Source organism: Balaenoptera musculus, chromosome X (genome assembly GCF_009873245.2).
Source record: "Balaenoptera musculus isolate JJ_BM4_2016_0621 chromosome X, mBalMus1.pri.v3, whole genome shotgun sequence".
Lineage (NCBI taxonomy): Eukaryota > Metazoa > Chordata > Mammalia > Artiodactyla > Balaenopteridae > Balaenoptera > Balaenoptera musculus.
In genome coordinates, this window is record NC_045806.1 from 88,300,721 (window position 1) to 88,372,809 (window position 72,089).

Here is a 72,089-nt window from a genome sequence, read left to right on the forward strand (position 1 = left end):
AAATACCGTATGGTAACACATATATATGGAATCTAAAAAAAGAAAAGGTCATGAAGAACCTAGGGGCAAGATGGGAATAAAGATGCAGACCTACTAGAGAATGGACTTGAGGATATGGGGAGGGGGTGGGGTGAGATGTGACAGGGTAAGAGAGTGTCATGGACATATATACACTACCAAATGTAAAATAGATAGCTAGTGGGAAGCAGCCGCATAGCACAGGGAGATCAGCTCGGTGATTTGTGGCCACCTAAAGGGGTGGGATAGGGAGAGTGGGAGGGAGGGAGACGCAAGAGGGAATAGATATGGGGACATATGTATAGGTATAACTGATTCACTTTGTTATAAAGTAGAAACTAACACACCATTGTAAAGCAATTATACTCCAATAAAGATGTAAAAAAAAAAACAAAAAAAACAAAGTTCTTTCCCAATCTTTTACTTTGTCCATGTGCAGATCTCTAAACTATGTTTAATTTTTTTAAACTCTCTCTTAAACTTAGGATGTACACAGGGTTATGAGCAGGGTAAATGGTGTGGAACATGTTTTTCTTTACACACCAGGGTAATCTGATTTTCACTAACCTTGCAATGAATGCCAGAGCAGGATAGTTCCAATGGTAACAGTCATCCTCTAGCCACAAATCAGGTCCACTTCTCAGACTGGTTATTGATGCTGCCAGGATAGAGGAAAGTGAATAAAAGGAAAAGGCATGTTAATTTCAAGCTCCATTTAGAAACACACTAGAAAACTCAATGGCTGGTAAATAGAAATCGACAAAATTGGCAGGAAGAATTTTTATATTTAAGCATAGAAGGGGCCAGAATATAAATGTGCTCCCTGACCAGATAATAACTAAATAAAAAGATAAATGTACTAGATAAATGTACTAGAAAGGCACTTGATATGGTTCTTTCCTAATGTTTTAGTGCCCTGAGGAATGTCTGCCTCTCAGAGTCACTGAACCAGGAGTCTGTCAGTTTAAATTTTGGAATTAATGTTTTGATTAAAGTTTGTCATTAGGTTTTTCTAGCCTCACTGATTTCACAGAACCGATATAAGGAGATACAGGTTCCTGGAAGGAGTGACTAACCAAAAACTTTTGTGCTAAAGGGATTTAGGAAATCTGGATTCTATTGGGCTTACTTATGGAGGACTCTATTTTTCAGGCTTAAAGTTCATCTTCTATGGTGAATTTAATCTCACAGTCACTAATTCTTCAGTGTTACATTTGAGAAATGGAATACTGTTCGGAGACCTCTCTAGCCTATTATAAAATAAGAGGTTTTCCAACTTTGTGAGGCTGAAGGAGAGAATTATTTCTCCCATCTCAATTCACTCCCACTCCCATTACTAATCTGAGGGGCATTTTCCTCCTTGAAGCCTATCTTGATGATTCCAGCTGTCACTTTTTTTTTTTTAATTTTCTGAGCTTCTGAGGAATTTTATAACTTGAAAGGTACTACTGCCCTATGCACTTCAGTATTGTTTCTTAAACTGATACATGCTCATTAGTTTATTGAGCACCTGCTCTGTCAGATACTGTGCTTAACAATGAAGACACAAAAAATGGATAAACCACGACTCCTGCCTCAAGATGCTCACAGTCTATTGCGGGAAGACAGACAAGTAACTGGACAGTTAATACTATGTGAAAAGCACCAGGCATTAAGCATATGATACGATGGGAATATTTAGTTGTATATGTTTTTTTTTTTTCCTACTCAACCAGATACTGCGTTCCTCTAGGACAAGATCCATATCTTCCACTTTTCTCCCTTTCCCCATAGAGCCTGGCTTATTCTACCCTTGATCTGGAATCTTTCCTCCTAGATATCTTCACTCTGCTATCTTTATTCCTTCAAGCCTTTGTTCGAAGATCAGGTTCTCAGAGACACTTGAGCTGACTATGTTATTCAAAATTGCATCACCCCCCTCACATATAGTCACGTTCTGTAAGTACACATTGTCTTTCCTTGCTTTATTTTTCTACTTAACATATATCACCATCTGACATACTGCATTATTTCCTTATTTAATTTTATTTATTTTTTATCTTGCCTTCTGGAATATAAGCTCTATGAAGATAGGGATCATATCTGTCTTGTTCACTGTCTTTTTTTTTTTGGTTGTACCCAGTCTTAGTTGCGGCCAGTGGGCTCCTTAGTTGTGGCTCATGGGCACCTTAGTTGCAGCTCATGGGCTCCTTAGTTGTGGCATGCATGTGGGTCAGGGGTCCTGACCAGAGATCGAACCTGGGCCCCCTGCATTGCAAGGCAGATTCTTAACCACTGCACCACCAGAGAAGTCCCTTGTTCATCGTCTTACCTCTGGAGAGGCCTAGAACAGTACAGGGCACATCATAGTAACTTAAAAGATATTTGTTGAATTAACGGTGAAGTGGTAACAGCTCAAGTTGGTACTCAAGAAATACTAGTTTTTTGTTTTTTGTTTTTTTTTTAACTGGCTGAATGATTTCCCTTTTGAATCATACTACACTACTACTACCTCAACTTTTGATTTGGCTTGATATTGAAGGGCCTGTTCAGCCACTCTTATACTTTGAGGAGTTGGCACTCTTCTGGCTACACATCACAGCTCCCATAACTTTGAAGTAACAGTCACAACCAGCTGCCTTAACTAAGTTAGCTTCGATCCTCATCCAGTACATAAACTATGCTTTGAGAATCACTGATATAACTCATGAAAACTTTCTTTTAAAAATTTGTTTATGATCATGATAGTTTCATCATATACATTTGTTTTTATTTGGGATCCTCCACAAGCTAGGGAAATTTCATATTTAGGAAGTCAGAGATTTTTCTTTCTTCTTGCTCCACTTAAAATCAAGATGTGTTTCTTATTCTTTTTTTTTTTTTTTTTTTTTTTTAATTTTATTCATTTGTTTATTTATTTATGGCTGTGTTGGGTCTTCGTTTCTGTGCGAGGGCTTTCTCTAGTTGCGGCAAGTGGGGGCCACTCTTCATCGTGGTGCGCGGGCCTCTCACTGTCGCGGCCTCTCTTGTTGCGGAGCACAAGCTCCAGACACGCAGGCTCAGTAGTTGTGGCTCACGGGCCTAGTTGCTCCGCGGCATGTGGGATATTCCCAGACCAGGGCTCGAACCCGTGTCCCCTGCATTGGCAGGCTGACTCTCAACCACTGCGCTACCAGGGAAGCCCAATGTTTCTTATTCTTGATGTCAATTATTAAAACCTATTTAAAATATTTTATACTCTATAATATCTCTTATATGTAGAATCTAAACAGGACAAACAGAGAAACAGAGAGTAGAGTGGTGCTTACTAGGGGCTGAGGGAAATGGGTAGATATTGATCAAAGGGCACAAACTCCCGGTTATAAGATTAACAAGTTTGGTGGTTTAATGTATAGCATGGTGATTAGAGCTAATAATACTGTATCATATACTTGATTGTTGCTAATAGAGTAGATCTTAAATATTCTCACCACAGAAAAGAATTGTTTACTATAAATGTGATGGAGATGTGGTAACTAATACTGTGATGGTAATCATTTTGCAACTTATAAATGAATCAAATCAACACATTGTACACCCTAAACTTACACAATGTTATCTGTCAACTATATCTCAAAATTGGGAAAATATTTGGCTAGTTCCAAGGCAGAGACTGGGAAAAGGTTGAAAAATGGCAAGTTTCTGTTTAAAGATTCTTGATTATTTTCCCCAAATAGAAAAAAAAAAGAAAAGAAAAACCCTGGTTTAGAGGCGCGCATGCACACACACACATCACTGTCATATATTTTCCTTTCCAGCATCTAACTTCAGATAAAATTTCTTGTTAAGATATCTGGGTGTCTTTTTGGCAAAGATTTAAAATCAGCATTATTAAAGAATTTACACAGGTAGCTATTCAAGAGAACCCAGAACCAACTTGGAAATAATGTCTTGAGCCAAATTTTCAATCAAATATGTGCAACAGAGTCATCAACAACTTTAATCAATTGATCCGTTTATGCATACAGAGCATATTTTTCCTGAGATATACCCAAGGGCAAAGGAGATGAAGTAAGTACAGCCTGTGAACAAACAACATTGTTTACTGGAAGAGATTGGGAAACAAACTCATAGAGAAGTAATGGGCATGTACAAGACCTGGAAAAAAATGAAGTAAGGCTCCAAAGAAATGTGGGAAATAGTTCGTAAAAATCTATGCCTCCATATTGTAGCGTATCATTAGCAGCTTCTGTTGGAGGTGGCTTATAGGAAACTTGGTGGACTAAGACTCTTTTGGCTTTTATCACACAGGAATCTCCCTGCCAAGTTGCTTTACGCTGCGCTTACTGCTTTTTCAGCGCATCTTTGTGTGCATGATCAGGCTGCGCAGACTGAGGTGTGGTACCTTGCCTCCGGACCATGATACCATTTAGCACAGGCCCTGGGGCATTGGGTCAGTTAGAAGGATTTTTTTTTTTTCAAATTTTAACTGATAAACATGGCCCCTTTATCTTTTTTTTTTAATTTATTTATTTATGGCTGTGTTGGGTCTTCGTTTCTGTGCGAGGGCTTTCTCTAGTTGCGGCGAGTGGGGGCCACTCTTCATCGCGGTGCGTGGGCCTCTCACTATCGCGGCCTCTCTTGTTGCGGAGCACAGGCTCCAGACGCGCAGGCTCAGCAGCTGTGGCTCATGGGCCCAGTTGCTCCGCAGCATGTGGGATCTTCCCAGACCAGGGCTCGAACCTGTGTCCCCTGCATTGGCAGGCAGATTCTCAACCACTGCACCACCAGGGAAGCCCTAGAAGGATGGTTTGACTGTACTCTGTGCCAGGTTGTAATGACCTTCCTTTCAACCTGGCTTTCCATTAATACTTCATTATCTCTTGATATGACAGTTCAGTGGTTTTCTGAATTTCTTATATGTGAGTATAATTATAATAATAACCATGATTAGTCCAGTGCTTCTTATCCTGCAGGCACTGTGCTCTGTGCTTTATATATTACTATCTGTTTTAGTCTTCACAGCAACCCAATGAAGTAGATGTTCTGATTACACACATTTCAAGGATAAAGTGACTAAGGCACAGTGAAGTTAAATAACTTGCTCAACCTCATTTATGTTCTTGTCCACTATGCTATCAGCTTTGCTATGATTTTCCCAAAGGTAGGTGTCATAGGATATGGAATTCTCTTCTGGAGCTTGGTTCTAAACTAAAACATAAACACTGTTATGTACATCTAGACAGTCATGGTTAATCTCAGGAGTATGCCAAGTAATTTTAGGGGCTCCAGGAGGTCTCTTTGCTCCCCAAATATCTTTCCTACTGGATTGCTAATGGCTAAAATCTTAAAATTTAGAAACACTTTATTTTGGCTTGAAGCTTCTTGGTCTCTATTTAAAGGGCAGATATATCTGGAAGTCTAATCATAACAAATATTACTGGGCATTAACATACATGTATTTTGTCGGTTCTCTTTTTAAATGAACGAATTTTGATGGGAGTACGTTCAAAGAATGTATGGGGTCTGCGTACCTGAAATTGGTAAGACAAAGCCAGTATCAAGGGAAATGTGGCAGAGGAAGATGTTAAGTGAATCAAACGATCAACTGCATTCTGATTTCCAATTGAGCCAGCCCCACAGTTAATAAGTTCTTTTTACTGATGTGATATATATTAGGAGTTACTCACGAAGCTGTATAAAACATACCATTCAGAAAGAATGGGATCCTTTGTGATTAATGCTTTTGTTTGATTTTAAATTCACTATTTTTATTGTCATAGTCAGTGTAAATAATTGTGTAACAATTCATTGCTAGTTGGAATTGCCCTAAGGGCATGTGACTCCAAACTATTGAAAATTCTCCTTAGTGCCACCTTTTCTCTTTCTGTTTTTGAATGCAAAGTTGAGAAAACAAACACACACATTAATCTATAAAAGAAACCAAGCAGAACTAGTGGAAAAAATACAGGAATGAACAAAATACAGTCTTGCTCCATACAGTTGATTGCTCTTTTGCATGTGCATTTTCTGGCAATATTAATTAGAAAGTCAAGTATCACATTTGTGTCAATTGACAACTTGTTCAACACATAGCAGTTTCAATTTCAAGTGTAGTATGTTGATTTCTTTATTGAATTACTTGGGGCTTTCTTTGTTGAGTGAACTTTATTTTCCTTTGCAATAGGCTATACAACATTAACTTCTTGCCTGAAGCCTACTTCTTCCAGATACTTCAAGCTCCCCAGATCTGGTGCAAATTATGGCATTAGTTCTTGTTGGCATGATATGTTGTACTTTGTAAATGTAGCCATTTGACTTCATCCTCTAAGCAGGTATGAGTTTAGATATCATGAGTTGTTTTATGACAGCATCTTTTGTCTTCTAGGTTACAGTCGTACGCTTTGTGTGGGTTCTTTTTGGTGAAATGGGAGGAAAGTAGAGACTTACAGTGAGAAATATTCAAAATTACAAACATGCTTGTTCAAGACAGACTAAGTCTAGACTGAATTACCTAAGGAATGGTTTCCAGGTAGCAGAGAATGATGGTGAAGTTGGCAATCAATTAGGATAATGTGAAAAGTATAGTAGTAAGTGTGTAGAGTGAGTTGACTGCTTGGTAATCAAACTGTAGTACCTTTCATTTTTCCCTGCTGAGTCCACGAAATCTCTTTTGAAATATTTTCCTTTCCCTCTGCTACTCTTTACTTCTTTAAGTAATTGTGGTCAGCCACAAATATGCCAGTTATCTTCTCTGTTAATTAGGATTGGGTTTCTCTTCAAAGAATGCCTGGAACAAATTATGAAGGAAAACCTTAGGATTGGGGACATATAGCCTTAGCCCAATAAGTTGGTCAGATTCTCCCATGGCTACTGAGTGGCTTCTATAGGAAAGTCCTGCCAGAGATTGGCACCCTCCTAACCCCCCCAAGATGTTAGTAGGAGTTAGGACTTCTTCAGAGAAAAAGCATAGTCCCATTGAATATATAACCTTTGGAGTGCTTTGCCATCCCATACATAGACCTTCCAGGAATTAGATAACATTCATTTTTCCACTCACTTTTTATACCGACTTGGGATGCATTTTCTTGTAGAAACTCTGGACCAATAAGACTGTTTCCTACATCCATTATTTTCCAAGGGGATGGTCTTTCCTCCAAATTTCTACTTATTTTCATCATCCAAGTTTACCACTTAGAGCCATTTCCTAAGCAAGAAGACAGAACTTCATGACACATTTTACAAAAAAGAAACTAACTAATTAGTAAATCACAAAAATCAAAATTTCCTTTAGTTTGGATAGGTCTTTGTGACTCTTATAATGTAAACTATTAGAAATAATATGTTTTTATGGAAGTATAGTGTCTATCAATTAAACAATTATGTCATAAAACTATAGCTTTTTGTTTTCCCAAATCAAAGCCCCAATAAAATAAGCAATCCTTCAAAGTGCCTTCAACTTCTGGGTCCCATGATTGATTTTTATAGGTTATTTATGATTTATATCTCACAGTATTCAGTGACATAGACTGATTTTGAGTCTTAAATGTTTCAGTAATGACCTCATTTTACCTAATGGTTATTAATGTGCAGTGAAGTTTAACAGTACAATATCTTTTTTTTTAATAACTGTATATATGTATGTATGTATGTATGTATTTATGGCTATGTTGTGTCTTCGTTGCTGCTTGTGGGCTTTCTCTAGTTGCGGTGAGTGCGGGCTACTCATTGCGGTGCGTGGGTTTCTCAGTGCAGTGGCTTCTCTTGTTGTGGAGCACGGGCTCTAGGCTCACGGGCTCTAGGCGCACTGGCTTCAGTAGTTGTGGCTCACGGGCTCCAGAGCACAGGCTCCATAGTTGTGGCGCATGGGCTTAGTTGCTCCGCGGCATGTGGGATATACCCCTACCAGGGCTTAAACCCGTGTCCCCTGCATCGCAGGCAGATTCTTAACCAATGCACGGCCAGGGAAGTCCCAACAGTACTATATCCTTTTAAAAGCAGTTTAAAACTCAGACTTTACACAAAGTCATTTTGATCATTTCAACTTTATTCCACATAAAGTGAGATTTTAGTAAAGTGAAGGGTTATCTTCTCATCGTAAGATGACATTTTATTAATTAAGAGTAAACATGTTAATTTTCCAGCTATTTCCCCCTCACTCAGGGAGTACTTTAAATGGGTGAAAAATGAGATTTATCTTTCTTTACGATTATGTTCTTTGCCAGTGAACATGGGAGTATTCATGATTCATATGCTTTCTAATTATTTATCTGCTTATAAAAGCACAGTTCCATTTTAGAAATGTTACTGAATTAATGCTGTAATACACGGAACAAAGAGAAATAGTTTCCATAGATTAAGGTCTGCTTTTCAGCAATCTGATCTTGTTTTGTATGCCCTGCTCTGTAGTATAGGTGTATGCAGGTACCAAGCCAGTGATTTATTTTAAGATTTAAATAGCCTCTAGGGAGAGTGTATGGAAAATGCTTATCTACTGAAAAGTGGCTGTTTTCCTGAATAAACATGTAGTTAAATTATCCATCTTATTTCACAACTAGAGGTGCAATACAGGGGACTTCCCTGGTGGCGCAGTGGTTAAGAATCCTCCTGCCAATGCAGGGGACACGGGTTCGAGCCCTGATCCGGGAAGATCCCACATGCCGCGGAGCAACTAAGCCCGTGCGCCACAACTACTGAGCCTGCGTTCTGGAGACCGCGAGCCACAACTAGTGAGCCCGCATGCCACAACTACTGAAGCCCACATGCCTAGAGCCTGTGCTCCACAACAAAGAGTAGCCACCGCAATGAGAAGCCCGCACACGGCAACAAAGAGTAGCCCCCGCTCGCTGCAACTAGAAAAAGCCCGCACCTAGCAACAAAGACCCAGCGTAGCCAAAAATAAATAAATAAATTTATTAAAAAAAAACAAAAGAGATGCAGTACAACCTCAGGGAGTATCTGCTGCTCTCTATTTCCCCATGCAGGGCTATTGAAATGAGAAGGTGGACTTCACATGTATGCTCAGGAAAGCCTGAGACAAGGGAAGGAGGTGAATCTCCTGTTACTCTTAGAGAAACTGAGAAATAAGTGGCCTTAAAAAAAAAAAGAGGGACACAGTAAAACTTTATTTTTTTAAAAAATGCCAGTTTTGTGAAAAACCCAAGTTTAATACTAAAGGAAAAGTATTCTACCGTGTGTGAAGTCTTATTTTTCATATTCAGGTTTACATACTTCCTTTATGGAAAACTTGTTTTCCTTAAAAAAAAAATGAACATCTCATTTTGTAAAAGAATGCTACTATTTGCAAGATGTAAATGCTACTATTTGCAAGATGCTTACAGAAATATGCAAATATAATACACAAATGCTGAGGAAATGCAGGAGAATAATGCAAAGGTAAGGCCTGGTATCAGATATATATTTTTAAAACATTTTAAGAGGAATTTGAAGATTGGAAGTGACATAGGTTGGTGTAAGGAGTATGAGAAAAACAAATTGACGAGGTGACTTTTTCCTTCTAAATAAGTACCCATTTTCAATGATCAATCAAGAAAAATATTTCCCTTTTGTTGGAAGCTATTTGGTTATTTATTGCTGAATAACAAAGCATCCCCAAACCTATGGCTTTAACAATAATTTATCTCTTATGGTTCTATACATTAACTAGTCATTGTTGATCACTTGTCACTTGGGATCTCATACAATTACAGATGACTAGGGCTGGAATCATCTGAAGACTAAATGTCAAGATAGCTTCTTCACACATGTATCTAGGGCCTAGGTTGGGACAGCAGGAAAGCCGAGGGTAGGCTGGACATTTCTCTTTCCATGTGGCCTCTCCACATGGTAGCACGGGCTTCATCACTGAATGGTGGTGGTCTCAGCCTTGTTGGAATTGTTTCTTTAAGATTTTTTTTGATGTGGGTCATTTTTAAAGTCTTTATTGAATTTGTTACAATATTGCTTCTGTTTTATGTTTGGTTTTTGGGCCTCGAGGCATGTGGGATCTTAGCTCCCCAACCAGGGATCAAACCCGCGCCCCCTGCATTGGAAGGCGAAGTCTTAACCACCGGACCATCAGGGAAGTCCCTAGTTGGAATTTTTATATGACAGTTGTTTCCCTTAGAGCAAGTGTTCCAAGACATAAGAAATGAAAGCGGCCAATCTTTAAATTCCTGGGCTCAGAATCTGACACAGTCACTTCCTCATATTATATTGGTCAAAATACAGAGTCTACCAAAACTCATGGAAAAAGGACATGAACCCCACCTCTCAATGGGAGATGTGTCAAAGAATTTGTAGCCATCATTAATCTACTATAAAAGTTATGCATGATAGGTTAGCTGGATGCTTCTTATGTTTTCTTTGTTGAAGTAGCAGGGACAAGAAATTAAAGCCAGCAGATCTACTTCTGCAGAGACAAAGTCAACAGTAAGTGCATCAAAAGCAGCTCCAAGCATCATAGTGCCTGTCACTTTGACATTAGAACCACCTTGCCCACAAAAAGTACCGTAGACATCACTTTTATAAGTCATATTCTGTTTGCATTCACTAGGGTTGCTGGCTATTTAAAGAAGAACCTTTTTTAAAGTGAAGAAAAATTTAAAGACATTGAACACACAGGAGGTGCAATGATAAATGTTAACTTTATTCTGCCTGTGTCATTCCATTTGAGTTTTCTTAAAGCGAAATTGAGTTCATCTTAAGAATTAACTGGGCTAGTCTTAAGCCTTGAATATAAGCTCCAGTTTTTGGTTTTGGGATCTGAAAGTGATAGGCGGTGGTGGGGTTGGGTAGGGGAAGAGGTTAGCAAAGAAAATTCTGCAGGAGACCTGAGGCCTTAATTTTCGGTAAGTGAGCTATTTGGTTTCCATGGAAACTGGTTTGGGTGGTGAATCTCACTGGGTGTGTGCTTGTGTGCCTCCATGCACAGATTTTTAGTAGAGGATATAAATGAGAGTGGGATGGTGTTAATAAAAGTTGGAAAGATCAGTACAGGGCTGGTGGAACAAAAGAGATTCCTTGGGGTCACTGGTGTTGATTTTATGCTACAAGGACTACTGTGAGGCACATACACCTCATGTAGCATGCCTAATGAGAGACAAGTGAGTATGGGTATGCTAGCATTCACAGTTGCAACTGACACCAAGCTAAACTGAATTTAAAAATGGAATAAAGGGTATATATTTTCTAATTCTTATTTCAAGTAAGAATTAGGAAAACAAAGTTCTGAGGTTGACCTTTTGCTGTATTGCCTTTCGTGTACCTTGGCTGAAGCTTTGGGCTTTTGTCCTGAATTAATTTGAATATTAGATTTAAAATATTGTTTCTCCACCTCTCCCTCACCCCTTTGTAAGTTGTCAAAAAAAGAAAAAAAAGGATAATTTTAGATGTTTATGCTTGCATGATTGGAAGGAGTATAAATCAGGGGAGGACTTAATGTATCCATATCCAGTTACTAAAATGACGTTAACAAAATGGCATAATATAATAGAAAAATTACTTCAGACATCATCTTTTGTCTATACAGCCAGTGCCAGGACCAAATGATTTTAATCACACTCTGGATTTTCTCTCCATTATTTCTGTTAGTCTTATGATCTGTTGTTGCTTTGGTACTATGGCAACAGCAGGGAAGAGAACAAACAGAAAATAAACAAAAGGGGATTCGAGTCTGAGATACATCTTTAAGTGTTCATTCTCAGCTTACTGTCATATAAACAAATATATCTTTTGTTAACTCAATTTCAGCAAAAGGTTTTATTTGGGAGATTTTCCTAGAGAGTTGAAGCATGTAACTGCTAGAGTACTTGATGGATAATCAGATAAAATAAATATGGCAAGGAATAAGAAAGAGAGAAGAATAGATATCAGATCTGTGGGTTTTTTTTAAACTTGTTAACCCTCTCTTGAAAAAGCTAATTCACGGCTTCTCCTTTGATAAATGCATTAAGATTTGGCTGCTTGGCTTCAAATGGCAGATTTATGAAAAAAAAAACCAATTATATTCCTGGAAATGCAAATATGCTTGATGAACTAATGACTCTATGTGGCAACCTTTAAAAAAAAAAGCTGAATAGATGCCTATTGCAAGAACTTTCCATTGTTTTTTCCTAACTATTTACTCATTGCTTATATGTACCTACTTCTATCATATTTTGGATGAGGTGTCATACTAATAGACATAAATAAAAAATTTAGTGTAAGAGAGGCATCTGACCAGCTTACAATATCTACAAAGAGAATTCAGTATATGTGAGTGGAAACACCAAATTTTATTCTTTTGGAGTCATTCTGGAAGGATATACTTTTTCTCCATTTGAAAGAAATATCCAACTCAAAATACTGTCTTACTCATGATCATGAGGAATTAATTTGGCTATTGGCAAAGGGGAATCCTTCTTTTGGATCAGAAGAGTGACAATATCATCAAGGTTTGCCCAGAACAGTCCTGGTTTATACCTCTTGTCCTAGCATAATTAATAGTGTCCCCATTCACTCTCACAGGTGTTCCAGTTTGAATGATCAATTACATGGTCACCTTAGTTATACACTAATCCCAAAGCATTGAGGCATTGATTAAGTACCTTGCTGTTCATGCTGCTTTGTGATACATTAATTATACTAAGAAATAGCAGAGAAAGAACCTCTGCTCTCTGGGAACCTCATGTCTAAGAGACATAGTACTACTGTGAACACACATATAAGAGATCAAGTGCATTAAAAACAGCAACTCAAAGACCAAAGTGTGTATGCCATACTCTGCAGAAACATTTATTTTGGGGCCAGGGAGAGGAGGAGGGCCCTGGATGAGAGAATGTAGGAGTTCCATATAGGAATAATGTGGTAAAGTTAGGCTCTCAACCTTTTCTTAGTTTATCTGGAATGGCCATTGAAAAAAGGCTATTTGGAATCTTTTTGGCTAAATCATACTATGGGTTGCCTTCCATGAGTAAAAAGAGAAGCTAGTTTGATCTCCACTAGATTGTCTTTGTCCACCCACTGTACCACTGGAAACTCCACATATCAGGACTGAGCTTGGCTATGTGAAGGATATAATCAACAACCATTTTTCCAAATTGTTTTTTAGTACTTTCTCACAGTTCATCTGAGGTAAAAAGACACAGAGTCAGGAATGATAAACTTTACCCAAAGGACTACATTAGCAACATGACACTGCTGTGAACACATTTTTTTAAAAGATCTTTAGCTAGCCTAATACTTTCTGACATTGACTGAAAAGTGAATGTTGAACTAGCTATATATTCTTTAGGACAAGACAACTCCAACAGTGAGTGAATTGTACAGTGATTTGGAAGACAGCTAGGCTAAGAGGGTACTGTTGTGAAGTTCTACACACTATTTACCTGCCCCTGGCTCTAGAGCTACTGGAAGAAAGAAGTGATGACTCTACTTCCCTAACCAGAGAGGGAGAGAGAATTTCCAGGAACAGTGGCCCATGAGGCTTTGCATGTATGCACACAAGAAATAGGTATCATTAAAATTAGATTTTGGAAGCATTCCTCAAACTCTATGAGAAGGTCTTATTTGTAAGCCAGTAGAAGCCCTATAAGGAAGCTCTCCCTCCTGAGCAGCCACTCCTATAGAGGGGAGCTGGAACCTCAGCCTTAACATGGAAGGTTATCAATAGCCTCTGGTCTTCAAGTCATAGGATCAGGACATATTTGATGTTGGTAGAAGATATTTATCCTTCTGTTTCTTTTGTTCTTTAGTAAATCAAGTTATTTACCTGTGATACAATGTTGCATAGATAGGACTTGGATATTGTAAAACCTTGTTTATTGAGAATTGCCAGATATTAGGGTGTTTGGGTTGTATTGAATTTCTCAAGGTAAATGAGGGTTTTGGATTAAACCCAAGACCTATTAATTAGGCATAACTGCAGTTCTCCCAAAACACCATGACTGGTCATACTTCTAGGATTTTGTTATCTCCTCTACTTGGAATTTCTTCTTTTTTTGCTGCCTGGAGAACCCTTATTCATCTTTCAAGACTTAACTCAAGGGTCCCTTTATCTCTGAAGACAATACTGACTTCTTCCCAACTCCCCTCACCCCCATCTTCTAGGTAGGTGTGATCGCTCTTTCCTTTACTTGTAGAGCTGTCTACCTTACTAGAAGTTAAGCTTCTTGAAGGAAGAGACTTAGCAGAGGCTGGCATATAGTAGGGAGTCAATAAGTGTTTGGGTTTATGAATGAAATAACAAAAGAGAAGGGTCTCAAAAGACTAAATCATATGTTGATGAAGAGGCCATTGGGCCCCCTGGGGCTATGGGCATCCCTGTAAAACTCAAGTTTGCTCCAAAAAACCGATTGACTTGTCCAAAATCGGCCTGCACTGCTACCTCCATGTCTAGGCAGAAAAGTCTGCACTTTGCTTAACTCTTAGCAAACTGGACATGAAGCCAGATCTCCTTATTCCCTGCTGATTTTGCATAATGACACTATATAATGAAATTTTGAAATCGACTTTTTTCCCTCCATGAAAGCTCTTAATGATCAGACATCTACAAACCTTTTCTTGGATTCTTTGTTTTAACCTCTGAGCTGAACATTTTCTTTTGTTCTTTTTTTTTTAAATTTTTCCCTGTGGGCATTCCATTGATAATGTGGGGAATACATTTAAGAAAATGATACTCTCCTATTAACACTGTAGTCAAAGAATTATTTTGTTTCTTTTTCTGCTGTTGATTTCTTTTTCGGTGGATGTTTTGTGTGATAAAAGATTAATAATCAGAATATACTTGTTTATTATCATATTTTGTGTTTTTTTCCCTTCAACGGGAGTATCAGCATAAATGCCAAGCAATCTGAATTAAATAGCTTAAGTAGTAGTATTGCTGTTCAAATTGCTTGTCATTACACAGGAGGTTATGGTTACAGCTGACTATATAGCACTACCTGAGCCATACATTTTACATTTACAATCAGCCTATTATAGATGAACTGTGAAAATTGGAAAGGGCTTTTTATGATAATTGGAAGATGTTTTCCTTGAAGTATGTAAGGCCCTTGAGAGAGCTTGAATTACTTGTCTGTAATTTTGTTATAAGCTTTAATGCTATTTATTTAACTTGAAGTTTATTGCTCCTGAATATATTTTCCTGTGTCTTTCTGTTGAGTGACATACATGCTATAATCTCAGTGACATTTTTATTTTGAATATCATTATACATTTTATTTTGCTTGTTGTTCTCAGCTTCAAAGAATTATCTTCCCATAGGGAATGATTCATAGAAAAGGAATAGATTCATAGATTCATAGTTTCATAGAAAAGGAAACTACCTCTGGAGTTTAAATTAAGAGTATGAATGGAAATACAAAAGACAGTCTCTCTTTGATTCCACCTGGTTCTTTCTGTGTTCTGAGGAAAACTGACCCAACATTTCAGGTATTGACTGTGAATCTGTAGGTGATGTGTCCAACATTTTATGCCATACATAATTATGTGTTCTTGTAGCCTTCCTTCTTACCCTTACAATCTTTCTCTGGTTTGGCTGGTCTCCTCCTTGCTCACTGAATACCTCATGCTCATTCCTTCTTTTACGTCCTTGTGCAGACCATTTCTCTGCCTATAATGTCCTTCCTCTTCCTCACAACCTATCCAAATTCCCATAGTCAGACAGTTAGTAGGTGACAGAGCTGGGACCAGAACCTATTTTAGTTTTCTGCCAATTAAATTCCATAAATATAAATTGGGCATCTAAATGCAACGGGCTCTGCCAAACCATACCTTGTCTGTTTGGTTTCCTTTCTTCCTAGAAAGAAATGTAAACCAGAAATGGAGGCTTCTCAGTCATATACCTTGACTTCTGTTGCAGGGATATTTATACAAACACTGCTCACATGGAATGAGATCCAAGTATCACACTAAATTTTCAGCAACCAAAATGTAACAAATAGTATTATTTATTTTATATCAAGATAAATACTGCACTTTGCCTAGAAGCAGGCTTGGTAATTTAGGTACCCTGCTTTCAGAGACCCAAGTGTCAAAAATTCAAGCTTACCAAAGAGATAAACAAGAAGAAGATTGTTCCCATTACAGAAGGATTCTTCAACTTACAAATGGATTCATTGCAGGGTTCCTTTAAATAGGTTCTCCCTTCATACTTAAAATATATGTTTGTTGGTCATTGAATACTCATCAGAAAAAAGTGAGGAGCAGAAAGACAAAAAGCTGAAGTGTTAGGAATTGCTGCCAGGTGATGATCATTGAAATAAGGATAAAACCCTGAGACATTATAATGTATGTTGGTGGGAAACATAGCGTTTGATTTATATAAAATTGAACTCAGACACTAATTTTCAAAAATGTGTGTACAGCATAGAGAAGCACACTGGACTTGCATAATAAAACATTCTAGAGCAGAGGTTCTTAGCTTATGTAGACCCTTGATAGGGAGAAGTCCTATGAATGAGTATAATAGTAAACCATTGCTGCAATAATACTGCAGTAAAAACCACTGCAAAACTCACTGGCTTAAAAACAACAATCGTTTATTCTCATTTATACATTTTCAAGTCAGCTGGATGTTGGCTGATCTAGGCTGGGCTCAGCTGGGCTGAGCTCTAAGCTGCAGGTTGAGCCCAGGTCTCCCAGACATGTTTATCATCTTTCTTGGACCAAAAGCCTACTTGGGGTAATTTCTTCTCATGGTAATGGCAGGAATGCCAGAGGGATAAGCAGAAGCATGCAGTGGCTCTTAAAGATTGTAGTTGGAAGTGACATTATGCCACTTACATTGGCCAAAGCAAATCAGATGGTCAAGGCCAACATCAGTGGCGCAAGGAAATATTCTCTGCCTCTAGTTGGGGGAGCTACAAAGTCCTATGGCAAAGGACATGAATGTAAGGAAAGGAAAAGAATTGAGAGCAATGATTCAGTCTACCACATGGGGCTTCAGGGAGACCAAAAAGTACCTAAAATTGTTTTTTAAAATGTTGTATCATATAGGGCTATTTTTCTAGGGAGCAAATTCTTACTATGCATCAGATTCTCAAGGAGGGAATGCAATTCCACCCATTTGCATTTGAGAACCACTTAACTGTAGGGCCTTTTGTTATTCATTTGTTTATTCATTTCATTATGTTAATGTGCCCCACTTAATGACCCAGGACTTATCTGAGTATATTCTAATTTTCAGGCGATAGGGAAGTTGGTTACTTTCCATCAGGCTATGTATTTTGAGAGCCCACTTGCTTTGGCAGAGCTCTGTTCAGCACCTGGTAATCCTTCATTGCCCAAAATTTAGTTTACACTTTGTTCCATAGTGATATGTTAGTGAATTCCTTATGGAAACAACATAGCTGGCGTGGGGACATTGAAACAAGAAAGACCTAGTTTCAAATTCTAGACCTGCCATTCATTACCTGTGTGATCTCAGGCAAGTAAATTAAATCCTATGCATCTTAGTTTCTTTACCTGTAACATGGGGCTAACCATTCCCATGCTACAAGGTCATTGTGAGGACTAAATACCACAAAGTGTGTATAGTATGTGTCACATGTTAGGCACTCAACAAATGCTAGTGTTTCTTATTCCCAAGATTGCCTATATTACATTGACATTTTTATCTTTGCATTATAATATAAATAGTATCTCCCTGTCCTGTGAGATATTAATGAAGAAATTTCTGCATCCTATTCCTTCTTATTCTTTGACTCTTGAGAACCCCAATTAGCTGTTCCCTTCTATCATCAGATTCCAAACCCAGGACCAAGCTTCTTTATACTTGCCATTTCCATGAATTTCTTTTCAACCTTTCTCTCCTGGTATGAATGTTATGGAAGTGAAGTAGCATCTTGTTTTTCCGGAGGGAACTGCCGAGGCCAAAAGGAAATTGAACTTTGTCTTCCTAGCCACCTTTGACATAACAGAGATGGAGGAGGTGAAAAGTAATTCTTAGCAAGTGAAGTACTTTTTGACACAGTAGATTAAGCAATAATGGAAAAAGTTCTGAGATGTTGTTTTTCACAAATTACCAATGTTAACCTCCAAATTACATCAAGCAAGACAATTTTTTGTTATTTGAACTCTGACACAGATTGGGTGAGTCCTCATAGGGAGTAAGAAAAATAATTCTCTAAGTTAGTAGGAATTGGTCTATTTTGAATCCATTTCAGCTAGTAAAAATGATGTTAACTTTGAAAATTCTATCTGGATCTAAAATGAAGTACTCCAGTATCTAAGTATTTAATTATCTTTTAAAAATTCTCTCAGCTTCAAGTTAACTGGTTTTATATTTATCACAAAATGACATTGCAGTTCCAGAATGGCAGCTCTGTAATTAATGAATAATAACTTTTATGATATGTGCTATCTATCTGTCTATTCTAGAAATATTACTGGTGTTATAGATAACAGTCAATTCCTAGCCTGGCCAATGAAAATAAAAATGTCAGGTTAAAAATCTTAAATGCTTTTGTATTTTATTCATTAAATTCTAGTGAGAAAGGCAATTAACAGATACAAAATAAGGGAAGAAAACAGATTATAAATTGTAGTAAATGTTCTGGAGGAGATAAACTGATGATAAAGTATATACACTATCCAAAGGGACTGAAAAGGGTATTCTTTAAAAGAGCATCAATACATTTTAAAATTGATGTGAGGTAATTTAGTTAAATACTATACAATGGGAAATTAAATACTGTTCATCAAGTTCATTGTTCTATTAGAGTTGTAGCTTTTTTGGCTGGGGAGGGGCCTTAAAGGTTGATGGTATTCAGTATAATACCCCAAATCTTTTTATTCCATTATGGATTTGCTACTAATTTGTGAATCTTTAAAGGGGAGACGTGAGCTATTTTAAGGGCTCTTATTTAGAAAAGGCTAAGTAACCAATTGTGGTGATAATTTCTTTTTCATTAAATGTAGTCAGCTCAGTAGCTAGCACACTAAATTGTCACCTTTAAATATGTTGGTTAGATGTTATTACCTCTCCTCTCCCCAATAATTCTAGTTCTACCCAAGATGAGTTCTTAAAAAAAATAAAACCTTCTAAGATAAATCTCCCTTAGGATTTCAATGGAAATGAACTCTGGAAACACTTAGAAATATAAACACCACAGTAAAAGCTAAATAACTAACTCTCTCAGGAGGTGATTGAGCTGGCTTGTAACAGAGGGCAAATAATGGGTATCCTCTAGGATTCCTGGACTCTTTAAAGTCAGTTATATTATCCCTATTTTACAGATGTTGATAATGAAACACAGAAGGGCTAAGTGGTGTTCTGTTCTAAGTCATACAACTAGTGAGTGTCAAAGTCAGGATTAAAACTCAGAACATTCGATTCTAAGCTTTCATCTATTGTGTGGATTGAGTCCAAGGAGACAAAGATGGTTGGGTCAGAAAGTAACTCAAAACTTGACTGTGTATTCTTGCCTTCAATTTGCAAATGCTCTTCTCTTTATATTTGTATGCTATCCTATCACCAACTAATGGCCATTGTTGACGGTCACTGGGTAAATTGTTCCTCTATTGATAGTTCTGCTCTAAATTGAAAAATACTTCTCTGAATGTATTTTAAATATTTGAATTTCCCCTTTTTATGTGGTCAGCATAGCAAACTTGCATTTTTAGAACCTTATAAAGTGATATCTTGGGGTTTCTTGTTTCTCTTTTGTTCCTAAAGGTTTTTTTTAAATTGTATAACCCTCCCCACTCTCATAGCATCCCATGCTATATATCCACCCACACATCTAATTTGTGAGACCACTACACAAAAAGAAAGAATGGGAATGACTGGGGTGTTCTATTAAACTGATATATTTGCAGATCTTCTTTGAATAATTTCCTTGCAGCCTTCTACTTCTAAGACTGAATCAGGAGGTTTATTGACCTAGGGAAGGGAAAAAAAGAGAGAAAGACACATGCAAGTAATATTAGGAATGAAAATAGCAAGTAATGATAGATAAAACAAAGATTTGAAAAAATCAGAAGAGAATATTACGGAGCAAATTTAAAATTGAAAACAAATGAAATGGACATATTAATAGAATATAAAATTTATCAAAATTATCTCAGGAAAAATTAGAAAACCTTCATCAACCAATATGCTTAAATATATTGAACTAGTAATAAAAATTAAGCACCCCCCTCCAAAAAAAGACTCCAGATCCAGGTGATTGAATGATTTTACTGGCAAATTTCCCCTAACTTTCAAGGATAATACAATCCAAATTGCATTAACAATTTCAGAAAATGGAAAAAAGAAAGAAAGCCACTCAACTCACTTTATGAGACTAGTGTAGCCTTGATCATAAAACCAGGAAAGGATAGAAGCAGAAAAGAAAAGCATAGTCCAATCTCACTTATGAACATGGGTGAAATGTCTGAAACAAAAATCATTAGACAATTATTGTTTGGATCCAAACCCTAAGGGTCATCTTTAATTCCTCCTTTCTCCCCTCATATCCCACAACTATGAATCAGTTGGCAAGTCCTATTGACTCAGCCTCAGTTAAACAAATCCCAAATCTGTTTTATTTTCTCTCTCTACTATAATGACCACAGGCCAAGCCATGTCTCACTGCAGTGGCCTCCTTACTCATCTTTCCACTCTTATCCTAACTATAATACATTGTCCTTTATAAACATAAATCAGATCGTGTCATTCCTGGATCAAAACCCTGTAAAGATTTTCTATGATGAACAGAATAAAATTCAAACCTCTCACCATGATCTAAAAGCCCCTGTATGATCTGGCCTCCACCTACCTCTCATCTTCTACCAGCCTCCTCCTGGCTCGCTCCGCTCTAGCTATGCTGACCTTCTTCCCGTTATTTGAAAAGACGAAGCTCGTTTCCCACTCACAGGTTTTACATTTTCTCTTCCCCCTGCCTGGAATACTCTTCCTCTAGCTATTTGCAGTCATCTCATTCTTATCATTCAAGCCTCTGTTCAGAAATCACCTCCACAGAGAGGTCTTCCCCAACCTATCTTGCCATTTCTTCATTCTCCCTCCCTCCTCCCCTCCCTCTGTATCCCCTTAACTGTGTTCATTTTTCTTCATATCACCTGTCAGTATCTAAAATGATCATTTTCAAATCTTTTAGAAGTTAATTGTCTTTCTCTCTCACTAGAATGTAAGCTCAGGAGGGCAAGGATTTTTTTTCTTGTTTTCTGCTGTATTCCTAACACCTAGAAGAGGTCCTGGTAGGCATTAAAAATATACTGAATGAGTAAATCTAGTGCATAATTCACTTCACAGATGAGAAAACTGAAGCCCAAGAAGGTAATATGACTTGTTCAAGGTCACTTGTCCATCCTGGAATGGAACACTATCCCTTGAGTCACAGGCCAGTGCGCTTTCTACTCTACCACATATCTCTGTCTACCTCTAGCCGCATAATTCTAGTTTTAAAAGACAATCCTGTCCTTTCCCTGGTGGACTAGTGTAAGTATTATTTTGTGAAAAACGTTTATAAAGCATGCTGCAGGCAAATTAGTATGACCATGAGACTTAGATATGGATACTGTATTACTTTGTGGCTTTCCAGTAGTGGCTAGGTTTCATTTCAGGAGTGCCTTCCTTTCAGAAGCAGTGAAAATACTTATTTTCTATGTGTGTGTCTATTAGTAAATATGATAAAGCATGTTAGGGCCAAGCAGGCTGGTCTAATGAAATTAATTTACCCCAAATAAGTCATGAGCCCACTGGCCCAGATTAAAGCCCCATTATTCTCCACTATTCCAAAAGCTTTACAGCTTAAAAAAAAAAACAGAAAAGGTCACAGAATGAGGGTGTGTACGCATACATGCATGTGTGGTACAATTTCATTTGTTTATTATGCAAGTACCATGTACCTGTGACTGTGCCAACAGAGATACGAAAGAAGTGTCAGGCATAATCCTTATAATCAGAAATCTTCCAATATAGGATCTTGAAAGAACTAGAAAATTATTCTGATACATTATTTAAGCAATGGGGGATAGTAAGAGTAAGACTGTATCTATCAGGGCCAGTGCGATTCAGAATAAGAAAAAAATCACTATGAGGTAGAGTTTATCTGTATAAGTAACACAGAGGCTACGTCTTGTAAGACTATGTGTGGCCTTTCTTTCTGCTTTTCTTGGCAAGGCTCACGGTGTATCGATATATCATTAAAAATAGTTTATTTTGTTTGCATTCAGGCTGAAAGCCATCGACCAGAGGAGACAGAGTTTTCTAGGATTTTAAAATAATTCTTAGAAGATAATAAGGTCTGGTAGTTGCCTTTGATTTTTCTAGGCAGAAGCAGTGTTCAAGTACCCTTTGTCTCCCTTCAGAAGTGGGAGTATGGATGTTGTCCTGCCACTGTGGAATATTTCACAAGGTTTCATCAAAGTTTCAGAATATCAGTTTCTTCTTGGTTTATCACTTCAGGCCTCTGAACAAAGTGGAAGGAATATGTTCTGTTTTGTTTGCTCTGGGCAGCCGATGTCTCTGGATTGTCTGTTTCCTGTAAACTGCCACTAGAGAGAGGCTGATTAACTGCGTTTGATTTCTGGATAGAATTTTAAACAGCGTTAAGGGATTCTCATGGAAACTACTCAGCCCTTTCAAGAAATAATCCTACAAACCACAACACCAAGTAATGCCCATTAAAGCTAATGGGCACCATGTCTGGTGAGAGCAGTTCAACCAACAGAGCAGTCTGAGATGGTGGCTACAGAGGTTATTCAAAACATTGCAAATGCCATCCATGTCTGCAGGAAATTAGGCCTTTAGACCAGCTGCAAAATAGAGCCTTCCATTTGCAACAGGCAAAACACTAACCACATTTCTTCTTTAAAAATGTATTAGGGAAGAAATTATGTACTAGAATATTAGTTTTGTTATAATAAGAACTATAGGGACTTTAAAAATAGATTTTGGCTGCTGGGAGTGGAAATTTGGTTCACAGTGATAAATTTTCTGCATTTATTTATTTCAGAGCATTTCCTTGAGCAGTGTGTGCAGGTAAATGAAAAATACTATTGAATTTATTATAAATGTGACAGAAGGACCAGAGCAGTGTTTCTCAAAATATGGACTGCCTGCCATAGAATCACCTGGAGAGCCTATGATAAATGCAGATCCCTAGGCCCTATACCAGACTTGCTGAATTGGACTCTGAAGCTAAGGCCTAGAGATCTTCATTAAAAACAAAAACATATACAAAATAGACCAGATGTTTTTGATATACTCTAAAGTTTGGTAGCACTGGAAGTTGAAATTGGAGAGTAATTACTTAGGGGCGAGGTTTGTCACAAAGGGATCAGCAGAAGGATAGTGTGCATAGGGAGTGTTAGCCAAATTTGACAGCTTTTTATCTCATTTGCATCTCATTGTTGTTTATAAGAATGAAAATGCTAAGTGTCCAATAAAAGTGGGCTAGATATATTGTGGCGTGCCCCTACAATACTATACAACCATTTAATATGATTTTATAGAATGATACATAAATGCATGGAAAGATATTCATTCCATATTGTTAATCGAAAAAAGCAAGTCACAAAATATTATGTACATTGCAATTGATTTCAAAAATAGTATATAATTATAGGCAAGGAAAAGTATCTGGGCAGACACATAAAAGGAATTAATGGTATAAGATTACAGGTAATCTTTATAGTCTTCTTTTCGCTCATCTGCATTTTCTCTATTTTCAATAATAAACATTTACTACAAAATTAATACCAAAGTTGTTCTAACAAGAGGAAAGTATCCACTTCTTATGACATAATATAATTTTAACATCTTATTGAAGCCTCCTCAGATCCATATTCTCTAGTACTTTAGCACCTCAGATATTACTGTTATGCAAATAAAAAGTGGTTATTTGTTATACAGTAATATAAATTTACAAAATATAAATCTATGGAAGAAGATGTATATAAATTGCATTTTGGTCATTGAATGCTATTTTATTTTATTTTATTTTTTATTTATTTATATTTTTTTAATTTATGGCTGTGTTGGGTCTTCGTTTCTGTGCAAGGGCTTTCTCTAGTTGCGGAAAGCGGGGGCCACTCTTCATCGCGATGCGCGGGCCTCTCACTATCGCGGCCTCTCTTGTTGCGGAGCACAGGCTCCAGACACGCAGGCTCAGTAATTGTGGTTCATGGGCCTAGTTGCTCCGCGGCATGTGGGATCTTCCCAGACCAGGGTTCGAACCTGTGTTCCCTGCATTGGCAGGCAGATTCTCAACCAGTGTGCCACCAGGGAAGCCCTGAATGCTATTTCTTGATGGAATGGAGGACAATACTGTTTTTGCTTTGGCCTACCTTACCTTCATTTAAAAGTATTACTTTCCACCGTTGGGTATGTGTATTTTAAATATTTTTATTGCAGCCCGAAATAAATTAAAATGTCTGATTTTGAACAATTTTTTAGACTTACTTTTTATTGAGAACATTGGTTTATAACATTATACAAGTTTCACATGTACAGCATTATATGTCTACTTCTATATACCCTACAGTGTGCTCACCACCAAAAATTTTAGATTCCGTCTGTCACCATACAGTTGATGCCCTTTACCCATTTCACCCTCCCCACTGTCCCTTCCCCTTTGGTAACCACTACTTTGTTCTCAGTATCTACATGTTTGTTTCTGTTTGTTTTTTTTTTTTTTTTCATTTATTTGTAAACAAATTTTTAAAAGAGAGAGGTAGAGCATCTAGAACTACAGTGTCCAATATGGTAGTGACTAACCACACATGGCTATTGAGCACTTGGTACATGGCTGGTCTGATTTCACATGTGTTAGAAGTATAAAATATACAACTTCTTTTAAAGACTTAGTTGGAAAAATGTAAAATAACTCAAAAATATTGATATTGCTTACATGTTGAAATGATAATATTTTGCATATATCAGGTTAAATAAAATATATTATTAAAATTGACTTTACCGGTTTCTTGTTACTTTTTTAATATGGTTACTAAAAAATTTAAATGACAGACGTGGCTTACATTATCTGTCTATGAGACAGTGCTGCTCAAGTCTAGACATCACATTTTTGAAGGAAACCTTATGGATGACCCAGCTTGCCTGGAAGCCAGGTAGGGCTACTAAGCCTGAGACCAGATTTGGTTTACAGTAGGGCTTCTCAAAGTCTGGTCCCTAGGCCAGCAGCATCAATGTGACCTAACAACTTGTTAGAGATAAAATGATTGGGCCCACTGAGTCGAAAACTTGGAAGCAAGGCCCGGGAATATGTGGTTAACAATCTGTTAAGACAGACACTTGACTACAAACAGCTAAACTAGAAGTATAAATAAAGGGTTAGTTCTATTTTTAGTTCTATTTTAAAGAACCTCCATACTGTTCTCCATAGTGGTTGTGTACCCTGAGAAAGCCATAATTCAAAAAGAGTCATGTACCACAATGTTCACTGCAGCTCTGTTTACAATAGCCAGGACATGGAAGCAACCTAAGTGTCCATCAACAGATGAATCGATAAAGAAGATGTGGCACATATATACTATGGAATATTACTCAGCCATAAAAAGAAATGAAATTGAGTTATTTGTAGTGAGGTGGATGGACCTAGAGTCTGTCATACAGAGTGCAGTAAGTCAGAAAGAGAAAAACAAATACCGTATGCTAACGCATATATATGGAATTAAAAAAAATGGTACTGATGAACCTAGTGGCAGGGCAGGAATAAAGACGTAGACATAGAGAATGGACTTGAGGACACAGCAAGGAGGGGGAAGCTGGGGTGAAGTGAGAGTAGCATCAACATATATATACTACCAAATGTAAAATAGATAGCTAGTTGGAAGCAGCAGCATAGCACAGGGAGATCAGCTCGGTGCTTTGTGACCACCTCGAGGGGTGGGTTAGGGAGGGTGGGAGGGAGGCTCAAGAGGGAGGGGATATGGGGACATATGTGTGCATGTGGCTGATTCACTTTGTTGTACAACAGAAACTAGCATAGCATTGTGAAGCAATTATACTCCAATAAAGATGTATTAATAAATAAATAAAGAGTTATAAGAATGCAACTAAATTTTTCAGGGAGAAGTTGTAAATCTTTAGAGAATTTTTCACCAAAATAAGTAAATCAGATAGGAGTAAATAGGGTATCACTATTAGTTGCTCTGCTTTTTCTCAGCTCTCTATTTTCTCTCCTGTTTTCTAAAACGCTAGGTAGTACTTTTTCTGAGTTTCTGTGTGGATTTCTTCTTCTCTTGAGTCCTTTCCTTCCCACCACATACATTTGATACTTTGGAAGCATTCTTTTCTAAGGAGCCTTTGGCGAACCATACACAAAGACCCATTTTATTTGTATTGCAGTGAGAATTACTTGCATTCCTAGTTGTTAGTTTATTCTGTTTTGCTGAACTCCTGTATAGCCCATTGATTTCTCTTCAGATTGCTTTGGGATTGACACATAACCTTTTTGCAATTAAATTCATTTTTCATACATGGACTTTAAAATAATTCTCAAATTTATTATTTCTTCCAGTTTTGTCCAAATATCTCCATGTGGTAGGTGGACTACCTGATCTCACCAACACTGATCCCTCTGTAGCGTACTTAATGCAAACCTTACCCTTGGTTTTCAGGTATGAAGTCTCATTACATTTCACACAAGCCTGCCTACCTGGAATACCTGGGTAAAGATTAAGGATGTGGATGGGGGTATCTAAAAGAGTTTCTTAGTAGGCTTTTCACCAATTTTCTCTTGAGCCCCACACCAAGCCCTGTTTTCAGATATACCTGATATCTTCAATATCTGTGTGTTTCAGGAATTGCATAGGGAGAATAGGCTTATTTCTTGTTGGTTTCCTGACATGGTTTAAGTTTTCCCTTTCTTCAGTATGTTAAGTTAGTTACTACTCATTTATTTGTCTTCCAGCTTCCAAAATTTTGTTGACATTTCTTTTGCTATTCTATCCTGTTCTATTTGTGCATGTTTATTTATTTAATGTCAATTTAATGGGATTTTGGAGAGGAGTTAAGGAAAAAAGTGTGTATTCAATCTATCATGTTTACTGAGAAGTAGCTGTTTGTATTTATTTATTTATTGCTTTTTTTTCTTAACATCTTTATTGGAGTATAATTGCTTTACAATGGTGTGTTAGTTTCTGCTTTATAACAAAGTGAATCAGCTATACATATACACATATCCCCATATCTCCTCCCTCTTGTGTCTCCCTCCCACCCCCCCTATTCCACCCCTCTAGGTGGTCACAAAGCACCCAGCTGATCTCCCTGTGCTATAGGTTTCAATTTCATATGAGGCAAACAGGTTTATCAATACTTTCATATATTAATGACTAAAGCATAAATCATGCCTTAAATTACTATATAAGCTACACATGTATAAAGATACTCTGTGAATGTGTTCATTGTTTCTCTGTTCGTCATAATGCACACTCTTGTCTAAGACTGTCACCTTGAACTCAAAACTGGCAAGCTGGTTCAAATGTTGAGTTTAGAGCAAGCTGTATAGAGGTTTGGGAGTGGTTAATGAATCCAAAGAATGATTTATTTGCTATTCCAGGATTTTTACTGCTCTTCAGTTCCCTTTCCCACGTCCTATGATAAGTTCCCCAGAAGGTAAATTGAAATGTTTATGCCATCTTCAAGAAACAGACTAATGAGTGAGAGGTTCAATAGTAGGCAGAATAGTATAGATCATACCAGCCAGACTGAGAACTTATAATTTTTGATCTATGGTTCTCAGTTCAATACTAAAGAAAGAAAGTGGCACTTGGGAGGTTGTCTTTTCTGATCTTTTGGCTTTTTCATAACTCAATTAGGGGAACAGGGTTGGGAGAGGGAAATACTTAATTGTAGGAAATTTCCCTAACATCATTTTGCGAATGTTTGATATTTAAACAAGTTACTTTTAAGTGAACTGCTTTGAAGCCACTTAACTTGAATGCCCTAACAGCTAAAGAGTACTGAAAGAGAAGCTATCATCTTGTCAGTGAAGAATTGTCAAGAACTTGAAGATCATGAAAAGAAGAGCTAGGAGAAGAACAATAAAAGGTCTGTAACCTTTTATTATAAGGGATTACATAATTGGGGATGCTCCAGAATTGGAGCGGCTAGGAAACATGTGAACAAGAAGACAAGAACTTCTTAGAAAGGAAAACCCAAAGGCTGAGAGAGAGGATATGATTAATACATAAAAATCATGAAGGAGGTAGAGTAGAAGAATATAGGTCCTTTCTCTAAGTCTACTGATTTCATTCTCAGTCCCTGATACATACTCTCAAATCTCGAAAGAATACATTTACCAAAAAATGGCAAATCAAATATGGTCCTGTACTTAGGAAGAAGCTGGCTACACATCAAGAAGAATCAATGCAATAACCAAATATAAATCCATTCATTTAACAAATGTTTATTGAGTCTCTACTCTAGCTAGGCATTAAGTTAGGCCAGTTGTCAATACAAAAATGAATTATATTCCTTGACCTCATGGAATGGATAAATGAGTAACGCATGTAAACAACTGAGTGCAATACAGTGTGATAGGTGCTAGTGTGGTGTCTAAAAAATACCTATAGTGGTGGCCCAAAGGATGTCAAATGGGTCACAAAGTCTTCAGAGTAGAAGTTTGAGCTGGATAATAAAATATGAGTGGAACTTTTGTAGGCAGAAAAACTAAGAAAGGGCGTTTAATGGGAAAGGAACAATATTTATAAACACATGAATGTATAAAATGGCATATCAAAATCAGAGCAGTACTAGTGGTTCTCACTGACTGCCACATGGGATTTGAGGCCACCAGTGGTGTATTAGTTTTTTATGGCTGCATAACAAAACAACACAAAGTTAGCAGCTTAAAACAACACAACTTCATATGATATCACTACTTCTGTAGGGCAGAAGTCTGGACACAGCCTACCTGGGGATTCTACTCAAGGTCTCACAAAGTTATAATCAATTCGTTGACCAGTTGCATTCTCATCTGGATCTCAGGGGTCTTTACCAAGCTCATATTGTTGGCAGAATTAATTCCTTGTGGTTGTGGAATTCATCAGAGCCAGCAACAAGGAGTCTTAGCTGCTTCACGTCTCTCGCTTTAGAGAAAGCCTAAGTCCTCTTTTAAAGAACTCACCTGATTAGGTCAGGCCCCTCAAGAACACTCTTTTGATGAACTCAAGGTCAACTGATTTGGGACCTTAATTATATTTGCAAAATTCCTTCATCTCTGCCATATTATGTAACATGGTCATGGCAGTGATATCTCTCACCTTTGCTATGTTTTATTTGTGAGAAGCAGGTCACAGGTTCTACCTGTGGTCAAGTGGAAGGGATTACAGGGAAAAGATTTCACAAGTGAATGACTCATGGCAGGGGAGGGTCATTGTAGGGTGTGTCTGTCACAAATAGGAAGACCAGACAGTAGAGGTTATATATATTATGCTAAGGAGTTTGATCTTTAATATTTAACCAGTGGGGTAAACTGATGTAGTGTTTGAACCAAGAAAATAACATTGTCCCTGCATATGGGCAGCTTATGAGTTGACAAACACCTAAAGGGGAAACTGCCTGCAGAGTTTCTGGCTTACCTCTTTCTTGGATCATGACTCCTCAAGTCCCTGCCATCTTGGCAGCCCCAAACTCCAGCTTCTGTCTCCCTTTTACAGTGAGACTGCTGCAAGCCCCACACTGATGCTTCCTGACTCTCTTCTCTACATTGTTAATAGGTGAATGCCCCAGGGATAAAAGCAGAGATAAATGTGGAGCTCACCTCAGTGTAATTTCCTTCTATCCAGAATCTTGGCCCCTCTAAGTTATGGTTTCCTTGCTTAATAACTGATGCCTTTGAATCACATATTTAAAATTTTTATACAGCTTTTATAGTTGTCCCCGGTCTGAAGTAAGCTACTCCATCATGGCCAGAAGCAAGAAACAGTCTTGGAATTTTTAAAGTTTGCTAAGTTGGTGCGCTAATTTTTTTAAACCAGTGTCTTAGCTTAGTTTGTTATCTTGACTTATGTTCCCAAGATGGTTACCTTATGCTTTAGTAGACCCATCCTTATTCTTGGGGAGGAATATTGATTAGCCCTCAGCTTTGAAAAACCTAATAGGCCACTCCCACCACTAGGGTGGCTATAGCCTTCTGACAGTGACCCAGTGGCATTCTCTTTTTATATGAAAGCTAGCAGATTGCTAAGAAGAAACAGAACAAAGTCCAAATATTAAGAATTTTGACAGAACCTTGGGAGGGCACAGAAGCAGCAATATAAATAGCTTCCCATGTGATTATTGACCCACTCTTGGGTTTCACTGAAAGCTTTCAAAAACAATTTGCAACTGTACTTTTAGCATGTCTTTCATTTCAAACCTTTTAATATTTTTTTGTTTGCCACATTGCGTAATTATATTTCAAGGCTTAGTTAGTCCTGAAAGGTTATTCTTGGCTTTTAACCTTAAATACTCTGCCATGCAACAATGTAATAATTATACTTTCTTTATGTTAATATGCTTGTATTCATGAGGGTTTATAAATAAAATGGATTTTTCAAAGACTAAATACCACCAGTTCACTTCATGAAGCTTTATTCAGAATGTAAGTTTGAATGAAGCAAAATGAATCATTCCTGCTGTTAAGACTTGCAGAAGGTAACTGAAAAGCTGCACAAAATCATATTTTGCTGGTTCACCTTGTTGGATATATTCCCTTCCTTTGTATCTGCTGTAGTTACAAATGCTCACTTAATAAAATTTAAAATTTTCTCTCTCAAATAGCTTCCCGACTAAATTTTTTTTTTTTTATTTTCTTAGATTAGGTGAACAAAACTATGCAACACTCTGGGATGTAAGGAATACTTTTGCCCATAAACAGAAAATAAATTGAACACAATTTAAATTTATGTGCTAATCTCGCTCCCTCACTCCCTCCCTTCCTTTTCTTCCTTCTTTTTTCTTTGTATCAATTTCAAAGGCTAGTACAGAAAACATGACTAGGTTGACCCAGAATCTATTTCTAAATTCAGAGTTAGTTGAATTGTACTTGGGAATTGGTCTTATATAGAAGAACATTGTTGCAAATTGCCTGACATCAGGCAAGTTGTCACCTGCTTGCTGAAGGCAAACAAATGGAGCACATTCAGAGCAAAGTCCTGAAATAATAAGGGAACTTGGCTCAATATATGGAGAACACATGAATAGACTGGATTTGTCTAGTCGGGAGAAAAGACTGAAGGGGGAGGCAGGAACATGATAGCTATCTTTAAATATTTTAAGAGCTGTCATGTTGTAGAGGGGTTAAACTCATTATAGAAGGTCACAAAGAGTAGAAATAGGATGAACCATAAGAAGCTACCAAAAGAAAGATTTCAGCTAAAATATAAGGATGAACTTTCTAATAGTCACTGAAAAAGTAGCAGTATGTTTTTAACTTATGAGAAAAAGATTCCTTAAAACTTAGAGTGATGCTTAATTGTTCTCAGTTAAGTTAGCTAAAGAAATAAAATTTGTATGCAAGAAACAATTTTTTGAGAACTAATTGTTGAAAGTTCTTTAAGTGATACCTTTAAAGTACTGAAAAAAGGCAGTTAATCTAGAATTCTTTACTCAGTGAAAACATTCTCCAGAAATGAAGGCAAATTACATTTGTGTAAAAATTCATTTTTAAAGGAAGTGAAATAAACACACTTTCAGGCAAAACTAAGTAAGAATTTGGAACTTGTGGACCTACACTAAAAGATATATGAAGGGGAGTTCCTCAGGCAGTAGGAAAATAATCCCACATGGAAGAATGGGAAGGTAGAAGGAATGAAGAGCACAAGAAAGGATAAATAAGTGAGGAAATAAAAAGGAATATTTTAAAGGAATATTGATTGCTTATTTTAATTTAACTTAATTTTATTGATTGATTGGCTGCGTTGGGTCTTCGTTGCTACGTGAGGGCTTTCTCTAGTTGCAAGCAAGGCGGGGCTACTCTTTGTTGCGGTGCGCGGGCTTCTCATTGTGGTGGCTTCTCTTGTTGTGGAGCACGGGCTCTAGGGGCATGGGCCTCAGTAATTGTGGCACGTGGGCTCAGTAGTTGTGGCTCACGGGCTCTAGAGTGCAGGCTCAGCAGTTGTGGTGCATGGGCTTAGTTGCTCCGCGGCATGTGGGAATCTTCCTGGAGCAGGGCTTGAACCCATGTCCCCTGCATTGGCAGGCAGATTCTTAACCAGTGTGCCACCAGGGAAGCCTGATTGTTTAAAATAATGATAATATCTCATGAGCCTTTAAATATATGTAGAATAAAATGCATAACAAAAATAACATATATGGCATGAGGAAAATAAGAAGGGTTAAAGTATTTTAAGGTCTTTGCAGTATCTGGGAAGTGGTAAAAGTGTTCATTTATAATGGACTGTAATAGGTCGGGAGTGCATGCTGTAATTTCTAAGGTAATAACTGAAAAATACTAACTACCAGTTAAAAGAAGGAATAACTACAAGTTAAAAGTTGGGTGAAACAGAATAATAAATAACAGCAACAACAACAACAAAAAGCTTGTTTACTCCAAAAGAAAGAAGGGAGGAAGATAGAAATTTAAAAAAACAGATAAGGACAAGTAGATAGTTAACTTAAACCAAAATATATCATAATTGCATGAAATGTAACTAGACTACTCCAAATAAATGGTAAAGATTATCAAGCTGGATTTTTTTAAAAAGCTATAAACTGTTTACAAGATACAACTTGAATAGAAGACAGAAAGATTTAAAGTAAATGTCCAGAAAATATACCATGCAAATACTAGCCAAAAGAAAGCTGGTGTAGTTATATTAATATCAGACCGAGTCAACTTTAAGAAAAGATATATTACTATTAAAAATAAAGGAATATTTCATAATGATAAAAAAGAGGTCAACACAGCAGGAAGAACAAAGGTAATATCTTATATTCTAATTAACCTAATACCCTCAACAGGTATAAAGGAAAAATAGGTAGAAGTAAAACCACAATCATAGTTTAAACTTTGAGATACTTCTCTCAGTGACTGATAAAAGAAACAGAAAAAAAGTATATAGAACATCTAAACATCTCAGTAATTGATAAAAGAAACAGAAAAATATATATAGAACATCTGAGTGAAAAAATGGCAGGTGGAACTAATTGATGTATAGTAAACTACACCCAACAACTACAGAATGCACCTTCTTTTTATCAAATGCACATTAATATTTACCAAAATAGATCTTATGCTGGGGCATAAGAGAAATCTTAATGAATTTCTAAGGACTAAATTGCAAGCATGTTCTTTAACACAACGGAATTAAACTAGAAAATTCCCAAATGTTTGGAAATTAAGTAAAACATTTCAAAATTAAACATAGATAAAAATGACATTTTAATACTTCAAAATAGGGCTAAAACAGTACTTAGGAGGAAATTTATAGCCTTAAAAATGCATCTATTAGCAAAGAAGAAAGAATAAAATCAATAGCCTAATTATTCATCTTAAAAAACTCAAAGAAGAGTAGAAATCAGGAAATTTATAAAGGATAAGAGCTACAGTAAAAAAGAAAATAATCATAAAATAAAGGAAACCAATAAAGCTAAAAGTTGATTATCTGAAAAGATTAAAAAAAAATAGATAAACCTCTATAGGGCTAATCAAGGGGAAAAAGTGAAATACAAATTACAAATCAAGAATGAGATGCCTTGGAAAAATATCTATTCAGGTCTTCCACCCACTTTTTAATTGTGTTGCTTATCTTTTGGATGTTGAGTTGTATGAGCTGTTTTATATATTTTGGATATTAACCCCTTATCAGTCATATCATTAGCAAATATCTTCTCCCATTCAGTAGGTTGTCTTTCATTTGGTTGATGGTTTCCTTTGCTGTACAAAAGTTTTTAAGTCTAATTAGGTCCCATTTGTTTCTTTTTGCTTTTATTTCTTTTGCTTTAGGAGAAAGATGTAAAAAAAAATTGCTATGATTTATGCCAAACTGTGTTTTGCCTCATTTTCTCCTAGGTGTTTTATGGTTTCCAGTCTTACATTTAAATCTTTAAGCTAGTTTGAGTTTATTTTTGTATATGGTGTGAGAAAATGTTCTAATTTCATTCTTTTACCTGTAGCTCTCCAGTTTTCCCAGCACCACTTATTGAAGAGACGGCCTCCTTTTCTCCTTTGTATATTCTTGCCTCCTTTGTCATAGATTAATTGACTGTATTATGTGGTTTTATTTCTGGGCTCTCTATTCTGTCCCATTGATCTGTGTACCATACTGTTTTGACTACTATAACTTTGTGGCATAGTCTGAAGTCAGGGAGCATTATTCCTCCAGCTCCATTCTTCTTTCTCAAGATTGTTTTGACTCTTTGGGATCTTTTGTGTTTCCATACAAATTTTAAAATTATTCTAGTTCTGTGATAAATGCCCTTGGTATTTTGATAGGGATTGCATTGAATCTGTAGATTGCATTGGGTAGTATGGTCATTTTAACAATATTAATTCTTCCAGTCCAAGAACACAGTATATCTTTCCAGCTGTTTGTGTAATATTCAATTTCTTTCAACAGTGTCTTATAGTTTTCTGAGTACAGGTGTTTTACTTCCTTAGGTACGTTTATTCCTAGGTATTTTACTATTTTTTGATGCAATGGTGAATAGGGTTGTTTCCTTAATTTCTCTTTATGATAGTTCATTGTTAATATACAGAAATCTGTTGCATTTCTATACACTAATTTTGTAACTTTATCGAATTCATTGATGAGCTCTAGTAGTTTTCTGGTGGTGTCTAGGATATTCTATATATAGTATCATGTCATCTGCAAACAGTGAGTGTCGCTTCTTCCTTTCCAATTTGGATTTTTTAAAATTTCTTTTTCTTGCCTGATTGCTGTGGATAGGACTTACAGATGGCCAACAGTCATGTGGAAAGATGCTCAACATTGTTAATCAACAGAGAAATGCAATTTAAAGCCACAATGAGATATCACCTCCCACCTGCCAGAATGTCTATCATCAAAAGGACCATAAATAACAAATGTTGGTGAGGATATAGAGAAAAGGGAACCCTCGTATGCTGTTGGTGGGAATGTAAATTGGTGCAACCACTGTGGAAAACAGTATGGAGGTTTCTCAAAAAACTAAAGATAGAACTACCATATATATGACCCAACATTTCCACTCCTGGGTGTATATTTAAAAAAACCTAAAACACTAATTTGAAAAGATATATGCACCCTAGCTTTCATAGCAGCATTATTTACAATTGCCAAGATATGGAAGCAACCTAAGTGCCCATCAACAGATGACTGGGTAAAGTGGATGTGGTATGTATGTATGTATGTATGTATATAAATACATGAAATTTTGCCATTTGTGACAACATGGATGGATTTGGAAGGTATTATGCTAAGTGAAATAAGTCAGACAGAGAAAGACAAATTCTGTATGATATTACTTATATGTAGAATCTAAAAAACAAAACAAAGTAGTGAATATAAAAAAAGAAACAGACTCACTGATACAGAAAACAAGCTAGTGTTTACCTGTGGGGAGAGGGAAGTGGGGAGGCACAAGATAGGCATTTAGGGGATTAAGAGGTACAAACTATTATGTATAAAATAAATAACACTACAGTGGCATATTTTACAGCACAGGGAATATAGCCAATATTTTATAATAACTATAAATAGAGTATAACCTTTAAAAATTGTGGATCACTGTACACCTGTAACTTATATAATGTTGTACACCATATCTCAGTATAAAAAAAGAATGAAATGCCTTATAGATAATTAAAAACATCATTAAAATATTATGAAGAACTTTATGCCCAAGATTTTCAAAATTTAGATGAAATGTACAAATTCCTTGAAAAATACAACCTAACAAAACTGTCATAAGAAAAAATTTAAAAGTTGAATTTGATATACTTATTTTAAAATAATAAGCCATAATTTAAAACCTTACTTTAAAAAAAATAACAAAAACAGGCCCAGGTGGCAAGCAGTAAATTCTTCTAAACATTTAAGAAGAAATAATATCACTCTTACACAAACTCAGAACACTGAGAAAGAAGAAATATTTCTCAATTTCTTTTATGCTATTAGCCTAATATTGACATGAAATCTGACAAGAACATTGCAAGAGAATAATAAAAGCCATTTCTGTCATAAACAGAAACAAACATTCCTAAATAAAATAATGGCAAATTAATTATAGCAATACATGTATATCAGATAATCACATTACAACTAATTTGGGTTTATTTCTGGGATGGGAAGTTTAGCTTAACATTTAAAAACTAATCAATGTAATTCACTATATTAATGGAATAAAGAGGGTAAGAAACCTAAATGCTTTCAATAAATGCAGAAATAAATTCAATACAGATTCATGATAATTCTTAGCAGACTAAGACTTGAAGACATTTTCTTTAGTCTAATGAAGGACAACTATAATATGCTATAATAAATATTGTTAAAACTGAAATATATGGAATATGTCCCCTGTGATTGGGAAAGAGAGAAGGATGTCCACTTTTCTTTCCCTATTGTACTGCTAAATTTCCTGTTAAATTAACATTAAAAATTTATTTAACCTTACCTGCAGGTCTTGGTCAGTGAAATAAGGGAAAGAGAAGAAAAAAACAGCATTTATAGTCCCATCAAAAACCATCACATACTCATAAAATAAAAAACTTTAAAAAAGATCTCTACATAGAAAACTACACAGCATTATTGAAAATAATTACGGATCTAAATAAATAGAGGGACATACCATCTTCATGATTTGGCAGTCTCAATCTTGAAAAAATATATATATTCTTTGAAAATTGATCTATAGACAAAAAAATCATAATAAAAATCCCAAAAGGATTTTTTAGCAATAGCTAACTTACTAAATGGATACATAACTGAAAAGGGCCAAGAATAGACAAGAGAATCTTGAAGAAGAAGCAAAAGTTGGGAGAATTTACACTACAAAACAGAAATATTTATTATAAAGGTAAGGTGATTAAAACAGTGAGTTATTGGTGCAAAGATAGACAAAGAGATCAAACAAACAGACTAGAGTCCAGAAACAAACCCAAACATGTAAGGTCACTCAGTTTATGAGAAAGGTGACACTGAAATGCAGAGGAGTAAGGGATGGTCTTTTCAATAAATGGATCTAGGTCAATTTGATATCCCTGTGGCAAGCAAATGTACCCTGATCTCTACCTCATATCATATGAAAAAATGAATTCCAAATGAATTTTAAATTTAAATGGCAAACAATAAAGCTTAGAAGATAATAAATTATAAGTGAATAGCTTCACGATCTTGTGTTAGGCAACTGCTTAAACTGGACACAAAAAGCACCAATCATAAGAGAAAATATTGCAAATTGCAGTTCATTATATTTTAAAACTTGTGTTTATCAAAAGACATTATTATGTGAGTAAAAAGGCAAGGCACTGAGTAAGAGAAGATATTTGCAATACATATGCCTGACAAAGGGCTTTCAGCATTATACATAAAGAATATACAGGGAACCCTCTCATACAAATAAGAAAAAGAGAGAAAGCTCAACTTTTTAAAACTTAGATCAAAAATTTGAGCACTTTACAAAGCATGACTTCAAATAAATAACCAAGAATCATATGAAAAAGTGTTCAGTATTATTAGTTATTAGGGAAATGCAAATTAAACTACACACATGCCAGAACAGATAAAATTTGAAAGACTGATAGCATTATTACTGAGCCAAAAGTGGGTCCGCTTGCCCATGAACAGTAAAGCAAATCTACTGACACCGGGTTGTGTTGAAGGAAAGTACAGTGTGTATTGCAGGGTGCCAAGCAAGGAGAACAGGCAGCTCATGCTCAAAAGACCCAAACTCCCTGATGGCTTTCAGGGAAGGGGTTTTAAAGGCAGTGTGAGGGAGGGGACTGCAGGGTACATGATCAGCTTATGCAAAATTCTCAGATTGGTTGGCATCAAGGTGAAGTTTCAAGCATCATCAACCTGGTTTCAACTGATCTAAGATCTCTGAGCTTGCGGTCAGCAGTTTTCATCTGGTGGGGGTCTGCTTCCTGTAAAAACAACTTGGGGATGTGTATCAGGCCTGTATCTATATCTTTTGGGAACTGGGAGTTTGGTGATTCTGCTATGTTGCAGGTTTATAGTCTTAAGTTGTTACCACTTTCCCTGCGCAACAGCTATTCTTCGTTTCTACATCTTCACATTTCCTAATCATTAAATTTTGAGCCAGCTTTTTGAGACTCAGGAGAGGCCTGGGAGACTAAAGCAAAAGCCTTCTACTTCAAAGGACAGGGACACAGGGGCTTGTATATGGTTTCAACACCAAGCATTGGCAAAATATTAAACAGATTGAACTCTCATATACTGCAAGTGGAAGTGTAAATTGTCATAACCACTGGCAAAATTTTTGAATGCCAGTCATATGCATATCCCATGACCCAGCAGTATTATTCCTAGAAAAGTAAAATAAGCCCCTACCTGCATCAAAAGTCAAGAACATAAATGCCAGTGGCATCTTTGTTCAAGACAGCACTATTTACAATAGCCAACACATGGAAGCAACCTAAATGTCCATCAACAGATGAATGGATAAAGATGTGGTACATATATATCAATACAATGGAATATTACTCAGCCGTAAAAAAAAGAATGAAATGATGTCATTTGCAGCAACATGGATGGATCTGGAGATTATCATACTGAGTGAAGTAAGTCAGACAGAGAAAGACAAATATCATATGATATCACTTATGGGTGGAATCTAAAAAAATGATACAAATGAACTTATTTATAAAACAGAAACAGACTTGCAGACTTAGAAAACAAACTTATGGTCACCAAAGGGTAAAGGTCAAGGGGAGGGATAAATTAGGAGATTGGGATCAACATATATACACTACTATATATAAAATAAATAATCAACAAGGACCTACTGTATAGCATAGGGAAATCTACTCAGTACTCTGTAATAACCTCTATGGAAAAGAATCTGAAAAAAAATAGATATATGTATATGAATACTAAATCACTTTGCCATACACCTGAAACTAACACAAGATTTTAAGTCAACTATACACCAATATAAAATAAAAATTAAAAAAAAACTTGGTTCAACAAATAACGAATAAATTGCAGTATATCAATCCAAATGGGATAATATACAACAATGAAAAATAATAAACTACTTATAACAATACAGATGAATCTCACAGGCTTAACATATAGAGCGAATAAGACACAAAAGAGTATATATTTATACACAAAAGAGTACATATTTATATTTATAAAAGAGATAATATTTATATGAAGTTCAAAATAGATACAATTAATCTTGGTAATAGAAATCAAGATTTTGGTTACCTTGTAGGTGTACTGACATGAAGGGTGCACAGGGAGCCCTTTGGAATGCTGGTAATATTCTGTATCTTCTTTTGGGTAGTAGTTACATTCATCAATATCTGTATCTATTTCCCTGTCTATCTGTATACTTAAGATTTGTGCACTTTTCTGAATATATGTTCTACTTCAACAAAAATATTTACAAAAAAAAAATCCCACTGAGACTCAAACAACTGAAGGAAGAGAGGGAAGTTTTGACAAAGTAATGGAGAGATAGAAAAATAAATGTGAATGTTTGTCTGGATATATATATTCACATTGCTAGAATAAATTTTTTTTTAATGAAAAATTCAGTTCTGCAGACTGTTACTGACAGAGAATGAAAAACTGTCTTTGTGTTAACTGGAAATTTTGTGACTTTATCTGTGAACAGAATCTGGCTTCACATTTTAGAGTGGTATAATTGAAAATACTTCAGCTCCATAATGTGGGAAACCAATGCCCTTCTGTGTTATTTGTAACCTTCAATGTATGCTTATCATCTTTGCTTCTTTTTTAAGGTCTTTCTGGGTTTTAAAATGGTGATATGAATAACTATTTTCCCCATCTGGGCCTACGTCACCCTATTTCTCCATTCTAAACTTTCTCTTTCCCCAGTAAACTTTCAGCTTTGTATTGGTAAGCCAGATTCTGTCATTTGACATCCTGAACACTGAGAGTGATGCGAATCCTCTCTAATTCACATGTAAAGGTTTCTTTATGTCACATGTTCTGGAATTGTCAGCAAGAGCTTAAAAGTCTGTGGAGTGTTTGAAGTTAGTCATAGAAAATAAAAATGTGTCAACTATGTTATTTAATCTAGAATATTGAAATGGCAGTAAAAGAGAACGAGATTGACACCTTTTATTTTTATTTTTAAACCTTTGGTCTAAAATGTTCTTTGTTAATATTATTGTATAGGAGAGAACCAAGATATCTGATGAAGCAAAATAACTGTCCCTGATGAAAATAAGTAGCCATTTCCTAGTTTATGGAAAGAAGGAGAAGGAGAAGAAGAATATGAAATGCTCAAGGTCTTCCACATTCTTCAGATGTCAGGAAAATATTAATTTCTCACCAGATTTCTGATGTAATATTCAAAAGGAGCAAACTAACTCATTGCAAAAGAAGATCCCTTAGGTCAGAAGCGGTCCTGAGTGAAAATGAAACTAGGAACCCCTTCATTTGATTATTGCCTATGGATTTTTTTTAAGATAGGGAAGTTCCCAAATTGGCTATGGGTTATTTTTTTGTTTGTTTGTTTTATTTTATTTTATTTTTAATTTTTCATTTTTTTATACAGCAGGTTCTTATTAGTCATCAATTTTATACACATCAGTGTATACATGTCAATCCCAATCGCCCAATTGATGAATTAGCTATGGGTTTTAAAGTGAGGACCTTGATGAAGCAAGTCCTAACAGGCAGGAGTGGAGTAACTTCACTAGGCGGACCAGGCAAATGCAACCCCACACCCCACCCCAGTTCCCAGAACTAGAATAGGTTATCTCATTGCCACTAAAGGAAATGCCCAATTACCCTCTGGAACTTTCTAACCCTATTTGCAAGATAAAAATTTAAATACCAGGATTTACAAGTGAGTGTGCCCAGAGTAAGAAGACCTGTGGCTGTTCAGAAAGTCTCTTATTTTCTCTCTGCATGATCTATGTTGATTTCTAGTACCAGTGACTTCTGATTTCACTTGAACAGATCTATTAATTACTACCCTAGGTAATAAGATCATTTTAGACTCCAAAAGAAAGTTTGTGTAACAGTTTTTCTATTTATGGCTGGCCATCTTGGCATAATAGAGCATGTTCTTAATGAGGCCAGGAGTCTAGGTTTGGTTTCCTATAATAGTAACCTTATGACCACAGATCACATCCTAGCCACATATAAAGTTCATAAGGGGGACTGAAAAGCTATGCGTCTGCTCTACATTACCTCATTCATACAACAAATAATGATTAAGCACATACCATAATCATGGCATGTTGCCTGAAAAATACAAAAGAAAAATTGCGGGGTGTTGAAAAACTATACTCTGTCTATGATGGACCGATAGGATTATATTAACGTGATATTTAGTACATTCACTTAACATTTGGAGAGTTGCATAGCAAAGAAAGTTTGCATAGATTGCATGCCTTAGCATTTGAATTCCACAACCTCTGGTCTTCACTTCTGTTGGTAACAGCTAGCTCAGATATTACTGTTCAAAATACAAGTGAAATAATTTGATTTTACCTTATGGACCATAAGACTGAGTATTCTGACCAGTTAATCTCAGTATTTAGGAAGACAAGTGGACTAAAATTAAGCGGCAAAATCTCAGTTGAGTATCCTGCTGTGTTAGAAAGCTCACTGGACCACAGTTTGGAAACCTGGATATTATACCTGATAATTTTTTATTGACTTTCAAACTTATTTTTAAAGGCATAATGCCCTTTGAACAAAATAGCCTATGGAGCTCCTCCGTGGTCCCGAAGCTATCTCCACAGAACTTGAGGGATTCAATGATCATGGTTTGAAAAGAACCAGATAACTGAAAAGAAGCTAAATGGTCATTGATAGGAAAATGGGTAGACTGTAATACTTCCCTAAGAGGAAATAACTTTAAGCAGTAAAAATGAATTATTTAGATCCACATATGTGAAACATGAATAAGCTTCAAGTATAATATTGAATTAAAAAATAAGTTACAAAAGAACAAATAACGTAGCACACTACATTAGACAACTCTTATGTCACACTTCAGATCCTTTTTGCCTTACAATTCTCTAGGGACTCTTTAGCACTTCTTCTGCCCCAGCCAATTTTTTAGGGATTAATTCTGTTTGGACTCATACTGACTTTACAAGGGGTACAACCTTGCTTCATGTCTGTGCAAAGTGACTCATATCTACCACCCTGAGGCCTTCCTATTGCCTCTGAAGCATGAGATGCCATGGGACTCACTCAGCACCCTAGTCTACATAACCCAGAAGTGTGAGGGAAGTCATGGTCCATGGGGAGACTCTGAGCAGTGGAGACTGTTGCTGGCATATAATTTCATGTCCTCCCTCTCACCCAGATTTACTCTTCTGAATCACAGTAGTTGGTATAGTCTCTGAGTAAATGGCCCCTAGAAATCAAGTAATCATTTGTGCTTGATATCAAGCCATGACCAAATCAACATCATACTCTCCTAGCTCTTGTTTTCTTCCCCTGCTTCTCTCCCCCTTTCCCTTACTTCTGCTGCTATGAGATTACACTACCAAATAGTAGTAGTGGCACATAAGATTTTGCCTCAGGCTGTGCTTTCTAAGGATACCAGACTAAAAGACCATCTACATACATTTTTAAAACAAAATATTTATACTTATCAGTAACAAAATTATAAAAACATTCATGGTGCAGCTATGCAACAATGTCAGAATAGTGGAGTGGGTACCTCTAGGTAAAAGAAGGGATGAGGAAATGTTTTAACAGTATTAATAATATCCTATTTATACAAAGAGAAGGAGAAAAATATGAAGTAAACATGGCAAAACTTTGTTTATATTTGTAAAGTCTGGGTGGTGGATACATTATCTCTTACATTCTTGTATATTTTGCTTTTTGTTAAAGATATCATTCAACTTTATACTCTAAGATCCATTCCAAATCTAACTTTATTTTACCTGAAAGGGGAAGTTTTTTTCAATTTATATATAATGCACATACCGTAAAATTCACCTTTTAACGTGTATAATTTGGTGTGGTTTTTAGTATAGTCACAATGTTGTGTAACCATCACCACTTTCTAACTCCAGAATATTTTCATTACATCAAAAGTAAACCTCTTAGCAGCCATTACCCATACCCAGCCCCCACCTCCAGCACCCCTGCCTCTTAACTCTGGAAACCACTAATGTACTGTCCTTTGTGAATTTGCCTATTCTTGATATTTCAAAAAAAATGGAATCATATGATATGTGGGCTTTTCTGTCTGGTTTTCACTTAGCATAATGTTTTCACATTTCATCCATTTTGTAGCATATATCAGCATATCATTTATTTAAGGCTGAATAATATTCTTTTGTATGGATATACCCCATTTGTATATCCATTTAGGAGTTGATAGACATTTGGATTGTTTCCACATTTTGGACCTCATGAATAATGCTACTATGAAGATTCTTATATAGGTTTTTGTGTAGACTTATGTTTTCATTTCTTTTGGGTATATACCTAGGAGTAGAATTGCTGACTCATATGGTAACTCTGTGTTTAACCATATCAGGAAATCCCAAGCTGTTTCCAAAATGGCTGCACTATTTTACATTCCCATCAGTGATGTCTGAGGGTCTTAATTTCTCTACATTCTCACTAACACAAGAACAGTCTTCCTTGATTATGGCCAAATTAGTAGGTTTGAAGTGGTATCTCACTGTGTTTTTTATTTGCGTTTCCTGGATGACTAATGATGTTGGGCATCTTTTCATGTGCTTCCTGGAGAAAGGTCTATTCAGATCCTTAGTCTATTTAAAAATCAGTTTATTGGCCCTTTTATTTCTGAGTTAGAAGAGTTCTTTATATATTCTCGATACATGTCTCTTATGAGATAAATGATTTCTAAACATTTTTTCCCATTTTATTGGTTGTCTTTTCATTTTCTTGAAAATATCTTTAGAAGCACAAAAGATTTTAATTTTGACAATGTCCAATTTATTTTTCGTTGGTTGCTTATGCTTTTTGGTGTCATACCTAAGAAACCATTGCCTAATCCAAGATCATGAAGATTTACCCCTAGGTTTTCATTTTAAAATTTTATAGTTTTAGGTCTTACATTGAACTCTTTGATCCAATTTAGGTTAACATTTTTGCATATGGTGTGAAGTAGTAGTCCAAATTCATTCTTTGCATGTGGATATCAAGTTGCTCCAGCCCCATTTGTTGAAAAGGCTAGTCTTTCCCCATTAAATGATCTTGACATCCTTGTCTAAAAGCAATTGGCCAGAGGTGGATGGATTTATTTCTGGAATATCAGTTCCATTCCACTGGCCTATATGTCTGTCTATCCTTTTGCCAGTACCACACTGTTTTTATTACTGTAGATTTGTCGTAAGTTTTGATACAAGAAGTGTGAGTCCTCCTACTTTATTCTTCTTTTCCAAGATTATTCTGGGTCCCTTGAAATTTCATATGAATTTTACAGTCAGCTTACTTAATTCTGCTAAAAAAGTGAGCTAGCATTTTGATAGCTACTAAATTGAATCCATATACCAATTTTAGAAGTACTGACACCTTAACAATATTAAAACTTGCAATCCATTTACAAAGGACTACTGCCCATTTATTTAGGTCTTAATTTCTTTCAACAATGTTTTGTACTTTTTAGTGTACAAATATTACATTTATTGTGTTAAATTTATTCTTAACTATTTTATTATTTTTATGGGTTATTATAAGTGAAATTATTTTCTTAATTGTATTTTTGGACTTTTCATTGCCATTGTATAGAAATACAGTTGAATTTTCTGTGTTGTTCTTGTATCCTGCAACCTTGCCTAACTAGTTTATTAATTCTAATCATTTTTTAGTGGATTTCAAGAATTTTCTATATAAAGATGATGTCATCTGCAAATAGAGATACTTTTACTTCTTCCTTTCCAATCTGAATGCCTTTCATTAATTTTTTTGTCTGCTTGCCATGGCTAGTTCCTCTAGCACAATGCTGAGTAGAAATGGTGAGGCAAACATCCTTGTCTTATTCTTGATCTTAGAGGGAAAGCTTTAAGTCTTTCACCATTAAGTATGATGTAAGTGTGGGTTTTTCATATATGCTTTTTGTCAGGTTAAGGAAGTTTGCTTCTATTCTTCTTTGTTGAATATTTTTATCATGAAAGGGTGATGAGTTTTTTCAAATACTTCTTCATCTATTGAGATGGTCATGTATTTTCCCTTTTTTCCCTTAATATGATGTGTTATATTGGTTGATTTTAAAATGTTGAAACAACCTTGCATTCCCAGGGTGAATCTCAGCTTATCATAGATTATAATCATTTTTATATATTATTGGGTTCAGGTTGCTAGTATTTTGTTGAGTATTTTTGTGTCTATTTCTATAACTGATATTTGTCTACAGTTTTTTTGTGCTGCCTGTGTCTGGTTTCAGTATGAGGGTAATACTGGCCTCATAAAATGACACAGGAAGTGGTCTACCCACTTCTATTTTTGGAAGAGTTTGAGAAGTAGTGGTATTAGTACTACTTTAAACATTTTAGGAATTCACCAGTGATATCATTTCGTCTTGAGCTTTTCTTTGTGAGAAGTTTCTTGTTTAATTTTTCAACATCTTTGCTTGTTTTCTATCTATTCAGATTATTTATATCTTCTTGAATCAGTTTCAGTCGTTTGTGTCTTTCTAGGGATTTGTCTTTTTCATTTAGTTATCTAATTTGTTAGAATACAATAATATTCCCTTATCATGTTTGTGATTTCTGTAAATTTGATAGTGGTGTTCTCTTCTTTAATTCATGATTTTAGTAATTTGAGTCTTCTCTCTTTTTCTTGGTGAGAATAGATAAAGGTTTGTCAATTTTTTGATCATTCTGTCTTATTTTTCTATTTTCAATTTTATTTATTTCCACTCTATTATTTCTCTTCCTTTGCTGGCTTTGGGGGTATACTTTTACTGTTTTATTTTTATTTTATTCTGTTTAATAAAAAATCGTATATGTTTAAGGTGTACAACATGATCATTTGATTTGCATATACATAGTGAGATGATTACTACAGTCAAGTTAATTAATATATCATCTCCTCACGTAGTTTGCATTTTGTGTGTGTGATGACAGTACATGAAATCTATTCTGTTAGGAAATTTCCAGTACTCAATTTGGTATTCTAAACTAGAGTCATCATGCTGTACATTAGATCTCTAGACTTATTCAACCTATATAACTGCAACTTTGTATCCATTGACCAACATCTCCCCATTTCCCCCACTTCCTGCACCTGGTAACCACTGTTCTACTATCTACTTCTGTGTAGTCAACATTTTTAGAATCTACATCTAAGTGAGAGCATGCAGTTTTTTTTTCTTCTCTGTCTTATTTCAGTTAGCATAATGTCCTCCAGATTCAACCATGTTTTTGAAAATGGCAGGATCTCCGTTTCTGAGGCTGAATAATATTCCATATGTTTAATATATAATAATATTAGTACATATATAATACATAGTACATATAATACATATAAATATAATACATAATATATATAATAGATAATACATATACATATAATACATATGTATATATATAAAACATATCCCCCACAATTTCTTCATCCATTCATCTGTCAGTGGACACTTAGGTTGTTTCCATATCTTGGCTATTGTGAATAATACTGCAGTGAACAAGGGGTTGCAGGTATCTTTCAAGGTACTGAGAGATTTCTTTGGGGTATATTTGGGGTATATTTCTTTGGGGTATATTCCCAGAAAGGGGATTGCTGGATCATGTGGCAGTTCTATTTTTAGTTTTTTAAGGAAACTCCATACTGTTTTCCATAAAGGCTGTACCAATTTACATTCTACCAACAGTGTACAAGGGTTCCCTTTTCTCCACAACCTTACCAACACTTGTTCTCTCTTCTTTTTCTGTTTTTTGATAATAACCATCCTAGAAGGTATGAGGTGATATCTTATTGTGATTTTGATTAGCATTTCCTTGATGATTAGTGATATTGAACACCTTGTTTTTTACTAGTTTATTAAGATGGAAAGCTAGATTATTGATTTGTGGTCTTTTATTTTAATATGGGCATTAATAACTATAAATTTCCTTCTAAGCACTGCTTTAGCTGCATCATATACATTCTGGCATTTGTTATTTTCATTTCCATTTATCTCCAAGTACTTTCTAATTTCTCTTTTCCCTTGTTTTAACCCACTGATTACTTAGGAATGTGTTGTTTAATATTCACATATTTATAAATATCCCAAATTTCTTCCAGTTATTGACTCTAATTTCAACCCATTGTGATCAAAGAAGATAATTTGTGTAATTTCAGTCCTTTTAAATCTATTGACACTTGTTTTGTGGCCTAACATATGATCTATCTTAGAGAATGTTCTGTATGCAGTTAAGAAACATTTATAATGCTGCTGTTGGATGGAGTAGTCTATAGTTGTTTATGGGTTTAGTTGGTTTATAGTGTTGCTCAAATCTACTGCCTTGTTGATCTTCTGCCTAGTTGTTCTGTCCACTGTTGAAAGTGAAATATTGAAGTTTCCAACTGTAACTGTGGAATTGTCTATTTCTCCCTATAAGCTTGTCAGTTTTTGCTTCATCTATTTTGGGACTTTGTTGTTATGTTCGTATATTTTATACTTGTTATATCTATTTGAGAGATTTTCCCTTTTATCATTGTAAAGTGTCCTTCTTTGTTTCTAGTAACAATTTTTGACTCAAATTCTATTTTGTTTTATATCAGAATAACAACTCCAACTCCATTTGAATTACTCTTTATGTGATATACCTTTTCCCATACTTTCACTTTCAACCAGTTTGAGTCTTTGAATCTAAAGTGTGTCTCTTGTAGACAGAATATAGGTGGATCATGTTTTTATATCTGTTCTTCCAACCTCTGCCTTTTAGTTGAAGTATTTAACCCATTTATATTTAAATACTACCTAACAACACAAAGTTATAACTATTTCTTTATGCGGTTGTCTTTTATTTTTTTTTACCATGCTGTATATTACATCCCCATGTCTTATTTATTTTATAACTGGAAATGTGTACCTTTTGACCCCCTTCATCCATTATGCCCACCCCCCACCCTGAATCTGGTAACCACCAATTTGTTCTCTGTATCTATGAACTTTTTTTTACTTTTTTTTTTTTTAAGATTCCACATGTAAGTGAAATCATACAGTTCATGTCTTTCTCTGTCTGACTTATTTCACTTAGCATAATGCTCTCAGGGTTCATCCATTTTGCTTCAAATGACAAAATTTCACTCTTTTTTATGGCTGAGTAATAGTCCACTGTATGTGCATACCACATCTTCTTTATCCATTCATCTGTTGGTGGACACTTAAGTTGTTGCCATGTCTTGGCTATTATAAATAATGCTGCAATGAGCATGGGGGTGCATATATCCTTTTGAAGTAGTGTTTTCATGACCTTTGGATAAATACCCAAATGTAGAATTGCTGGATCATACGGAGTTCTATTTAAAAATTTTTGAGGAACTTTGGTAATGTTTTTCTCAGCAGGTTCAGTAATTTGCATTCCACACATTGCAAAAAGATTCCATTTCTCCACACCCTCACCAACACTTGTTATATCTTGTCTTTCTGATCATAACCATTCTAAAAGGTGTAAGATGATATCTCATTGTGGTTTTGATTTGCATTTCCCTAATAATTATTGATGGTGAGCACCTTTTCATGTACCTGTTAGCCATCTATATGTCTTTTTGGGGAAAATGTCTATTAATATCCTCCACCCATATTTTAACTGTTTTTTGTTTTTGTTTTTTGTTTTTGCTGTTGAGTTGTTTGAGGTTTTTATATATTTTGGAAATTAGCTCCTTATCAGATACATGATTTAAAGATATTTTCTACATTCTGTATGTTGCCTTTTTATTTCGTCGATCATCTGTTTAGCTGGCAGATGCTTTTTAGTATGATGAGTTCCACTTTTTAATTTTGCTTTTGTTGCCTTTGCTTTTGCTGTCAAATCTAAATATCATTGCCAAAATTGATGTCAAGGAGATTACTGCCTGTGTTTTCTTCTAGGATTTTTATGGTTTCAGTTCTTACGTTCAAGTCTTTAATCCATTTTGAGTTAATTTTTGTGTATGCAGTGAGATAGTGGTCCACTTTTATACTTTTGCATGTGGTTGTCCAGTTTTCCTAATACCATTTATTGAAGACACTGTCCTTTCCCCATTGTATATTCTTGGCTTTTTTGTCTTGGATTAATTGACCATATATGTGTAGGTTTATTATTTGCTCTCTGTTCTGTTCCATTGATCTATGTGTGTTTCTATGCAAATACCATACTGTTTTGATCACTATAGCTTTGTATTATAGTTTGAAGTCAGGGAGAGTGACACCTCCAGCTTTGTTCTTCTTTTTCAAGATTGCTTTGTCTATTCAGGGTCTTTTGTGGTTACATAGAAATTTTCAGATTGCTTGTTGACTTTTAAATGAGATAGGAGAAGAAAAGTATTACAAAAAATAGGTGTTTACTTTTTTATATTCATCTATATATTTATATTTATCTATATACTTATCTTTATTCCTTCTTGGGGATTCAAGTTAATGTCTAGTGCCCTATCATTTCTTCCTGAAGAATTTCCTTTACTATTTCTTATAAAGGAAGCTTGTTAATGACAGCTTGTCTGGTTTTGTTTATGTAGCCCTTCTGGCCTCCATAGTGTCTGATGATAAATCAACTGTTAATTTATTGCCCATCCCTTGTACATGATATGTTACTTCTCTCGTGCTGCTTTCATCATTCTCTCTTTGCTTTTTTTTAACTGTTTGAATGTGACATGTCTAAGTGTTGATCTCTGATTCTATCATACTTAGAGTTCTTTCAGCCTCCTGCATGTGTATCTTATAGTTTTTAATCAAATTTGGGAAGTTCTTGGTCATTATTTCTTCAAATATTCTTTCTACTCTTTTCTTACTCTTCTCCTTCTAGGACTCTCACAGTGCCCATGATGGTATGCTTAATTGTTTCCCATGGGTTCCTTAGGCTCTCTTCATTTCTCTTCATTGTTTTTTGATGGGATAATTTCAAATTGACCTATCTTAATGTTTACTGATTCTTTCTTCTACCTACTCAGATCTGCTGTTGAACCCCTCTAGTGAAGTTTTCATTTCAGTTATCATAACTTTTCAGCTCCAGAATTTCTATTTGGTTCATTTTTATAATTTCTGTATCTTTATTGGTATTCTATATTTAATGAGATAATTATCATGGTTTTTTATTGTTATATACTCTGGGAATTGGGCTTTGAAGGAGTTCCAACTCATTCTTCTCCCTCCAGTGACTGCCAGGCTGCTCATTTTCCCTGTGATTGTGTGTATGGGCTCTTGATTTTCAAGTCTACTGCACAGTTGGAGAGACTGTGGGAGTAGGACAAATTAAAATGCCACAAAGCTATTGAGATTCATTCATTTTTCTTAAATGAATCCTCTCCAGATTGCTGCAAGCCTTTGATTTATTTCCACATCTGTGAAAAAGTTGATTCTGACAATGTTTGCTGGTGCCCTCATTGTTCTATGGAGAAGATTTTTGGAGGTCCTTACTTTCTCTGATCCAACCCCAAGGAGAACATTTTGACCAGCAGGAAAACTTCCATGGAATGCATTAAATGAGCAAATTAATGAGTTACTATTGGAGGTTAGAGGATCTCCATTACCAAAGAGAGGAAGCTCTATCTGGTGATCTTTATGGTCCTCCCCAGCTTTATAATTTCCACCAATATGCCAAGATAGAATTCATCCCTATCATTTATCGATTTGTGCAAACAAAATCAGAGGATCAAGACAGATGTTGGGATTTGAATAACATAGCTCTTCCACCAACACCTTATCATTGGTTAGTATCAAAGTTGAAGATGACCACTCTTAATCCTTTATAAACAAGTGAGCAACAAGTAGTTCCTGACCATCTTCTGTGAAGTTAGTTCCATCAGAGGAGCATTGGGTGAGATATAAAGATGACACTCTGGTCATTACCTTGATATAAATATTTAGAATCCTCTTGGAGAAACAGCTCCAATATTTGAAGCAAACCTGATAAAATTATATGGGTTAATTGCTGAATTGCTCAAGGTGGACTGGATATGTTATTGAGGTTCAGGTGTATTTCATGGCACAATTATTTCATGGGTATTTCCAAATTTTCAAACTATAGAGAGATAAAGATATTAACTCTATGGAAATATCATTTTGTTCATGGTTTCCACAAATAAATTATTTATTATTTCTGATTATTGCTTTTCAAAATATATTCAAGCCCCAAATTCACATTATCTCTGTGTGTCAAACTGTAATGCAGTGTCAGTATTTGATGTGAAGATTGGATTCTCCTGATTTTGGCCAATCTGAGTCATATATTGGGGGTCATTGTGATCTGACTGTGTTCACTTAAAAAGCACATCTTTTAAAATCATATGAGTGCAGTACGATGTTGAAATGACCACTCTTGTCCTCTCCAAGTACCTTGCATCATAGTTGATGCAGACCATCACATGAGGGTATTTTCAGACCTGTAGACATAATATTAGCATTCAATTTTATGTCACTTTGGGACTTCTGCTTGACACATAGTTCTCTCATTTACTTTTGAATTGTTCCATTGTGAAGGGTTCTTTGTGGCAGGTAAACACCATGGTTTACAGCTAACTAATATTAATGAGCTAAAACTCGCTGACTCAATTTGATGAACCAGTGAGTCTCACTTTTCTGTGGCTTTAGACTCTACCCTTATACCAAGTGGTGCTGCACAAGAAATCAGCCTTTTCTTTACCTTGAACTAGGTGTGTGACTTTGGGAAGGTTACACAACCCTCTGGACCTCAGTTTCCTTAATTGTAAATGAAAATATTTGCACTAGGTGATCTTTTTTTTTTTCCTGCTTTAGTCTCACTTTATTTTATTATTTTTTTAAATTGTGGGTATAGTTGCTTTACAATGTTTCATTAGTTTCTGCTGTACAATGAAGTGAATCAGCTATATGTATACATATATCTCCTCCCTCATGGACCTCCCTCCCGCCTCCCCATCCCACCCGTCTAGGTCACCACAGAGCACCAAGCTGAGCTCCCTGCTCTAAACAGCAGGTTTCCACCAGCTATCCGTTTTACACATGGCAGTACACATATGCCTATCCCAATCTCCCACCTATGTCCGCATGTCTGTTCTCTACATCTGTGTCTCTATTCCTGCCCTGCAAATAGTTTCGTCTGTACCATTTTCCTAGATTCCATATATATGCCTTAATATACGATATTTGTTTTTCTCTTTCTGACTTACTTCACTCTGTATGACAGACTCTAAGTCCATCCATGTCTCTACAAATGACCAAATTTTGTTCGTTTTTAGGGGTGAGTAATATTCCATTGTAAATACGTACCACATCTTCTTTATCTATTCATCTGTTGATGGACATTTAGGTTGCTTCAATGTCCTGGCTATTGTAAATAGTGCTGTAATGAACATTGGGGTGCATGTGTCTTTTTGAATTATGGTTTTCTCAGGGTATATGCCCAGTAGTGGGATGCTGGGTCATATGGTAGTTCTATTTTTTGTTTTTTAAGGAACCTCTGTACTTTTCTCCAAAGTGACTGTATCAATTTACATTCCCACCAACAGTGCAAGAGGGTTCCCTTTTCTCCACACCCTCTCCAGCATTTATTGTTTGTAGATTTTTTGATGATGGCCATTCTGACTGCTGTGAGGTGATACCTCATTGTAGTTTTGATTTGCATTTCTCTAATGATTAATGATGTTGAGCATTCTTTCATGAATTTGTTGGCAATCTGTATATCTTCTTTGGAGAAATGTCTATTTAGGTCTTCTGCCCATTTTTGGATTGGGTTGTTTGTTTTTTTGATATTGAGCTGCATGAGCTATTTGTATATTTTGGAGATTAATCCCTTGTCCATTGATTCATTTGCAAATATTTTCTCCCATTCTGAGGGTTGTCTTTTCGTCTTCTCTATGGTACTCTTTGCTGTACAAAAGCTTTTAAGTTTCATTAGGTCCCATTTGTTTATTTTTGGTTTTATTTCCATTTGTCTAGGAGGTGGGTCAAAAAGGATCTTGCTGTGATTTATGTCATAGAGTGTTCTGCCTATGTTTTCCTCTAAGAGTTTGATGGTGTGTGGCCTTACATTTAGGTCTGTAATCCATTTTGAGTTTATTTTTGTGTATGGTGTAAGGAACTGTTCTAACTTCATTCTTTTACATGTAGCTGTCCAGTTTTCCCAGCACCACTTACTGAAGAGGCTGCCTTTTCTCCATTGTATATTCTTGCCTCCTTTGTCATAGATTAGGTGCATCAGTTTATCTCTGGGCTTTCTATCCTCCTTTATTCCTCTTCTATATTTCTGTTTTTGTGCCAGTACTATACTGTCTTGATTACTGTAGCTCTGTAGTATAGTCTGAAATCCAGGAGCCTGATTCCTCCAGCTCCGTTTTTCTTTCTCGAATTGCTTTGGCTATTTGAGGTCTTTTGCGTTTCCATACAAATTGTAAATTTTTTTGTTCTAATTCTGTGAACAATGACATTGGTAATTTGATAGGGATTGCATTGAATCTGTAGATTGCTTTGGGTAGTATAGTCATTTTCACAATTTTGATTCTTCCAATCCAAGAAAATTGTATATCTCACCATCTGTTTGTGTTGTCTTTGATTTCTTTCATCAGTGTCTTATACTTTTCTGAGTACAGTTCTTTTACCTCCTTAGATAGGTTTATTCCTAGGTATTTTATTATTTTTGTTGCAATAGTGAATGGGATTGTTTCATTAATTTCTCTTTCTGATCTTTCGTTGTTAGTGTATAGGAATGCAAGAGATATCTGTGCATTAATTTTGTATCCTGCAACTTTACCACATTCATTAGCTCTAGTACTTTTCTGGTGGCATTTTTAGGATTTTCTAAGTATAGTATCATGTCATCTGCAAACAGTGACAATTTTACTTGTTCTTTTCCAATTTGTATTCCTTTCATTTCCTTTTCTTCTCTGATTGCCATGGCTAGGACTTGCAAAACTATGTTGAATAATAGTGGTGAGAGTGGACATCCTTGTCTTGTTCCTGATTTTAGAGGAATTGCTTTCAGTTTTTCACCTTTGAGGATGATGTTTGCTGTGGGTTTGTTGTATATGGCCTTTTTTATGTTGAGGTAGGTTCCCTCTATGCCCACTTTCTGGAAACTTTTTATCATAAATGGGTGTTGAATTTTGACAAAAACTTTCTGCATCTATTAAGAAGATCATATGGTTTTTATTCTTTAATTTGTTAATATGGTGTATCACACTGACTGATTTGCATATATTGAAGAATCCTTGCATCCCTGGGATAAATCCCACTTCATCATGGTGTATGATCTTATTAATGTGTTGTTGGATTCTGTTTGCTAACATTTTGTTGAGGATTTTTGCGTCTATATTCATCAGTGATATTGGTCTGTAATTTTCTTTTTTTGTGTGATATCTTTTTCTTGTTTTGGTGTCAGGATAATGGTGGCCTTGTAGGATGAGCTTGGGAGTTTTCCTTCCTCTGAAATTTTTTGGAAGAGCTTGAGAAGGGTGGATGGTAGCTCTTCTCTAAATGTTTGGTAGAATTCACCTGTGAAGCCATCTGGTCCTGGACTTTTGTTTGTTGGAAGATTTTTAACCACAGTTTCAATATCATTACTTGTGATTGGTCTGTTTATATTTTCTATTTCTTCCTGGTTCAGTCTTGGAAGGTTGTACCTTTCTAAGAACTTACCCATTTCTTCCAGGTTGTCCATTTTATTGGCATATAGTTCCTTGTAGTAGTCTCTTATGATCCTTCATATTTCTGCAGTGTCTGTTGTATCTTCTCCTTTTTCATTTCTAATTTTATTGATTTGAGTCCTGTCCCTTTTCTTCTTGATGAGTCTGACTAAAGGTTTATCAATTTTGTTTATCTTCTCAAAGAACCAGCTTTTAGTTTCAATGACTTTTGCTATTGTTTTCTTCATTTCTATTTAATCTATTTCCACTCTGATCTTTATGATTTCTTTCCTTCTGCTAACTTTGAGTTTTGTTTGTTTTACTTTCTCTAGTTGCTTTAGGTGTAAGGTTAAGCTGTTTATTTGAGATGTTTCTTGTTTCTTGAGATAGGATTGAATTGCTGTAAACTTTCCTCTTAGGACTGCTTTTACTGCATCCCATATGTTTTGGATTTTTTGTTGTTGTTGTCATTTGTTTCTATTTATTTTTTGATTTCCTCTTTGATTTCTTTAGTGATCTCTTAGTTATTTAGTACTGTATTGTTTACCCTCCATGTGTTTGTGTTTTTTATAGTTTTTTTCCTGTCATTGATTTCTAATCTTTTAGCATTGTGGTCGGAAAAGATGCTTGATAGGCTTTAGACTCTACCCAATATACCAAGCTCTGTTATACCAGAAATCAACCTTCTTTTGACCTTTAACTAAGTGTGTGACTTTGGGAAGATTACACAGCCCTCTGGACCTCAGTTTCCTTAATTGTAAATGAAAATATTTGCACTAGGTGATGTTAACTCTAAGATCCTGTGACTCTAACAAGGTGGAGCAAGTGAAAGAATTTGGTGAACTTAATGCGAGCTCATTTCTCCTATTGAAGAGAAAGCTAAAATATTACCATCCCCAAGTCCATGCCTCTTTCTACCCCTCTTGCAATTTAAATTTTACATCATTTATGAAGTTCAACACAGTCTCCATCACCTCCATGATGACTTCCCTGACCCTGCCAGCAACTACCAGTGATTTCTTCTTCTTCTTTTTTAATATAGTATTTATTATCATTACTACATTTTTAGTCTTCCTCTATCTATTTGTAATGTTGTTTAACTTTAGTGCTTTTGAGGCTAGGGATGATAAATTATGAACATTTGTATTCCCCAAAGCATGTTGTCCAGTATTTTGTATGAAAAATAGGTTCTAGATTTGTTGAATGAATGTTGAATGGATGAAGACAGTTTAAAATACCTCTGAAACTATAGTCCTAAATTCACAATGCAAAGTGTGACCGAATTTTCCCACCTTTCTTTCTCAACAAAATACATATTTTTGTAGATATTTAAGGAAGTATGAAATGTAATTTGCAGTTTATTTTACATATGAACCCCTTCCCTGCTAGTCTCCACGTTTTTCCTCTACATAAAGTCAAGAATACTTCATTTTGAATTTGAGTTCCCTCCCATGACACTCTTTTCCTTCTGTATTCTATAGAATACAAGAAGATTTAATCATCCAGGTATTACTGGCACATTATTTTCTATTACCTTCCTAAGAAACATGACAAAGGATGTCAGTATTTAAGGGAGTGCTTGGTTACTTGAAAGCACCAGAGCCAGATCTCTAGTGTTTGATGAAAATAGATGGTAGCATTTCAACCACTAAGTGTATCTGTAGTCTATAGGTATAGAGAGGTGCAAATCAAACTCAGTATTCAGGGCAACATTTGATTAGATTCATTATAGTTATTAGCCCTGCTTGTCCCAGTTCCTTGAGCATTTGCCAGTAAGTGTCTTGTCAATCCTTTCTTCTCTTTCTTAGCCTGCATAGGGAGTTTGTTGGAACACAGTGCCTAGCAACTCAAAGTTCATCTGGGCCAGGAGACTTGAAGTAATCCTTTCAGATTTAGTCATGCTGAGGGAGCCATGTTGTTCCTTTATCAGGTTCGGGATGTGCCACACTTAGAGAAATTAGTTATTCCAACAAAATGTCTTTTTCTCTTCTTTTCTGTGCCAGAATGAGACTCTAAGTAATAAGCAAAGTTGATGTTGCTTAAAGAAATTTCAAGGCTTCCCAACTCCCAGAACTCAAGTAGCCATGGAAATAAGTACTGGCCAAAAATGTACTTGGACTGGATGTGTATTGGGAACCATGTGAGGAAAGGGAACTTAAATATGTGCTATGTGATGTTACACTGTAGAATTGGAAATACTTGTGTTAAGTTGGTATTTTAAGGAATAATGGGCTTCTTTGTGTGAGTTTGTAAGGTAGGTGCTAGTGATTTTGGTGAGAAGAACGGGTTGGCTTTGCTCTATCTAGGCAGGATTGATGGTAATAATATAGATTGTTTATATTTCTGATAAAGGATATTTGAAAATTAAGTAAACCGATCTCAGATTCATTTACATTTCATTTCCTTAAGGAAACAGTAACCGTTCTAATTGGGGTGTCAGTAAAGAAAGAGATGATTTGCTCCTCTTACCATTTTACTAGAAAAAAGGTGTGGCATGCTCCCGAGTTGGCTTATATGCAAAAATCGAGATTTTCAAAAATTAATGCATCTTGTCCCTGTGCCCCCTTTGGCACGATTAGGGGGTTCAGACTATTGCAAATAGATTTAACAAATGTGACATTGGCATAATTTGTGGAATTAATGACTTTTTTGTAGTTATGAAAAATGTCAGACCCATCAAAAAACTCCTTATTTAGCCCTCTATTTGTTCATGAGCTGACTTCTCTTGACCTAAGACTCAACCGTATATTAAATGCTATGCCCCAAAGGATCCTTTGCAACAACACTGCAGAAGGGCTCTTTCTATGCCACCTACTCACATCTACGATTCATACTCCTGGTGCTCACTGGCCCAGTTGGGCTCTCTCTAGCAGTACTAGTCCCAGGAGCTTGGCTTGCCAATGTCAGTGTGTATTCTCGGTTCCAGATTTCTAGCATCGTGCCTCAAGTGTCACTTGTGCAACCCAGGTTTTCTTATTGCAGTGTTTATTTCTGCTACTGATTCATCAACTTTTATTTGCCTGACTCAATTCCAGGTAGTTTTTGCTCAATCTCTGGCAGGTTGTTAACCAGCATGTGTGTATGGGGCAGCGATTCATTCATTCATTTTGACTTTCACACCTGACATCTTCATTAATGCCAAGCACAGATTCTCAGATTCCAGATCTATTTGGTGTCTCTGTATTCCTTCTGCATCCAGCTCTTTGCCACAAAGTATATTTCATGTAAATGCCACTTTTTTCAAACGTTTCACGTGTTCTGCCATGGAACCATATGCCTTATAGAAATGACGCCTTTTCAAGTCTGTATCCAAACATAGCTTCTCAGTGACCTCTCACAAATTCTCAGTCAGCTTGTAAGCTTTTGCACTTATCCTGAAATGTTTTCTTTAGGGCTTGTAAACTTCTTCTCATGTTATTGCCTGTATTCTGTACTCCTGTGTTCTTTTTTTTGACATTAACTACAACTACCTTACCACTTTTTTATTGTCCTTTCAATTAGTCAAATTCAGCTGAGCTATTGCCTCAGGAGAATGCTTCCTCTCTATGTTTATTGAGTTTAGAGCTATTTCTGTCACAGACATTCTTCTACTTTGGATGTTCTTCAATTCTGTGACCATTTCCTAAGCTCTTAATACATCAGTGATGTTAAGTTATCAGAAACCTGCATTGAAGAGGAGATAGTGTTGCTAATTTTAGGGAATTAACTTAAGATTTATGGTCAGGAACTATGAGTTGCTTACTTGAAGATCAGCAGGGAATCCTGGGAGAGCCACATTGCCAGGTTAGTAGATTGCGGCCTGATCTGTAAATGTGACTTGAGAGATATTGGTTTTCCTTGTTTACATAGTTGTCACCATTGTTGCACAATTGTTAATGCTTATTGAGTGTTCACTCTGTGCTAGGCACTCTGCTAAGGGCTTTATGTGAAGTATCTTTTTTTTTTTTATGTGAAGTATTTTATGTGACATTCACAGTAGCCCTTCAATGTAGGTTTTATTATTATCTCACTTTTACAGATGAGAAAACAGAGACTCAGGAGGGTAAATGACTTGTTTGAACACATACAACCAATAAGTGGTAGATAGGGTATTTGAACTTAGGTAGTATAACTTCAGCATCCATATTTCTCTTTCACGTCACATTGTACAGTTGTCTTATAATGATATTTATTGTGCAGTTATGATGATCCAGGCACACAGTATAATTAGCCACCATGTATTCAGTAGTTTATTGAATTGTTTCATCAGCCCTTCATGACAGGTTACATCATTATTTCTCTTTCACAAATGGAGAAACTGAGGTTTGGAGAAAATAAGTAGTGTCTCCAAAGTGATACAGCGAGTAAGTAGCAGAGAAAGGATTTGAAGTCATATCCATAACCACTCTGTTATATTGCATCAATATAGGATTAAAAACCAATAAACAGAAAAGCTGATCTATGGGTTTCTACAGCAGGAAGCAAAAATCATATCCTTAATCCTGCTGATTACAGCACCTGTTAAATGGAAGATATTGGGATATATAACCAATATCAATAACTTATGCATAGTTATTCCTGATGTTAAAAAATGGTAGGATTTCCCCCAAAGCATGGAATCACTATGTTTCTTCATTAAGGTATTTGGCTTACCAAAGAATTCCAGAACTGTCTTGTCAGAAGTAGCAGTAAGGAGAGGTAGAGTAGTATGTGGCATGTACCTCCAGGAAAAGTGAATATATATAAATGTGTATTACAGTGGAAATAGCAACATAGCAAGAGGAAGTGTGAATTAAGTAGCTGCACTCTTATAATACCCCACCCTTAAAAAACAACCTGCCAGTGAACTGCTAGGATCTATCTGTAACTGTCTACTTGGTTGGAGAAATTGGTACATTGAAGAAACAGGATATTTGATTGGAGAAGGTAGGAAAGATGATTTAGGAATATGAGCTGCTGCCCAAGGAAGGCAGACCAGGGTGGATTTCCACAGTGATAGGCATGAAAGCCCTAGGTAGTAGGGGAAAGTGTGGCATTAATTTTGAGAAGCCCACTGAAAAGATACGGACATACTCAGAGACAGATGTTATATCTGCTTCAGAACTTTGATCTTGGTTAACCTTAATTTTAGGTATTATTTATTTCTACTCCTGAGAATCTTAAAATTATCTGAAAGAAATTAAAAGACTATATTTTTAATTCTAGAGTTTGTGCTGGGAAATTTCTACTTCCTAACATACTGATGTTAGCAGGGATTTAGAATTTGCTGCCAGGCTTCTCTTGGAAACTTTTCCCCCTGGCATAGCCCTAGCAATGCTAACTTGGAAAAATGGCATCTGGTTGGCAGTCCCTTAACACAGACACTCTTGAATTTTTGCTAAATTGTGTATGAAGACATGAAAAATGATAAGAACTCACAATAATGCTAAAAATTTTGACCGGCAGTCAAATTATTGCCAGAACTAGGGAGAAATTTCCACTAGCTAAAAATCAGAAAGAAATGGATTGAAAAGAACAATCATTGGACCGCTCACACTATGCTGATAGAAAATTGGTAATCCAATACATCGAGACTAGGTAGGAAAAAACTCTTCTTTCCTCCCATAGAGTCTAAATACTGGTTCCAAAATACAAATTCTATACCCAGCAAAATGGAGTAGTTGTTTAATGGGCATAGAAGGTAGTGTTTTAGAGGCCTAGAAGGCTGGCCATTATCCCCTAAAATATCGTCATTCTTCCTGTATATACTCGGGAACTGAAACTACCAGAAAACAATGAAAGAAGGCAGATGGTGGTGATGGCTTTGGAAGTTTGAGTATGAAGCAGTGGTGAATCATATCCATAAGGATCGGTCTCCACAAACAAACTGCTCTGGTAGGAACAGAGAAAAGAAGAATCTTGGTAGGAGGGTATTCCAAGGATTATAGTTTTTTCATGTATTCCTTCAGTTCAGATTATCAACAAGGCAGGCACTTGGGTCAGGAGAGGATCTAATCATTTTTTTGGAGGGAGGGGGGATTTGTTTTAATTGAAGTATATTTGATTTACAATATTGTATTAGTTTCAGGTGTACAACAGAGTGATTTAATATTTTTATAGACTACACACCATACAAAATTATTAAAATATTATTGACTGTATTCCCTATGCTGAACATTACAACCTGTAACTTATTTATTTTATAAATAGTGGTTTGTACCTATTAAACCCCTTCACCTATTTCACCCATCCCCCACCCCTCCCCTCTGGCAACTGCTAGTTTATTTGTATCGGTGACTCTCTTTCTGTTTTGTTATATTTGTAAGTTTGTCTTGTTTTACATTCCACGTATAAGCAAAAACATACAGTAAATACTATCTTTCTCTGACTTCTTTCACTTAGCATGATACCCTTCAGATCCATCCATGTTGTTGCAGATGGAAGAATTTCCTTCTTTCTCATGGCTGAGTAGTATTCCATTGTATATATGTATATACTCACTTCTTTTTTTATCCATTCATCTGTTGATAGACACTTGGTTACTTCCATATCCTGGCTATTGTAAATAATGTTGCAATGAACATTGGGGTACATATATCTTTTCAAATTAGTGTTTTTGTTTTCTTTGGATAGATACCCAGGAGTGGAATTGCTGGATCCAATCTTAGTTCAAAAGTGATATGTTATAGATCAATGGAACAGGATAGAAAGCACAGAGATAAACCCACGCAAATATGGTCACCTTATCTTTGATAAAGGAGGCAAGAATATACAGTGGAGAAAAGACAGCCTCTTCAATAAGTGGTGCTGGGAAAACTGGACAGCTACATGTAACAGAATGAAATTAGAACACTCCCTAACACCATACACAAAAATAAACTCAAAATGGATTAAGGACCTAAATGTAAGGCCAGACACTATCAAACTCTTAGAGGAAAACATAGGCAGAACACTCTATGACATAAATCACAGCAAGATCCTTTTTGACCCACCTCCTAGAGAAATGGAAATAAAAACAAAAATAAACAAATGGGACCTAATGAAACTTAAAAGCTTTTACACAGCAAAGGACACCATAAACAAGACGAAAAGACAACCCTCAGAATGGGAGAAAATATTTGCAAATGAAGCAACTGACAAAGGATTAATCTCCAAAATTTACAAGCAGCTCATGCAGCTCAATATCAAAAAAACAAACAACCCAATCCAAAAATGGGCAGAAGACCTAAATAGACATTTCTCCAAAGAAGATATACAGATTGCCAACAAATTCATGAAAGAATGCTCAACATCATTAATCATTAGAGAAATGCAAATCAAAACTACAATGAGGTATCACCTCACAGCAGTCAGAATGGCCATCATCAAAAAATCTACAAACAATAAATGCTGGAGAGGGTGTGCAGAAAAGTGAACCCTCTTGCACTGTTGGTGGGAATGTAAATTGATACAGCCACTATGGAGAACAGTATGGAGGTTCCTTAAAACACTAAAAATAGAACTACCATATGACCCAGCAATCCCACGACTGGGCATATACCCTGAGAAAACCATAATTCAAAAAGAGTCATGTACCACAATGTTCATTGCAGCTCTGTTTACAGTAGCCAGGACATGGAAGCAACCTAAGTGTCCATTGCCAGATGAATGGATAAAGAAGATTTGGCACATATATACAATGGAATATTACTCAGCCATAAAAAGAAATGAAATTGAGTCATTTGTAGTGAGGTGGATGGACCTAGAGTCTGTCATACAGAGTGAAGTAAGTCAGAAAGAGAAAAACAAATACCGTATGCTAACACATATATATGGAATCTAAAAAAAAAAAAAAAGTAAAAAAAATGGTTAGAAAAATCTCAGGGCAAGACAGGAATAAAGATGCAGACCTACTAGAGAATCAACTTGAGGATACGGGGAAGGGGAAGTGTAAGCTGCGACAAAGTGAGAGAGTGGCATGGACATATGTACACTACCAAATGTAAAATAGATAGCTAGTGAGAAGCAGCCGCATAGCACAGGGAGATCAGTTTGGTGCTTTGTGACCACCTAGAGGGGTGGGATAGGGAGGGTGGGAGGGAGAGAGATGCAAGAGGGAAGAGAAATGGGGATATATGTATATGTATAACTGATTCACTTTGTTATAAAGCAGAAAGTAACACACCATTGTAAAGCAATTATACTCCAATAAAGGTGTTATAAAAAAAAGTGATATGTTAGATGAAATCAATTTAGACTTGGAGAACAGACAGTTGAGAATAGGAGATAATATATATCAAACTATCATCCAGCTGTGTATCTGAGAAAGGGATTTATATAACACCTAGTTTGAGTGCAGCCTAAGGAAAATTACTGTCTCCTTACTATTGGCAAACATAGGGTCAAGACAGATTGCAACTTCTTTGAAAGTAAGCAACAAAAGAAAAAATAATATGGAACACATGGAAAAAATTGTAAACAGGCTAAAGGCAAAATTATTCTGTATGTTCAAAGAAAGAGCATATTTCTGCAAATGAGTTTTTAAAGGAGTCACAAAAATATTAGAAAATATTTTGTTATTTTAACGAAAATGTGAGATGACATAGCTACTACTATGAAGAAGCAGAGTATAAAATGGAAGGTATTCAGAACCTTTTGTAGCGTCATGCACCACTTTGAAAATTTGATGAAATTTCTGGACCTTCTTTCCATATAAAACAAATTTACAAATATACTCATTTTTCCATTTAATTTCTTGGCTTTCACGTAACCTCTGCAGTCTGTTTATGAACCTCTGTTTCAGAACCCATTCCATAATCAAAGAACAGATGAGGATTAGAAAATAGAATGAACTTATTAAACATGGGAGATAAGATAAAGAAAGATTACAACAATTAAAACTCAGTCACAAATTTATATCATTAGTTAAGGCTTGAGAGCAGAATTGACAATGCTGACAATCAGCTCAGTGAGAATGTCATACATACTTGAAAAATATTGTCAGAAAGCAATGAAAAAGACAAAGATGAGACCCCTGAGGGAGAAGATGATAAATCTGAAGAATGGCTATCCATCCTAATAATTTTAAGTATTCCTCAGGAAAAAAAAAAGAAAACTAAAATATTAATGATATATATATAAAGAAAAAGAAAAGTTTTTCTTAGTTGAAAAAATAGTTGACCTATCACAGTCTAAGCAAAATTAGAAGAAAGAGAGAAGAGAGCCACACTTTCTAAAGGTTTTTTTTAAAACATAGATTATTTGGCATATAAAAATAGATAGCCAAGAAGGACTGTAAATAGTAAGAAATAAAAGCAGAAAAAAATACAGTGTAGTGCTTGAGACCTTGTGTTGCAGGGCCAGGCCAGTTCTACACTTAGCAGTTGTGTGGATTTGGATGAGGTAATTAATTCTTCTGAATCTGTTTTCACATCTCTGAAACAGGAATATTCATAGTTACCTCATAGGACTATTGTGAAAATTAAATGAGATAATTTATTCAAAATGCTTAATAAAAAGTCTGGCACTTAGGAGGAACTGTCTGTGACTAACAATATTGCTGCTATCATCATCATCATCAGTAGTAGGATTCTAGATGATTCTTAGTTTATTATTTCTATATTTTCCAATTTTTTTACAATAAGCATGTGTTACTTTTGTAATCAGAAGAATACGTTGTTTAAAAATAACTATATACAAGTTGATATATAGAGTGCAGGGCAAACATAGAGGCATGGCAGGGCTGCAGAAAGTGTAGCAATGTAAAATTTTTAAATTTTGCTAATTTTAGGTAACAAGCATATATTCTATAATAAAAAAAACTTTATTTTATTTTAAAAGCTTATTTTATTTAAGAGTTGTATGAGCTACAAATGCTCACTATAGATAGTTAGGACCCTGCAGATGAGTACAAGAACAAATATTCAGTGTCCTTTCTACCAAGAAATGACCAATATTGTTTTTTGTGTGCACATTTGTGTGTTCATTTTGTGTGTTTATGTTTATCTATGTTTATTGTACTCTTGAGATCATACCAACTATGGAGTTCCATATCCTGCTTTTTATAACCTAATATTTTATTGAGAGGATTCATCCATGCATTTGAAATCTCCCTAAACATAATTTTTAATAGTTGCTCAGATGATTCAACTATTATGTAATTGTGGTATATATAGGCCATTCATGATTTTTTGTTGTTATGTTTAATGCTCTAACAAACATACATGTGTATGACTCTTATTCTGACTTTCTGATCATTTGCCTAAAGGTGATTCCTAGAAACAGAGATACTAGGCCAAAAGGGATACATATTTTTTAAGACTCTTGGTGAATCTTGATGCTTTCTATAAAGGTTGCAACAATTTATATTCCTCTTCCAACCACTCTCTTAACTTTCTAGTCTTACCATTCCCTCAGTCAGTAACATTACTTTATATTTTAAATCTATATTAATTTCATAAGCAAAACATCAGTTTTAGTTGTTTTAACTTCCATTACATTGCTTACATATTCACTTGAACATTTATTTTCATATGTTTATTGGCCAGTTGTAATTCCTCCTTTATGAATTGCCCATGTGTGACTTTTGTCAATTTTTTATTTTGTATTCTTAGTTATTTCTTTATTATTTGTAATAACCCTATATATTCTGAAGATTTTTGCACATTAAAAAACAAAAATAAATTTACGGTAAAAGCTCTAAGTAAACTAAGAATAGAGGGGAACGTCCTCAATCCAAAGAAGAATATTTATAAAAAACCTACAGCTAACATCATACTAATGCTAAGAAACTCAAAGATTTCTCACCAGAATCAAGTACAAAGCAAGGATAGCCCCTCTTAACACTCCTTTTCAACATCACACTGGAAGTTCTAGCTAATGCAAAAAGACAATAAAAGAAAATAAAAGGTACAAAGACTTGGAAGAAGAAAGAAAATTTGTTTGCAGATGACATGATCATTTATGTAGAAAATTCAAAAGAATCAACAAAAATCCTCCTGGAACTAATAAGAAATCATAACAATGTTGCAGGATATAAGGTTAATATACAAAAGTCAATTTCTTTTCTATGTACCAGCATGAATAGGTAGAATTTGAAATTTGAAATATATCATTTACATTAGTACCCTCCAAAATGAAATACTTAGGTATAAGTCTAACAAAATATGTATCAGATCTATATGAGGAAAACTACATAACTCTGATGAATTAAATCAAAGAATAAATAGTGATACTCCATGTTCATGGATAGGAAGTCTCAACATTGTCATGGTGTCAGTCCTTCCCAACTTGACCTATAGATTCAATGCAATCCCAATCAAAATCCCAGCAAGTTATTTTGTAGGTATTGACAAAGTTACTCCAAAGTTTATATGGAGAGTCAAAAGACACATAATAACCAACACAGTCTTGAAGTAGAAGGACAAAGTTGGAGGACTGACACTGCCTGACTTCAAGATTTAGTATAAACCTGCAGTAATCAAGACAGTGTAGTATTGAAAGAATAAACTAATACATCAGTGGAGCAACATAGAGACCCCAAAGGTAGACTCACATAAATACAGTCAACTGAACTTTGAGAAAGGAACAAAGACAGTACAATGGAGCAAAATACTCTTTTTGCCAAATGGTGCTGAAACAACTGGATATCCACGTGCAAAAAAAAAAAATTAAAAAAATCTAGCCACAGATCTTATACCCGTCTTAAAAATTAATATAAATTACAGACCTAAGTATAAAATGAAAAACTCCAAAACTACTAGAAGATAACATAAGAGAAAACTTAGATGACCTTGTGTATAGCAATGACGTTTTAGCTATAACACCAAAGGCATGATCCATGAAAGAAATAATTGATAAGCTGACATCATTAAAATTATAAACTTCTTCTCTGTGAAAGAATGTTAAGAGAATGAGAAGACAAGCCACAGACTGGTAGAAAATATTTGCAGAAGACACATCTGATAAAGAACTGTTATCCTAAATATAAAAAGAACTCTTAAAACTCAATGATAAGAATACAAGCAACCCAATTTAAAAATGGGCCAATGACCTTAATAGATACTTTGCCAAAGAAGATATAAGATGGCAAATAAACCTATGAAAAGATGCCCCATCATATATTACCAGGGAAATTCAAATTAAAACAACAATGGGATACATCTACACACTTATTAGAATGGCCAAAATCCAGAACACTGACAACACCAAGTGCTGGCAAGGATGTGGAGAAACAGGGACTCTCACTGATTTCTGATTAGAATACAAAATGGTGCAGCCACTTTGGAAGATTGTTTGGCAGTTTCTTACAAAATTAATGTACTCTTACTATGATCCAGCAATTTCACTCCTTTGTATTAACCAAAAGGAGTGGAAAACTTATATCCACATAAAAACCTGTACATAGATATATGGGGAGTATATGGGAAATTTTTGTACTTTCCCCTCAATCTTGCTATGAACCTAAAAATGCTCTAAAAATAAATTTGATAAAAAAAGAAAGCTTTGTTATAAAGTGTGTAAAAGTTGACAATATTTTTGATCAGTGTGACTAGAGACTATAATTTTTATGGCAAAAAGAAAAAGGAAAGAGATTCATAGAATGATATATAAATGTTCCTCTGGAGAGGCTTTATGACTTCTAGCCAACACTTTCCTTCTAAGCATGTGAAAATTAACATAACATATCATCTGTTTTAATCCATAAATATACTTTTCAGCAATCATTTTCACTTGAAGAGAGTGCCATGCTTGCAGATCCCAAGTGTTTCTTTTTTCATTTGTTCTGTTATCCTGTCTTGGTAGGCCAAGAATGGACTGGACACTTTCCAAAGCTGAAATTAAATATGATCTTACAGGATCTCAGTTCTTGGAAATTTTGTGAATGTGTATGTAACTATTGTGACAGAGTGAGAATGTAGAATAGTTAGAGCATAAAATTCTCATTTAGGGTGTCCCTGGCTCTTTCTTCTCAAGTTTTTTCAACGTCTGTCTCTATATATTCAGAAGTGAAACCTCTGGCATTACTCATACCTGAGCACTGTGCTTCTGTACTTCCACAGTTGGACTTCCTCAAACTCTATGGTTTCTACTATAAACAGAACCCAAACTTGTTCATTGAACATATATTCTACACTGAGCATAGCTAATGGTGTGTTGCACATTCCTTAATACTATGTGTTCCTTCCCTTTTCACAAATGCCATTATTTCTTCCTCTGCTTCTCCCACTTTTAACCATTTTACCATACCTTTCTTCCTCCATTTCAGTCAGTTTTCATTTCCCTTCTCTCATTCCAAAAAATAAAGCCAAATACCAGTCAGAAGGGTCCATCCAAGAGTGTTTTTCAGAGTGTGTGTTATGACCCATTAGTGTATGTGAAATGAATTTAGTAGGTTACAACCAGCTCTTTAAAATGAAAAAAAAAGAAAATATCAGAGAATATCATGTATAGAAAGGCAATTACTTTTTCATGAAACAAACATAGAAGGGTACTGGGTCCTGTGTAACATGCATTTTGTACTGTGACTCAAGCTCAAAAATGTTTGAGAAACACGACTATAAAGCATACTAAAGGGTACAAGACATAGATTTAGAGCCAGATTAAGTAGTCTATCAACCGGGCAGCTGCCCTGAGTGCCAATCTATAGATATAAAAATATTTCACAGATACTATAAACAGATGGAGAAAGTTGCATTTACTAGGACTCTAGTGGGGGAGTAGTATATGTGGGTAAGGTAGATGAGTTTGTATATAGTACTGTATTGCTTAGAGCAGCAGGCAAAGACTGAGTCCTTTCTTTCATGTTCTCCCATCTCCACACACAGCTCAGACTGCCATTTTAATCCAGGTTGAACAAATATTTAAATGAATTTAATTTGAAGGGGCACCAAATCATTAGCCTGCTGAATTTTTTTATGTGTCTTGACTCAAGTCTGTGTAGACATTAAACTAAGAGAAAAAAAAAAGCTGTTGTAAAAAATGTGTTTATTAGTTAAGACAGTAATAGCTTCTGTAATAATAAAACTCAAAATTTCAGTGATATAGCACAATGGAAGATTTCTTCTTATTCATGTAAATTACATTGCAGGTGTGGGCAAGTCAGTGGGTAGCTTTCCTCCAAATGATGATTCAGGAAGTCAGATTTCCTCCATGTGGTGGTTCTTCAGGCTTTCAGAGTCTTCTGCATCCAGCCTGAAGATGGGGAAAGAGAGCATGAAGAAAACACACCCTTACTAAAAACTCTTACCTGGAAGTGATATCCATCACTTCTATTCACATTCCATTGGCAAAAATGTGATACATGGCCACACCTGGAACCAAGGAGGGACTGGGAAATGTAGTCCCTGACTAGGCACCTGCCTCTGAATAACACCACTACACAGTAAAGAGGGGCATGTGTTTTTGGTGAACAGCTTTCTCTTTCAGTCACAAGTTACAGTACTCATAAAGGCGTCTCTGGAAATTGCCAACACAGATATTTGGAACACATTGTTCCTCTTCTTACCATCACCATGCTCTTTTGCATTATGACAGGGTTGTGTTGATTATTGGCATTTATGTTTTTTTGGATAAGAATAGATCATTTCATTTCTGTCTTACTAAGGTAGTGATTTTGGCATCTTCACATTTAGCTGCATATTACTCTTTGTTTAAATGAATGTAGTTAGCAAGCATGAAGTGTATAAGATAGTAAATCCTAAATTGTAAGCAGCTACCTCATTTATTCAGCTGCTTGATTTCCATTTGGTTGACCAGGCAGAGCACTTTGCATTCTATGATTTGTGATATTTGGATGCAGTAGATTGGCTTTAAGTTTTGATTAAACAGAAATCTTGAAAAGGTTTAAACAGTAAGCCAGTAATATTGAAAACATTATAATCTGGTTTAGATAAACAATCATTTGAATGAATTGGATATAAACACATTTATTTTGGGCAGAAAGCACTTACTTAGAAATTGCTCTTATGATTTTTATTTAGGCTTCTGAATATCAAAATAGTTCATGATTATGGATAACAATTGTTAGCAAAGGCATTATTGCTTTATTAGAATTCTTGCTCAGTATCTGTATGGTACTATTATTTGATTTTCACTTTATTTATACTCCTCTGGTAATCAGAACAAAATATTAAAATTTGGAATCTCCTATTAGCAGCTAGAGTTTTCTTTAAAGATACCTGTCAACAGTGTGACTATGGAGAATTGTGTTGCCTATGTCTGAAATGCAATGTGCAAATATCTTCAAAAATAATGAATGCAATAGATTTGTTAAATTACTGCTGATAAAATGGCTTTGCCTTCACTGAAATGATTCGAACACTAAATTTATATAATGAATTACTCTCTCTTCTTTCCTTTTTGTTTTCTGCTCTAGTTTAGTGAGCAGGTTAATTAAGTGCTAATATTAAATTCACTGGAGTATACAAAAAAAGGAATAGTGTCTGCCCTGCTGATTAAATGGCAAGGTAGAAGGCTGGCCATGAGGTTTAATTGGAAACATGGGAGATGTTGGTTTCTTTGTGTTATCTGGCCATCAGAATGTTGATTCTTTTCTAACAAATGACCAAGGAAAAGAAGAAAATGGTGACATGGGGAAAAAAGCATTTTCTCATTTCAAAAATAATTGATAAATAACCATTATGAACTTAGTCATTACTTTACATCAGTGTTTTGCAACACAAATTCCATTGAAATATTTGTCCTGTGAAAAACTCCACAAAAAAAGCCCTTTAGAAGACAATCAGTTAGGGAAACACTGAATCCTTTCCTATAGGTAGGAAGACTATTTGACTTTTTAAACCTAGAGATCTCAATTTATTTTAAGCCACAATTTTTGTTCAGTAAGTATTAACCCTAATCCCTTGATCTCTGCCCAGACTTTTTGTTTTCTTATAAGAAAAAGGTGAAAAATAATGCTTGTAGTTTTTAAAGGGCAGAAATATTTTTGTTTCCAAAACCAAAGGTAAGACTTATACTCAAAAGAATTGAAAACAGGTTTCCAAATGAAAATTTATACATGAATGTCCATAGCAGCAATATTCAAAATAGCCAAAAGTAGAAACAACTCAAATGTCCATCAATTGATGAACAAACAAATAAATAAGGCAAATACATATAATGGAATATTGTTTGACTGTAAAAGAGAATGAAGTACTGTTACATGCTACAACATGGAAGAGCTTTGAAAACATGCTAAACGATAGAAGGCAGTCACATAAAACTACATATTATATGATATTATGTAAATGTCTAGAATAGACAAATCTATAAAGACAAAGTAAATTAGTGGTTGCTTAGGGCTGGGGAGATGGGAGTTGGGGAATGACAGCTAAATGATACAGAGTATCTCTTTGTGGTGATGAAAATGTAAAATTGACCATGGCGATTGTTGCACATGTCTGTGAATATACTAAAAACTGTTGAATTGCACCCTTAAAATGAATGAATTTATGGTATGTGAATTATATCTCAATGAGGATATTAAAAAATGAATGGTAGGGAGTGGCAGGACATATTTAAAGTGATGAAAGAGAAAAACCTACAACCAAGATTACTCTACCCAGCAAGGATCTCATTCAGATTTGATGGAGAAATTAAAAGCTTTAGAGACAAGCAAAAGCTAAGAGAAGTCAGCACCACCAAACCAGCTTTACAACAAATGCTAAAGGAAATTCTCTAGGCAGGAAACACAAGAGAAGGAAAAGACCTACAATAATACACCCAAAACAATTAAGAAAATGGTAATAGGAACATACATATCGATAATTACCTTAAATGTAAATGGATTAAATGCTCCAACCAAAAGACGTAGACTGGCTGAATGGATAAAAAAACAAGACCCGTATATATGCTTACAAGAGACCCACTTCAGACCTAGGGACACACACAGACTGAAAGTGAGGGGATGGAAAAAGATATTCCATGCAAATGGAAATCAAAAGAAAGCTGGAGTAGCAATTCTCATATCAGACAAAATAGACATTAAAACAAAGACTATTACAAGAGACAAAGAAGGACACTACATAATGATCAAGGGATCGATCCAAGAAGAAGATATAACAATTGTAAATATTTATGCACCCAACATAGGAGCACCTCAATACATAAGGCAAATGCTAACAGCCATAAAAGGGGAAATTGACAGTAACACAATCATAGTAGGGGACTTTAACACCCCACTTTCACCAATGAAAAGATCAACAAAAATGAAAATACATAAGGAAACACAAGCTTTAAATGGCAAATTAAACAAGATGGACTTAATTGATATTTATAGGACATTCCATCCAAAAACAACAGAATACATATTTTTCTCAAGTGCTCATGGAACATTGTCCAGAATAGATCATATCTTGGGTCACAAATCAAGCCTT